Genomic DNA, 60,948 nt, shown 5'->3' with positions numbered 1-60,948 from the left:
TCTGTTCAATTTTTTATGTCATTTACTAAGTGCTGATCTTGCATTAAGATGTCACTGTCAAACTGGGCAGCATTAAAAAGGAAAAGAGTTGCTAAATTTTCAGGAGGTAGAAATATTCTTGATTCTCTCAGGACTGTCAGTGAAAATCTGTTGGAATAAAAGATGGCTAAAAAATGTTTTTAATCTAGGCTTTTTAAAATTTCTCTTTTGAGAGCTACTGTAATAAATCAAAAATATTGATTTAGCCTACAGCAGTCTTAAGATTCACTTATTTAAGAGTTGAAACTGCTCCATTACTCAGAGCAATAACCCAACTCTTTGAAATCTCTCATCAGAGACCCCTGGTCCACACATGTAGACAGGCATTCAACAAAGATTTCTGTTCGTGTATGGATCTAACATCAGCTGAGGACTCTACACTGCTTTTTTTAGCAGTTATCTGCCTTCCTTCTCCCGCTGCAGCCTGAAAGTCTTTGTAGCACTGGGCCTGTGGTTCTTACTTCTGGGCTGAGCTGAGCGCTGCCATGCGAGCCCAGTACAAGCCATTTCAGCACCCACATATTGCACATCATTCCACCTCATACCAGACCTCTGCAGGGAAACAAAACTTGTTTTTCATTCTAGCACTTGTAGTATTATCCACGTTCTATCTTATGTGTGGCTCATGTATCCCATGTTGGAGAGACTTAAATGTAGCTTTGGATATGGTTGGACTTGGGTTTCTGTGGGAGGAGAATGTCCTTCCAAAAGAAAATACACCTGAGGGCGCTGAAGGTTCAGGTGATTAATAGTTTCAAAGAAGTATTTACTGTTGTGCTCAAAAATATTTTAAAATCAAGATTAGGGTTACATTGGCACTAGCTGATGTCAAAAGGTTGTGTTCTGAACATATAGCTGGCAAGAGCTGATGAGTTCATGACAGTTTCTCCCGGTGTTTCTTATGTTTTGCTTTTAATCCTTTTTTTATTATTATCATTAACTTTCCACTAACAGAACGTTTCTGATGCCCTTCTTTTTCTAAAATTGACCTAACTCCTTAGAATTGTTCAAAATGCAAACAGTTCCCCCTCATCCTCCTGGGCTAACAATGTTAACGGGTTAACTGCTAGCCTATGCCAGTAGTAAATTACTAACCCCATCACTGACTTGCTGGCTCAGCTGCTGCAACCAGTAAGGAGCACATAATCATTGCCCATCTGCTCCTGCACGGGAGCAGCTATGGGGTCAGTGCTCTTCACTGATGCCTGTGTGCTGGAGTGGCTGCTTAGCAGATCAAAGGGAGTCCTTCCTCCCTTCTGCAATTGCTCAGTCCAATCTAGCCATGAATTATTAGCATATTTATAAATCAGAATAAATCCAAGGATTGAACTGGCCCAGGGGAACTCTCAATCCAATCAAATTAGTCTCATATATCCACCTCAGAGCAGTTTCTTAGAAGCCTTGCCTTCACAAAGCTTCATTTGTAATCACTACATGTTGTGTACTTCAGAAAAGTTTTATAATTGCTTGCTGTTTCAGCTGCTGAACAGTTCTAAATGTTAGATATTAAGGAATTGCTGTTTCAGTCAGTGAGCAAGCTCTGAACATTAAATGTGCTTCATGAGAAGTTTTTTCTCAGCCATTACACATCTCTGAAGGCATATTTTTTTCAAGTGGATGCTTTCCCAGCTGTTGATATCTCTCTGTTTCTTCTATATGAAGAGGGAAGGAGGAAACTGGTAACAGAGTGACACTGTATAAAGTTTTTATTGCTATGAGAGTGAGATGAGCGTGTTCTGAACAAATGCACGCATTGAAATCCATAATTGTTGGCCATTCTGAGAAAGTACCAATAAAACATCCCTCTTTTACTGTGTGTATTCTTGGCTTCTGGCATGTGTCTTAGAGAATAAACATTTTAGCAACATTTTAAAGACTTCTCAATCAGGGAAACTTTCCTGACATTTTCTCTCTTACGACAGCTCTGATGTGTGCACAAATTTATTCCCTATTTAACATAAGTGAAAGCACTGAGATAGTCAATCACATGTAAAAACTTTTGCTCTGTCAGTTACTAAGCATCAGATCTAGAAATGGAGGAAATAATGGCCTTTCAGGTATCATTAATCTCAGGCATAATGATGTCTTTTAGAGCTAAATGAACGCTGTAGCTCAGGCGATTCAGGTGTTTTTGCATACTACCATGCTTTCAAATAAATTACAAAGTTCAATCCAGTATGTGTTCATTTTGGGATGTCCCAGAAGTGTGCAAACTGCAGTTACCACAGCTGCCTTGTATTTACAAGATGTAAGATTTATTTAGTAGGATCTCTTCAAAAGGGAATAGGCTGCTCTTGCCTTATGAATTGCTAAACCCATCCATCTAACCCATTGCCACGTAAAATCACTCTTTAAATGCATGAAGGAAGTACACCGCTGTTGGAGAAGTCTTACGATGCAAGAAAACACCAAATAAATAAATTTAAAGCATTAGGCAGCATGAGGACTTTTCAGAGTAAGGCATCAAAATGAGAACTCATGATCAAAGTAGTAATTGTCAGGGGAACACATTTACTTTCAAAGTAATCATGCAAAGTAAAACACAAACTATGTCTTAAGTAATTAAAAAATGGTGATTTCTGTTCAAGACGTAAAAAGAAAGTCTAGCACTTGAAAATGTGAGTGCTTTGTACATGATCAGTTCTTGATGGATTTTCTCAGAAACAGACCTTTGTGTATTTTGATGGCATGGCAAAAAGAAATTTGAGGGAAAGAATTTCAGTCTTTTTCGCATTTGATATTCAAATTATCTTCTGTGTCCTGACTTTAAGGTATTCTCTACCACTCATAGCTTCGTTCTTTCTGTTTGGTTTTGGTTGTATGGGATTTTAATTTCCAGATCATACCCCTAATCTTAGAATAACTTTCTCATTTCACCATTTAACCATGTTAACTTTCTAATGGCTTCTATGCTGTATATATCAGCTTCAATTATGCTAAGTTTCCTTGAGGATTTATACTATTTTGATGTTAGCCATATAACAGTAAGCTTGTTTGTGTTTTTGGCTAGTCCAATCCCGGTCTCTTTTGTCGTCATATATTCTACTGGACTTAAATTTGGCTGATCAGGGTCAAATCTGTCTTGTAGTAGGGTTGAATTTTTCTTGCAAAAGTCATAAGAAGTGTATAATGGACTACATATATTTTGCTTTCTTCAGACAATGTCAGGAGTTTTATCCCTCTGCATAGTATTTACAGTAAGAGCACCTGAACCATTTTGAACGATTCGGGTTTGTATGCCTTGAAGAAGTTCTAGATTGGAAAAGGCCCTGTGTTATATCTGCATTTAAATAGCTGCATTCTCCAGTAGCTAATATGATTCACTTCATTTACCTTCTTCAGCAAATGTAATAGCTCTTTCCTTTCCCTGTTTTCCTCTTTCAGAAGTAACAGTCTATTCAATGAGGTTGTGCAGATGGACTTTGAAATAGCCAGTTTTAGCAGCCTGTCTGGAACGCAGCCCATCACCTGGCAGGTGGAATACCCTCGGAAGGGGACAACAGACATAACCTTGTCTGAAATCTTCATCTGCCAAAAGGATCTTGTTGGAATTGTTCCACTGGCGATGGTAAGAAACTGTTTCAGCATGTTGCTCCATCTGATCTCTCTGTAGTCTGAGAAAACACATATCAGGCCTCAGACAGATTTGCAAAGGAATCCTTTCTGCCCTGCCTCCTGTTACAGAACTTTATAGGAATACATGCTAAAATCTTGCTCACGTTTAATGGTGTGTATATGCCGCCCAATTTAAAAACAAAGAAGAAAGGAATGCTGCCATTTCAGAAATCTCTCAGCCTTTAAATCTTGAAGTTCTGTAATGATCATTTCCCTCCAAGCTAGTAGCTGGCAACGCAGCACTAGGTAAATTTATCTCCCCCCATTTCTTATTTTGCTGTTACAAGGTTTGAATTTGCAAGGTGCCTTGGACACCTTTTGTGGTAGAAAAACTTGCTCGGTCCTTAGTAGGCTGTGGCTGATAATAATCTTGCTGGCTGTTTCCCTGGTGGTTTAAGAGTCTGCAGTTTCAGAGAAGAAACAGAAAATAATAATAGCCTCAATAATGTATTTAAGGAAAATTCTATACTAGCGTAGTGTAGAATTACATGTGAAAAATTGCCTTGGGTTAAAATCTACTTGCCCTGCCCTGTATAACACACTTTTGTGGGCTATTTACCTCCCAGTGAAGTCATAACTGTTGCCAGTCTTTACAAGGCTCACAAATGTGATTTGTGGAAGCAGGTGTTTCCTTCCCTTCCTCTGGCTCAATGAAGATGCAATTACTTCTGCAAAATAAGGCTGAAACAGAGGAAGCACTGAGATCTAGCAGTTAGGAACAACTCCTTCATATGGACAACCTGGGACTACACTTCTGCTCCAAATCAAGCACCTCCATCTGAAGCACACTATTTTTGAGCAAGCACTCTGCCTTCAGTGGGGTTTAGGTACATGCAGAGGTAGGCTCTGAGCATCTATTTTAGAAGTCCCAGACCTCAGGATGCACAAAGCTGCCATATATCTAGTGCAGGATCAAGTGTCGGTTAAACAGAGGAACAATCAATGTCAGAGATCAGGCTTTAGAAGAAGAGTTAGACATATCCGTCCCGTTTGTGAATTTTGCCTCTCCTGCACATAATCATGCTGAAAATCTGGCAGTCTTTGAGTAATATTGTATGGTTTGCAGGAGATAATAAGATGAGTACTATTTCCTGGAAGTCCTAATCTTCAATATACGCCTCCCCTTTGAAGAGTGAAACTGCTGCTCATAACAAATGAGGTCATGCCCAGCAATTTCCTGATTCAAAGTATGTTAAGTCAGCAGAAAGCCTGTGCAGCATTCCAGGTCTGGGAGGGAAATAATTGTCCTCATTATCTGTGGAGCAAAGTGTATTTGAGTTTCTGTCTTCTAAATACTTAAGAATATATGTAAGGATGTTTATTCTGCTCAGGTTTTATTTTGTGATAGATGCCTTCTGTATCTTTCAGTGCCAAATGGTAAGCATCTGTCAACTGGCAGACTTAACATCTCCTTCTTGTTTGTTATTTTGGAAGAATTTACCAGCTACTTTTCTCATACCTGAGGAAGCAGGATTTTTTTTAGTATCACACGGCAGTGTCTAATGCCTTCACACTTGCATAGAAGATTCAAGCTTTATGCCCAGACTTGTGTCTATTCTAGATTAAAATAAATCCATTTACAAAGGTTCTTCAGAGAACGGAAGGTCTGAACTAATGAATTTAATGGAGTATAAATCATATAAGGTGAGATCCTTTATTCCCAGCAGATGTTCTGTGGGCTTTCCAAAGGGTTCAAGCAATGAAATCATTAAACCGTTCTCTTTGCAAAGCTTTCTTGTGTTTATTTATCTCATTTCTGTACCCTGTGATAACACTTGGATGGAGCCAAAATATACTGTGCTAATAGAACCCAGTTGGATGGGATAGCAATGCAAAATTGGCTTTGCTAGCAGGATATTAGTAGATAAAGGGAATTTTCACAGTTTTCTGTTAGCTAAGACTGCAGATCCAGCCAGAGTGCTTTCTTCATTTAGGCATTAATCGCTGGCTGAGCTGATTACCTGGCAATGCTCCTGTTCAGAAACAAGAGCCACACTGAAAAGGGAGAGGGGGATACTGTATCTACTGAGAAGTCAGACCCTGCTCTTTATCTCCAGTGCACACTATAAAGCCACAGCACGTTATTGTGTATAGAAATTAGATCTCAATGTTTATCAGCAAGTGTTTCATAAATCCTCTAGAGAGTAAAGGAGATTATATTGATTTAAGCATGCAGTGTTCCTACAGGAAAACTGCTGACATCAAAAATAAAATCTGTTGTTCAGAGTTTTAAAGTTGGCCAAAAAACAAAGCAAAACAAACAAACAAACAAAAAAAAACATACAGAGAGAAGGTGGTGATCAGAAAGGAAGGGGAAAGAAGGAGCTGCTTAATGGTATTGTACTGGATTAGGATGTGGGATTCCCACGCTGTAATTGGGTCCATACCACTGGTCTGATGGGTGTCCTTGTCAATGCTGTGGAGATAAAGGCAGCAAACCCTTGTGTGGTTTGTGAGCAACAGTAACGTTTGTCTTTGACTTAGGGCCATTTTGAATGCTAAAACTTATGAAGCATGAGAGGCCTTGTATCATTTATTAGCCAGTGCTTGATGAAGAAGTTGGCCTTCTGAAGATTAGCAGACTTGCTGCTACGGTATTTTGGATTGAAAGAGATTAAAGAAAAGACATTGTCCATAAGAACTGAATCTGAAATTTTAAAAGAGCTGTACAGAATGTGGATCAGTAGAGCAAGCTGTAGGACGCAGCTGCTGAAAACTCAGTGGAAATTCATCATACAGTCAAAAAGAGGGTTTTATGAGAATTCAGATTCTGTGTGCTTAAGTATGCGGCTAATGGGTGTGTACATGTAAGAAGCAGCAGCATGGTGATGCTATTACAGTGAAAAGAAAGTGAAAAAAAATGAGAAAGAGAAGTTGAGAATAAGTGTAGTAACTTTTATTCCCAGAAAAAAAAAAATGAGACGCAAATTGGAGGTAAGTATATTTTTTTCCTAAGCTCAGAAGTTAATCAATCTGAGTAATTTTGGAGGACGATTTACCCTTCAAGCTATTAGAGAGAAAAATGAGACAGAAAAGTTAGAAAAATGTAATTCTAACAGGTTCTGTTGCTTTCAAACTCTCATACAATGATTTCTGTAAGTATGTACCATGGGGAATTTCTCATCATACTCTACATATGCGGTTCGTTCACAAATCTTGAGTATGGCACTTTTAACTGTCCACTCCCTGTATCTTTCTTGCAAGCTGCTTGATGTGCTCATCAAAGGATGAGATTAAATTTATATGCAGTATTTCCATCATTGAGTAGCAGTGATTAACAGAGATTTATAAAGAGGTAATGTCATTTATTAGAACAACTGATACAGATGGAGAAAGATAGTTGCTATTTCAGGCACACAATCTCTCCTTCTGATCTCTTGCCTCACTTAAATCGCAGCAGATGCAAAATACTACAGCTACAGAAACTCAGGGATGTAAAATTCAACAATTAGGAGAGTTAAATAAGAAAATAAAAAGATTTCTTCAAGTAGAACTGAAGATACAACACACTGTTTCCTGACAGGAAAAATGTACCCCAAAGATTTAACCATCCATTAGAGAAAATCTACTGAGTTGTGTCTTATTCAGGCATTTCTGATTTTATGTTACGTGTAGCAAGATCAATTAGAAAAGTGCTTTCATAGGAGCTTAATTAATTATCTGCTAAGCTGATTTTGAAAACCTTTTCAATTAATCGCAAGTAACCTCAGAACTTACCATTAAATTATACAGGGTTGCTTAATGTACTTCCCCTGTTTTCCTCAGATTTCTATCCTCTCATGTGTAAATGCAGCCAACTACATTGATTTTGCCACTTGATTAAATTAAAAAACAAAACCAAACTTGTTCACATTTGTAGCATGCATGCACACATGAATCTCAGCTAAGTCTAAATATCTGTGCTCAACACAAATTGTGTTAGGAACTCTAGCAAAAGATTTCATGCTTTAAGTGGGTAATACATATTTTAATGCCCCTAAATTGTGCTTTGTGGTAGAACAGGTAGAAGATCATTGCACAAGTGTCCTCTGCTTATCACTAGGAAGCACTGTATCACACATACTTTTTGTTCTATAGTCAGTTGTTTCATTAGGAAGTGCATGGTTTTCAGATGCCTTTCTTTATATGTAGAAGTCATTGTGATGCTGATTCTGCTGCAGAAGTGAATGGACATTTAAGATGAAGAGCTGTGGCTCAGTTGAAAATGCTTTTTGACATTTCTTTTGCATGCCTGTTAGCTTGCTTTCCATTGCAACACAGATGATTGAAAATTTAGCTCACAAAACTTTGTTTTTTTATGTATGCCATTCTTTATGACAAAGATTTTTAAGGTATTTCATTGCAGTGAAGGGAAAGTTAAGTCCCTGTATGCCCTTTTAAAATATGGACCTAAATAAATAGAGTTCTCATCCCTGCATGGTCTGTGATTTCACACTGTAAAGCTGCATTGTTTCAAGGTCACAGAAGTGCAGAATTCTCACTCCCATTAGTCTTTGAGACTTGAGCGAAGCAGGAGGCAACAGGCACTGTGACGGCTCACTGTGAGGATGCTGTCCAAACACATCCATTTTCCAGTTAGCTTATCACAAACAAACTAACAGATAATCTGCATGCTAAACTTTCCAGCTGACAGGTATTGTCTCAGATAATGAAATCATGAATCACATCAAATACATAACGTAAGTTGAAACAAATGTATTGGATTTTAAAAAGCCTATCCTGTTACTATTTGTAATACTAACAACTTCAGAGAACTGTAAAGCCCTAATTAATATCATGAAGTAAATTTTTTTTACAGTTTAGTTACAGGAGTGTGCTCTGTGTGGGAGATTGGACTTAAAATCTTCTGATGCCAGGGCAGAAACAGCAGCCCAGATCACTTACATGACTGCAGTAGTCATCATGGTGGGTTAGTTGTTTCTTTTAGTGGTTAGATAATTTCAGCAAAGTTTGCCATTGTTCTGTATTTATACCAGACAACCTCAGGAGTCTGCATACCTGCTTATAAATTGGCCGTGTCATAGTGCATTGAGCTGTGACTAGCAATGCATATTGATTAATCTTATCTGTAAAAATGGGCTTTTTTTTGGCTACCCATCAGGAAACAAAAGTGAAAGAAGGGTGAACTGTTGTCTATTGATCCACACTTGATCAGAAGATGCAAACAAAGAACTCAGAATGGCTCAATTTAACAATCTCTTTTCAAGTCCCAGTCATCATTTCTATAACCACTGCACTTTTGATTCTAGCTTCTGTTTTGCTTTTGTTTCCTATGGTCACATTCAGTCCTGCCTTTGCAGGAAATGGTGATGGATCAATAAGGCTATCTCAGCTGGCTGGAATTAATTTTTTCACTGGATCGACTTGTAAGTCATTTTCTGTGCAGCACAACAGCATGTATAATTTCTTCCTTCAGCATCTCCCATATCTGAAAATGCTCTTGAATAGATTACTTTGGAATTTTTAAACAGCTGAGGAGAGCTGGGCCCTGATAACTACCAGATTTTAAAATTGTAGAGAACTTTTGGTTTTCTTTGCCAGTTTCCCTGCTTGTAGTAGAGAGATGTCAGTATGAGGCTTGATATATATTCTTCTCATATATATTCTCTTCCTTGACAAGGGGGAAATCCTGCAAACCAAGTAAATGTTTGCAGAACAGCCGGAATGTACAGTGGGCAGGGACAGGAGGCTGCTTTAAGATGCTGACATTCTGCCCAATTTTGCAGCTGAAACAACTGGAATTTAAAGGCAGAGAAATTACTGACCTGTAAGACTGAAATGGGAGTTAGGTAATTTGGCCAGAGTTCACCCATAACGAATGATGGAAGGTAAATGCTGGGCCCCATTCTGATTCTCCTGCACCGCTGCACTTCAGCTGTGAAGGATTTGAAAGAAATGGGAAGGGGGAAGGAAGAGCAGACAGTATTGCAGAGTTCCTACATGAGCTGCTGGAGGAGCTGGAAGGGGAGTCTTGATTGCTAGATAATGCTTTCTCCTGTGAAAGTTGATGTATTAGTTTTTGTCTAAACTAATGCTCTTTCATTAGCTTTAGCTATCAGTCAGTTGTCTTAACTGATAAATGCAGGTCCATAAACTGCCCACATTTATTCCAGGTGACAAATATTTCTGGGTTGCCCTAGAGAGTAAAACAGCCTCCACCTTCTCATGCTGTCACTTAAAAACAATGCTAGGTGGAATAGTGACAGTCAGAGCAGAACAGGTTTATTTGCAAACACAGCAGGTATTCAGCCAACACAACCATTAAGTAGGTTAGCTGTGACCCATGTGGAAAAATAAGAACAATTTATCTTAATTGGCAACTTCTTAATTTTGGTTTTGATCTGTAATGACAGTTTTAAAGTTCCTGGGGAATACTAAATTCTTTGCTGTAATACTCACGGAGGAGAATTATGAATTGTTTAGGCTAGACCCTAATTAATGAGGTCCTGAGGTGTTCTAGCTTGGACAGTGAGACTAACAAGGCAACAAGAAGACTTTACTATAATGTAAGGTAATGAGTGAGTGTAGGGAAAAAAAAAAACAAAAAAACCTACCAGGACTTTTATTAGCCTCAGTGCTATAATGAGCTACCCCAAGGATTAAAATACCCAACAACTTTTCACCTTCAGTTTGTTATTAGATGAACGTTTGCCTTACCCTGCTTTCAGTTTACACTTCATTATCTGGCCACACTCTCAGCACTGAAGTTTGTCATGGAAGTCATTAAGAGTCTGTACTTTGAACTATGTTGTTGTGCCTGAGGGGGATAAAAAAGTAAAACCTAGGACAGAGTTCAGTACTGTCCTGGTGAGAAGGCAGCCCTGTGCTTCTGGCTTTTCTCTTTGCTTTGTGCAGCAGCTGCTATGAGGACATGGGGAGCAGCAGTGGTGGTAGGATTTGATCTGTGTATAACCGCAGAATCAAAGGGGTACCAACTCAACACCAAAGTCTGGGTTGCTGATAGTACTTTGCTAAGCTTGAGGAGCAGCACACAAAGATCCTTCTTCAAAGCCAAAGCACTCCAGATTGATGCACATATGCCACATAACTATGAGTTAACAGACCAAAACTGCATACGCTTTAGGAGAGGCTCCATTGCTGTAAATCAGCACAGTGAGCCTATCAAGTCTTTTATTTTTTTTCCATCAGAAACAAGTTGTGCCTAATATTTGAAGCACCAGCATGGTAGTGTGAGTGTCAGCACATCAGCACAGTGGTGAGGGGGAATTGTAGGAAACAAATGGGAACACAAGTAACACCAGCATTAATTTTAATCAAGTCCTAGTCATCTGATCTGTCCTCTGTATTTTTTTCTTTATCAAAGCTGATTGTCTTTCCGCAAGATTTGTTACCTCACAGTACAATAATATGGCTGTAATGAAGTAATTTATTGCTGCAATTTAGTTTTGGAAATCCTCTATTGTTGAAAAATAGCAACTGTGCGGTTTTATTAATTACAGTAGTTGAGTATTGAATGCTGACTGTCACTATCAGGATTAGTGAATACATTGTAAATTGCTCTAAAAGGCCCAGTAGGACAAGATCTATACACGTTCTGGAGAATGTGAAATGAGTATTTTGATTAAGCTGAGTGAGTGTGAAAAAAGTTAGCTGGGGACTTAGAGAAAAAGGAGGAAGGGGAACAGTGACTTGTAAATTTGATGTTAAAAAAACACACCAGGATGTTCATCCACCACGTACATGTTTTGTTTACACTCAGTATGGTTCTGCAGCCCAGCCACTCCTGTCCTCAGCCACCATTTGCCCATTTGACTGTCTTCTTGTACGCCCTAGCTCCATCTGACAGTCTAAACCTTCACGTTCATTACAGAGTTTTCCTCTCAGGATGCCATTTCAGAGATAACTAGTTTATCTACTTTTCTTTTCATTTGCCTTTAATGTGGAAATATTATACCTAGGCATAACATTTCTGTTTTCATTTGCATAAACCAGATCTTACCAGGATGCAGGTAGGAAATGTGCGTGTGGACAGAATCACCTTGTCTGGTTTAAAGGTGAATTGTCTCCCTTTTTGTCTTCTGAAACATTGCACAATTGAACGAAATCCAAAAGGTCTGCTATAACCTCTTAGTGATCTTGAATTCTCATGCTGGAGAGATAACAGAAGGTAGAAGGCCTCCTGTGGCATGTATTATGTCATCAGCAGAAACCAAACCGATCAGTCTAAGACCTGGCTGTACTTTGGAATCATCTTGTATAGGGTCATACGTGCCCATGTGCCAATAGCAAGAAGTTTTCTAGGGCTGAAGCTTTGATTGAGCCTGCAGAAAACACTGTTTTAGATTCTGGATCTGGGACAAAATGTCAATTGCAAGCATTGAAAAGCAGTGACTAACAGAGGAGCTGCCAGCTGGCACCACGTGTCCCACGGCATATGTTTTAAGAATGCCTGGAAGCTTCAGGAGTGAGCTTGGTGTGGAAATAAATAAGTCATTTGAGACTCAGTAATTCCTCCTCACTGCTCTTACCTCATTCAAATTATGGGCTACTCATTAAGCACTGGGAGACTCTGATGTGCAAAAATAGGAATTGTCTGATGGAGCAGGAGCCACTCGTCAGGAGATCGTTTCTGTCTCTTTTGGATCTTGGCAAAACTCAGATACCAGACCACTCATCTTTAAAATGGAAGCAGTAATTAATATTTCCTATGTTATGATATAGGTATTTGGCTTTCAGAATCATTTCGTACTGTAAAATCTTTAAAAGTGAAAGCTTTCGGCTTGAACATGAATTCCAGTCTTCCCTACTCAGTACTGGCAATGTTGTTCTAGTCCTGAAGAGTAAAAATGGACGTAAAGCAAGAATTGTAGATAATGTCTTTTATTAGGCCACCCAATGAAGCTAGAAAAAACAGAAAAGCTTTCAAGCACAAACCTTTTTCCAAGCCTCTTTCGGTGTTGTAAGTTGCTGTGAGATGCTCAGATAAACATAATGGTCACTGTGGTTGCTTTAGGTTATTCTAACAAATGAAATACTGCTGTAAGCAAATGGATTTGATCCCTTTGTCCTTCGTATCACTGACACAAAATTGTCATAGCAGTGTCTTTCAAGGGTGCTTCTCCTGTCTTGAATCTCTAGCTAGCAGGAGGAAAGAATGGGATCTGTGAATTAGTCTCTAGTCCTTGCCCTGTATTCATATATACTATTTTTATTTCCTGTGTATGGTGAGAATGGTTAGACACATGTCTAGTCAATAATTTAATTTTCCTGTGTGTCACACTCTCATCTTAACTGCACTAAGTTTCTGGTGTCTGTACAGTACCATCTCTCAATAATGCAATAGTCCTTTTTCCTGCCCACTGTGTGCTTTGCTTATGTGGACCTGCTGTGAAGTCAGTGAAATCAATAAACTATTTGAAAAAGAAGAATAATCTATGGACGAGGATAGGGAATAATAATATTAAGAAAGATTATTTTCTGCATTTCTGTTACCGCTTTTTCATAGCAGTTCTATAAGCTCTACTGTGTGTGGGTTACAGATTGTGCTTATCAAATATTAAAGATGTACAGCCAAAATAGGGAAGAGCAAGTAGAAATTTTCTCTTGCTGATTTCAAAATAGACTCAATTAAAATGAAAGATTTTAGCAGATGCTGTCTGCTTCATTTCCACTGTGTTCTAAATAGAGTTCTGAAATCCAGAAACGTGAGCCAAGTGCCCTTGTACGCTCCATGGCCAAAGACTGAGGATTTTAGGAACTTGTAGAAGATGAATACTCCCTGTTGGAGGGGGAGAGTAAATCATGAATAATCAATAACATACCAATCTACACAAATAAAACAAGTTCACAACCCTCCACAGTGGTCATGAAAAAGGAAGGGCTGTAGGCTCCTGTAGCACGAAGGTCTCAGAATGGAAATTTAACTTGCATAAGTTGATTCAAGGAGAAGAAAGGAGGAAACAATCCAGGTGATTGCACATAGGTGTCTAATACCATTACAGATGCTGTAGAGTCTCAGCCATCCATCCAAGACTGCCAGGTATGACACAGGCCTACAGGACACCTGTGCCCTTCTGGAGGAACATCTGGAGGCCAGGCGTAATACCTGTGAGCATCTAAATGACACTCTATTTTTAGGCACTGCAATCTCTTCAGAGCTGCAAACTGTCAAGTGAAGCTGTTGTGAAGCAAATCTCCAAAAATCCAGTTGTTTTTTTTTGTTTGTTTTTGTAACTATGTGGATTTCTTCAGTGTTTAGTCTAATTGACAGAGTTTAGTTTTACACAGAATGTACTTTCTGCACCATTTTTTTCCTGCTACTGCTAAGCAATACAGCATTGTGAACTGAAGGGTACATAGGTATTTGTAAACATCAGGCCCTCACTGTGAGGCTTCTTGAATCCCAGCATTGAGAAATCACACTGAGATTTCCATCCTTATTGCCCAGCGTAACTTTAGAGTACTGCTCTGCTCCATGTCTTCACAGGCTTTGCTCATGCCAGTTTTGACCACAGTGAACATTTGTAAGGAATAAACTCACAACTGCAAATGTATCACTGTGATCCATATCATCGCTAAGTGGTAGAAGAGTACTTGTACATGTGATTATTATTAGTGCTATAGGCACTAATATAGGAAACAGAAGTACATTGTATATAAGATAGAAAGTATGTTAAATATAAAATGAAAAATAAGAATGTGGCTCTATTAACACAGAATGCCTCATATTTTTTCCCATTGTAGTTATATATGTTTATGTGGATCTGTGGATATGGATTACTCACATATATATGCACAGAGTGGAATTGTGTGCACCCATTCATGTGTCCTAATGAGCTTGTACATTTTCATTCTGCAACTATCTATCGATTACTGCAATTACAGCAATGTTATCACAGATATATTGCCAACTATATAGCAGTGCCGCAGGTTTATTTGAAATGAGCATGGGAAGAATTTCAAACTGTTAATGAAAATTTCCTTTTTACTACTAGCTGTATTCCCATGGTCATCACAAACTTTGGAGATATCGCCAGAGCTGTGTTGGTTCTGCTTAATGATGGAGCAAACCCAGTTTATCAGGGGTCCTTTTCCATTTAACTTGGGCTCACGAAAAAGAAAAGCAAATGCCTGACACATCTTGAGCCTGGAAAATACCTTACATTGACAATTTTCACATATTAGTCCTTTTGCAACGAAAGGGAGCTGTAAGCCATTAAATTATTTCAGCAAGAAGATATTATATTAGCTCCATCCATGGCTGCTTAAGCAACCATGAACCATTCCATTATAAGATCACCAGGTGGCTATTGCCTTTCTCTCCCATTCAGGCTTTACCAATATTCCCACTCCCATCTGTGATGAACTTAATAGGACCATTCGGCAACAGAGAAAAACATGAGAGGTGTTCATCATAGCTGAAGGCTTTCTCAAACAATTATTCCTTAGATGTTTGAGTAAATGAAAAACAAATGAGATTAAAAAGAACAGAACGTTGCAGGTTCTGAGGCCATTTATTGGTGTTGCTTTTGGGATCAGTAGTAAATATTTATCCTTCCCCAGGAATGCTGCAAGTAGATGGTCACTCAACTACTGCTTTTGTCATCACTCTTTTCCAAACATTTGCCTGCTCTGAGTGCACGTTAGAAGAAATTGTATGTATGGCTATGAACTGTAGTTGTTGCTACACGTCTATTATAGATGATATATATATACTTTTTTTTGCAGTATATAAATGTTAAAAAACATGAATTTTCAGGGGAATTTAGGACAGTTGATTGCTTAAATACATGAGGTTTACATGTATTCATAATTGTAAGCTTGCTTATATCTGTAAGTGGCAATGCTCTGAAACAAGAAGGGCAAAGGCTCTTGATTATATTGGTCTCCAAATAAGGGTCTTTAACTTCTCACTTCACATCTTCTCATCTGTTTGTATTCTTTATACTCAGAATGACCAGTAATGTTGCTAAAGTAGGAACATCTCAGGTAATCACACACATTTCAACCCTTTACTACAAGTTTTTCTCCCTACATTTTATGATTCTTATGTAAGTGCTTTCAGATTTAAGTCAATTTAACAAACTACTGCAGGTAAGGAATGAAAATACCCAAAGAGGATGAACAGGTTCTTTCCTGTATAATGCATATGCATCTTTTTAAAAATCAGGATCTTTTTGTTCATTTTTTGTCTAAATAGAGAGAAATGTAAAGAAGACTTCTGCTCCCATCTTTTTCAGTCACCTTTATGTCCTTATTCTACACTTTGGTTATAGAAGGATGAAATGTGTACTTCTGTTTCCTGTCCACCATAGTTCTCCTTATGTCCTTATTCTACATTTTAATTGGTTCCAGAACTGTTGCCTTTGAAGTCATTTTCACTTACAGACTCTTCCTCTGCACAGCAGGAAATACTATCTTTCTTTGAAAATATATACCAGGCACTGAATCCTAACACACTCATTCTAGACAACAGGAAATAGAGACAGCTTTAGCAAAATTCTTGTCTTTCTAGTGAGTTATACCTCATTGAATTCCATGTCACAGCTCCTACAAAGCAGAGTCCCCCCAGCCAGAGGCTCAGTCAGTGTTGATACACATTGATTATGATAGACACTTAGAAAAGACAAACTATGCACATTTTCAGCTTTTGAGACAGTGAAGGAAGACACAGTCAAGCATGAAAATGTTCTGTGGATTGAATTTCATGCCATTAATTTGCATTTCGCTTCACCTAGGGGGTCAGATTATCTAATGAGATCATCTTGTCAGAGTAATTTAGGATGGAAGGGAAGTTTTGAGGTTATTTCTTGTGGCCCTGATTCAATAAAAAAGTGTTGAATGCAGGTGCAGTGTATTGTCACATGAGCTGAGCATGTTACTCATGATTCAAGTAATGTAACTCCTCTGTGACAGGTGGAAGGAAGGAGTGTTGGAGGCAGTTAACTCACTTGTCTGCAGACTCTTCCCTTGCAGAAGGGACACAGGTTTACACAGGACCTTTAGAGTCATGATAACTTTCTGGACCTACCAACTAGTAAGGCTTATTTGGTTCCACCTCGTTTCAAACACATCTGAAATGAAAGAACTGTGACATCTTTAATGATCATGAAGTTCTTCCTTTTCTGGAGGTAAATTTGCTGTTTCCATAAGCTCTGAAGAAGGATCCAGCCTCCAGCTTGAAGCAAAATGCTTCTTACTGTCCTTTTTGGAGCATTTCTCCTTATGGCAGAACATTTTCTTACTGTATGCTTATCTGTTAGCCAGAATACCGCCTGTAGAGTTTGCAAGGGGCAATAGTTTATACTAATAAGATTTTACTTTTTTTATTCAAAATTATGAGGAACAGAAAATGAATTCTTGTTGTCATTATAAGCTTGACAGAGTGGGGCCTGACCAAGTCAGTGTGGCCCTCGTACAGATACAAAGCTCTGAGTACTGGCAATATAACTTCTGTCCATTTGTATAATTATGTAACTAACTGTACTGTGCATAAAGCAGTTCCAGACATACCTAATTTTATTCAGTTGCTCTGTTTTTTTCTTACTTTTTAAAGGAGATGCTCACTTTTGAGAGATGATAGAATTACATTTACCAATTGAGTCTTCATCTGCTGCATAAAGTAATTATTGAGCACGTTCCCTTTCACAGGTCTGAAAGTTAACAGGGTAGATTCACTGCAAAGTAAGTGTGGATTAGTCATCTAAGAACCTGAAGAAATTTTTCTGCATCCATATCTGTTAATATATTCTACATTCCCCTTTTCTGCCTGCAGAGTTTAATTTATGAGGTTTCAAAAGTCCCACTAGCAGTGTGTTTGAAAATCAGACAAGCAGGGAAGAAAATGGAACGATCTGTTGCTAATGTGGGTGGGGGACAGTAATTAAGATTTATCACAATATATAGACTGTAAACAGAGACAAGATCATTGATTAAAAAGGCATTGCATTTGCAGAACACTGAGTTCCCATTTTGAAAGGGCACTCAGATCTTTGTCATAAATCACATGGCTCACAAATCTACAGGGAAGATTGAGCCTTTCCCATCCCTGCTGAGTTTGCTTTCTCTCCTTCTGGCCCCAGGAATTTGCCATTGTTTTTGTAGCAGTGGGCCAGGCCCAAGAGGGAAGGGTGGACAAGCCCAGTCTGGTCTGATGGTCTCTACCTGTCAAAGCTACTCTTCTTGTGGGTGAAAAATGAGTCTGTTTCTTTACATTCCTGTTTCCAAACTTTCTCCATTTACCTTCTTTAAAATTCCTGGAGAACCCCAGACATCATGTTGATCAAACTCTTCAAACAAATACTGTGAATGCTGGGGACAGAACAGTGCCAACATCCACCTTCAGGTCTTTCCATGGTTGATGTTTTATCTGTGTTTGACTTCTGGATTGTTTGTTCTTTAGGGAAGGTATTGTCCTTAATTTTTTGTGCCATGTCCCTTGTTGGCTGTTTAACAAAGATTTAATAAAAAGAAGATATCTCATAGGGATGTCGTGTGTCGAAGAGAATTAGCTTCCAAAAGAAACAGGGATCTTTTGTTCTTTTATCCAGGTCATAAACAGGCTGCAGAATTGGACACCCACACTGAATGGATCTGTTTCTTATGGGGATTTTGTATGGTTTGATTTTTCATCACTATTAATCTCCTCATTTCTTTCAGTTTTCCATCACACTATGGATCTAAGGTCATAGAGTACCTTAGATTCCACATGGATCTGTGTTTGAATACTGATGGATGCTATTAAGTAAGAGAGTGGCTCTCTTGATTTTACTGCTTACTGGCTTTACCCCATTTCTTGTGCCCTGTGGCATTACTCACAAAATAGAAGTCCTCATGTTTATATGAAGATGAGCAAAGCAGAACAGGATTTACAAGTGGTGGGCTGATCGCATTGGAATCAAGTGAGGGAAAAGAACAAACCAAAATCCCACTAACAAAATTTGCCCTCCCCTACTGTCTGCCATGAGGTCAGTTTGCCTCGGGGAAATCCTCAGTTATGGTGTGAGCTTTCATCTGCCTGTTTTTCTGCAGCGTGTGCTAAGAATTTAGAAACAATGTCAACTTTTTTTCCTTTTTTGTATATACTGCCTGCGGAGTGTCAGAGGATCCATTTGGCAGAAAGCTCAATGTGTAATTTATTTTTAATCATGGAATTATGTAGATAAACAGAATCTGCTGCCTAACAATGTCAGTTTGTTAATCAGATGTAATCTTAGTAGTATTAATAACCCAAATCTTCAACCGTCGTGTCACCAGACTCACAAATCAGCACAACAATTGTCTGCAGTGCAGAACAATTCTGTGCATCTCTCTAACTAGGATGCTCTGGAAACTTGTAATGCATATCTTACTGCTCATCAGTAGAATATTTATACTGTTTGCAACTGTCATGTGTGGAATTTACTTTACATTTCCCACATCTCCATCTTTTTTTTGTGACTATGTTGCCAGAGTGTCACTGCTCATCAAGGGTGATGGGCTGAACAACAGCTGGAAGCACAGGACAGCTCCTGGAGCTCTCCTGTGAAGGCACTGTCTCCACTCATTGAAGTGCTGTCAACAACATGCAAGGCCTTGCTTCTTCTGTCCTTTTTCCATAAGGCAAATACTCTCTTGGTTTTAAGGTGGGCAGTGCCTTGACTGTCTCTTTTCTACAGAGTTTTTAAATGAACTTTAAATAATCTTTCCTTATAAATTAAAACATAATTGTCATTTCTGTGTCATTCCTTCAGGTCTGAGTGTAGGTTTGTTACTCACGAGGTACTGTGTTTGTGTGAAGGAGAAATCTTAATGCTATGATTAACATCATTCTATGAGATCCCACTTACAGAATTTTCTGCCTGCAAACAGGACCATTCTCATGACCTCGGGCTCCCATGGATTTCTCTTGATAACACCATCTAATCGGATTTAGAGTTTAATTAAACAGCTGTCACTTTGCTTCCACATTCTGCCGCAATTTAATGTTGAATTAGTTCCTAAATTAGTCATGGCTGAATGCTTGCCTTCTTACAATTGAGAGGTTGGATGAACACAAGGTTTACTTTTCAGCTAAATTCAAGCAACTAATGCTCAGATTCTGTGTTCTTGCTCACTCTGACATTGGTGGAAGTTCCGTGACTGCAGCGGTGGTGGGATAAGCAATCAGAGACAGCCATAGTTCTCCCTAATTTCAAATGGCCAAATGTGAGCACATGGTTCTTCTCAGCTCTGGCTGGAGCACATTTATTTTATGAATGTTATTTTCCCTTTCTAGAAAAGTACTGATTTTTTTTTATTTTTTTAGTACCAATTCAGCTGGATATTCTGTGAAGCAGCACAGTGAGTGCAGCTCTGGAAGTAGGTGTTTAGACTAATGTTACTGCTAGAGGACTTTAATCAAATTAACTATGATGTAACCAAAACCAGAGCACGAACAAAATTTATGGTACTTCGAGCTGTGACATCAGGGTTTACCAAAATTCCACCTGGCTCTAAGCAGGAAAGCGCTGGTTCTTCCTATAGCCTGGTGATGTTTACCTCAACTTCAGTGTACTGATCTCACTGAGCACAGGTTTTAGTGTCATGTAATGTAATGTAGAGTCTGACTCCTGCCTGCCTCCAATCTCACCATTTTTCTTTGAGGTGGACATTAATTCTTTTTCTGATTTACACAGATGTAAAATCAGGGTTTGTAACTGTGGTAGCTCGGTACAGTCATGCATGGAGGAGTTCCAAACAATTAGGCTGATGTAACCGACCAGTTTTAGCTTTTGGGCTTCTTGATTAAATCTTTTTTATTATCTCTCTTGTCTGTGCTACACATTCAGAGTGCTCAGTGTTACAGAGCAGACAGACAAACCGCTCTATTTAATCTCCTCTTATTTTTATGAGTTTCAGTTCAGTTTTTGGGGAATTTTGGACTATGGATCCTTCCTTACGTTGATAATTTTTTGCCTAACAGCTTTTGTGTGGGTGCAGATGTGGACATAGGGTCACTTCTGAGTTACATTAAAGCCTTAGGCTGTACTGGAGCAATACAAAGGAAACACAGACAAGGCACAAGTTGTGCCACAAGGTTCTTCCATATACAGGGATATAGGATACATGTTACTCTATTTTAGTTCTAAATGAAAGGACAAAATAAAGACTCAGTTCCTTGATCTTGCTTATGTGAAGGTCACAAATGAATAGCACAGGGCACTTACAGACCAAACAAGAGAAAGGACAGATTCGAAAATTGCAAATTGCTTTTACTGTACTATATAGTGCATTAATTGCTTATATTTCAGTACTTCCAAATCTGTATAATAATAATGAGTTGTGTCTGCTATCAGTGGAGATTCAATACAAAAAAGCTGTAGAGAGGTGGCTCCCAATTGCTTTGTAATGCTGACACTCTCTAATGATTGCAGTGGTACTATTTATGAAATTATTGGGTAGTATTTCCAATATATTTCCCTTCCTTTGTGCACATCATGCACCTGAAATTCCTGAATGGATTGGTCCGTAGAGAAGAGATGTAAAACTTTTACAGTAAACTTTACACGACAAACCACCTTTTACAGATTTTTGGTGCAGATGCAGCTCAGAAGTCATTAATCAAAATAAATTCATTCACATGTGCACAATTTCCTTTAATGAAACCATTAGCAAAGGGCAGAAGATTGAGGTTTCTAATTGCTGATAATGTGTTAGTAGTCAAATTTCCTGTCTTCTCTATAGAAAGGTCTCGGGAAATTTCAAAAAGGATTTTTAAATCTTTGTAGTAGTGGCTTTATATCAAACCCACTTAGAATTGAGATACACCAATAATGACTTATTGGAAAGAGAGAAACAGAAGTGACAGATTATCACTTGGCAATTGGTGCATAAGTTCTGCACTAAATAGTGCAGAAAGCAGAAAATCACTCACATTTGCCTATCAAGCTTTTTCATTTTAAAGGGATAGATCATTTTCTTTTGTCTGGTGAGACAGGATCGTATTATTTGGGATAGATGAAACAGAATAGACTTATTTAGGATATAAGATGTATGGGTTATTGTGTTACCACTCTGTTCTGGAAATTGGAGAATCATAACAAAGAGAGGTAGAGGAAACCTCAAGAGGTCACCTGCTCCCTTTCTTCTTCTACCTGACTCAAAGAACAAATGTTATTTCTGAAAGATACGTAGCATAAGCTTTCTTCTAAATTCTTCTATGATAGATGATGTCTTTTATTCTGTCTCAGACAATCTATTCCAAAAATTCTCTATCATTATTTGTATAATGAAGGCTGCCTTAATGTCAAACAAATCTTCCTTGTTGCAGTTTGAGCCCGTTACTTCAGGCTCTGTCCATGAACATAGAAAATAGTTTATTCTTTCTTGGTTTTGGAAGACTTTTGTGTATATGGATATAGGAATCTTTCTTCAGCTGAGAAAGTTGTTATTGAAGAATATTTCTGAAAACCAGACGCAGCCATTTAGTTCAGTCATTTAAACCTTGCTAGTATTTAGCTGAGAAGGAGTACTTCACATCTTACGGGTGATGTTCCTCTTCACAAAGTTTTTTGTGGGAGCGTTTTGATTTTTAACCTCAGCAGCATGCAGTCACCAACTTACATTCAGCTTGTGATCCACCACAGACCCCAAATACTTTTCTGAGAGCAACTTTTCCTGTTACACCTTCTCCATTTTGTGTTTGTAAAATCACTTGTTCCTACAGAAATGTTGTGATTTGGCCGTATTACATCGCAGTTTTTTAAGCTGCTGTGGTGCATGCTCAGATTTAGCACCAGCTGCGACTGGTGATGCAGCTGGTGTGATTTAGTGTGATGTTACAAATGGCCTCACCATCACCTAGGGTAACACTGGGGTAGAATGAGCAGCTGGTCTTGTCCTGGTGGTTTGCAGAGCTGGGGAATCAGAAGCACAGGATCCTCATGTAAATCAGAGTGCCCTGAGGCCTTGCCTACTTTCTATCCTATTTTTCATAATATCTAACTTTCCTCTGGAGCTGCTGATGACCCAACATTGCAGGCATGGGCAGAGCTAGTTGGAAGAAGTTCCAGTGACTCCGAGGCACTTAGTTGCAAGTCAAACCAGGATAATGAATTTACTCTACTGCTTGTAGCACAGAAGTTTCATCTCACTGCATAATCACGTTTTCTCATCTTCTTCGTAGCAGTGGTATGGCATTTGTTTTTGTTTGTTTTGTGTGCCTGATCTTCTTTCTTTTGTGAAAACTTCATGAATTACCATTAGATATAAACATAGATAAATCCTCAAGCCAAAGAGTATGTTTTATATCTGAAGTATTTCTATTTATGGCATTGCTCTTCTTCTGAAGCTGTCCCATTAGATTAGGGTTCTCCACTGGTAACTCGTATCAGTTGCTAAAGACAAAGTGGATCTGAGTAGAATCATTTCAAAGCAGAGCTGAGATAGCCTGAAAAGATGTCCTGTCACTTCCACAAACTCTCCTGCTCCTTTACCCTGCAGTCCTTAGTTCACACTGTTTAACACCCCGAGTCACAAAAAATAAGGCGCTGAAGGATTGAGGCAAAAGATTAATTTCTAAGGACATGCAGCACTTACAATAGCCAAATACACAGCAGAAAAAATTGCTGAGCCTGATTTTGGTGAAGCTATGCACGTTATTGCATGCTCGTTGCTCTAGAAGTCTGCTGACAGAAGAGCAGGCTGAGGGTTGTCTCCAGCTGTGAAAGTCAGGGGCTTCTATGAGTGGCCTTAGACTTTCCAACAACGACACTGGCAAGTCTGGCTCTAATTTATTGCATGGTGGGGTCTCTTATGAGAGTAGTAGGACAACGTGAGAAATAGCAAGTTGCAAGATGAAGAGAAAATCTGACCTAGACTTCAAGCTCATTATACCTGAATTAAAGCCAATGTCAATAGTAGCAATGCCCTGTTTTCCTGCTGTTGAGATCAACAGCTGCAGTGCTGTTGACTTCGGTGGTGAGAATTTTGCTGAATGTTTTATTCACTTTTTGGAGTTGGGATTTAAAAAAAATTGGGGAAAACTTTGAAGTTTTTCGTGCATGACAATCGTGGGGTTACAGTGATGCTGAAGCAGTTCAGCAGTTCGATGAGATAGCTTAGCTGATTTGATAGGACACGACCCAAGTGCAAACTTCAGATTTCTGTGTAAGTTTCCCTGCAGTTAATAGGATCAGTAACCCCTTCTAGATTCCTTTTTATTACTTCATTGGCCATATCAACGGAAATTAAATCACCTTGAAACAGTTCCAGATGCAGAGTTCACAGAAAGGCCCTGTCTTTGCAATGAGCTGCGATTCTGAGAGGAACATTTTTACTTTCAGTACTCTTGCAACCTGTCCCAAATATTGACAATCAAACCTAGTTTTATAATAATCCCAAACTAACATTATGGAAGATAAATACTGGGTAAAGCCCCACATTCTTAAATGTAGAAGCTATCTGTGAGGTGTGCCTGCTTGGACTGAACTGAGCTGCAATCATTCTGCTCGCTGTTTAACAGTGTACAACTCAGGTGACTGTGTTTATTGAGCAGGTAAAATATAAAAGGGCTTTTACTGCATATTACCAAGTAGTGCCTAATAAAAGATGCATTTAGCTCATTAGCTGCTGAGAACTAATGCATCCCTCTTGAGCACAAGTCCTGTTGAAGGGCTGATGCTTGCTCTCTGGAAATATTTTTAGCTGTCTCTTAACAGTGCCGTGCTTTGTTTTGTACACAGGATACAGAGATTGTGAACACTGCAATTCTCACAGGAAAAACCGTGGCAGTGCCCATCAAAGTGGTCTCCATTGAGGAGAACAGTGCTGTGACAGACATCTCTGAATCTGTTGAGTGCAAATCCTCTGATGAAGACGTCATCAAAGTAAGCTTATGCCCTTTGCTGGCTTCTAGAATTTCACAACTTTTTATATAATAACATCCTGGGAAAAACACTAAATCTGCTCCTGCAAATTAATTGTTCTTCCGTTTCAAAAGCACAGTGGGGTGGATTTTTGAGAAAAGAGAGATTTAGGTGCATCGGTACAGCCACCATACTGAGTGTCAGTAAAATTTCATTGTTTAATTTTTGTGTTCTTGTTTTAAAATATCTTTGTAATGTCACCTCAGATTCTCGGTGCACAGAGTTCATTCACTGCAAAAACAGCTCTGCTGTTAGTTCTGCCTCTCCAGATGTTTCTTATTACCTTACCAGCTGTGATTATCACCTCCACAGCTGCATCAGTGGAATGCATTGGACACACATTCCCCAGCAACTGCAATACAAAGTTATCCTGATGGGCTGCAAGTTCTTCTGAATTCTGTAATGAATTAAAAAGTTGATTCTGCACGGAAGTTGCTAGAGCACTTGCAGGACCCAATACATCAACTGAGCACTAGTAGTTTAATGTCACAAAGAAACAAACACCAGTGGAGCAGTACTATCTTATGGCAACACAGCTATCTCTACTGTAAGCCCTGAAGGAAATTTAAGGACGTGCAGAGTCAGCACAAAGACAATGCTGTACATGAATCCTGCTGCAGCTTTGCAAAATGAGGTTTTCATAATGCATGGTTCTTGAGCAAAGGTGATTTTTGCCTGTGTCCATAAGCATTTTAGATAAGGAATTTGTTGTTTATGGGACTTTAGATCAAGCAACACAATGGGCTTTGTGAAGGTAATCTTTAAGTGTCTTTATATACTAATCTTTAAGTGTCTATATAAATAGTACTGGCACATCATTATGCCTGAACTGAGGTTCAGGTTGGATATCAGGAAAAGGTTCCTCACCAGAGGGTGGTGGACATGAAACAGGCTCCCTGAGGCAGTGGTCACATCACAGAGCTGCTGGAGTTCAAGGAGTGTCTGGACAACATTCTCAGATATACAATCTGATTTTTGAGTAATTGTGTGTAGTGGCAGAAGTTGGACTCAATGATCCTCATGGGTCCCTTCCAACTTGGGATATTTTCTATGAATAAGAGTCATTCTTAGAATTAACGAAGGCATTATACTGAGAAGACTTTTACAGAGATAGCTTTCTTATTCCAGTGGGTATGTCACAGCCCAACAAATCTCTCCACTTTGCTCGAGCTTGAGGTATTCCCATATATCAAATGCTTAACAGAGCTTTTTCCTGAAAGAATTCCAATTAACTTTTTCCTAATTACACATGATTACCCATCTAATTACAAAATTGTAGTTGGAATTTAATTTAGGCATCATCCTGATTGTAAACTCTTCGAGAAGCACATGGGAAATATGAATGAGAAACATAAAATACAGGATAACATTCAAAAATTAAATAAACTAAATACAGAAAGATCATGCAGTGATCATCTAGATTAGCTCTCTTGCTTAAAGAGCTTACGGAATTTCACCAGGTAACTCCAGCCTCACAGGAATTTCTTCTTTCTAATCATGAAAATGACCACTGGTAGAATCTTCTTGGGGATTTGATATGGAGCATCAGACAATGCATAGAAAATGGCAGCACGATGATTTCCCAAATAAAAATGCATCTGCAAAAATATGTTATGAGTTTTATAGCTTTGAAGTACATTGATCAAGGAGAAATGGAATTCCCAAATCTTACAAAAAGAATGTTCTTCGTGCAGTAATTTCAGTACATCCTGGACTATTGAAGCTCTCCAACCATTTGCTTGGAAAGAATGTTTTTTTATAGCACTATATCCTCTGATTAGCACTTGGGATCCTGCTGTGCTCTTCTTTTCTGCAGAAATAATTTATCTCCACTAAAAGGATTTCTTAAAATGGAGTCTGTTTGCACTATTGGAACATTTCTAAGTGGCTTCTAGAAGCCTCCCTATCTAGCCACTCTGAAGTTAAAGTGAAACAAATAACTGCAGGGTAACACACAGTGATTATTGGAATTGACTAGAGAAATTTTCAGGTGTAATTTCCTCTTCAGAAATGTTCTGAAATTGCTCAGATGAATAGGGAAAATATCTTCTGTATATTTAGAAATATAAATGGAATCCCTGGAGGAATGCATATGTGAAATATGAATGCTAAATACTAAAGATCATACAGCAAGTTAAAAAGTAGAGTTCAATGACACAATTTAAGCAAAAAAATTTATCATCTCATCATAAAGGAATAGGTGTGTTGTTTTTTCTTTTTTTTGTTGCTGTTTGCTTTTTTTGTTTTTTAATCTGGAATGTTCTAGTTTCCAGGATATCTCTTTACACGGGGAAATGAAGTTTGGATTTTGAGTTAAACTAAAAAGTCCAGTCACAATAAATGATAATAAATGATAAATGGTTTGTAAAAGATACTGAAATCCTCAACAAAGGTGTGCATGTGTTTACAGTTCATATTCCCAAGCATCCTTGTCATAGCAAAATCATCTATCAAATAGATAAGTCTCCATTTGTATGGGTCATGCAAACAGCCTAGAGGTAATGTTTTTGCCCTGCAACTTGGCCATCAGATAAAAGCTTATTTGTATTAATTTTTACAGTGCCTTCAGTTTGGCTTCTGTTAACATTATTCCCAGTTAACAGAGACCAGTGGAGATTGAAAGATAAGATATATCTGTAAGTTATAGGTAATAGTTTCCCAAGTGATAAGCTTGGTCTCGAGGCAGCTCAGTGCAGTCTGCGTCCTGTCTTAATCTGCTATTACTCCTTCTATTTTTTTTTAATACCTCTTGCTCTCAGCTCAGTGCAGCACTCTTCTTTACTTCCAAATTTACTGTTGATTTCCTGACCTTTAAAAGTCTTTGAGTGCTCTAGACCTTCACACATGGGTCCAACCTTTTAAAACAGGACAAAAAAATTTATTATGCTACTAAAAATCAAGCAGCAGCTAAATTCTACTTTGCTAAGATGGAAATTACTGGTAGGATCCATGTATCTGGAACCATTAACAGTGATTGCTGTTGCATAGGTAGGCTCCTTTTCATCTCCTAGAAATTCAAGTGGAATGTGGCTGCTTTTGTGTGGTTTTCTCAAGGGCAAACACTGCTCCGGGTTCCCAGGTCACCTGACTGCTGGAACAGATGTGGTTTCATGCTATGAAGAAGAGCAGGATTTCAGGAGACTTGCATTACCTTGTGACATTTCCAGACTGAAAGTGCTTGGTGCTTACAAGCTTATGGATGTGGGTTTGTGTTTGTTTGTTTGTTTCCATGAAAATAATCTGAGTTCAAAATCTTTTGTGCTATGTGCATTTCAGGAGCTAGTGAAAACATTTTGGGTTTGTACTGAGTCATTCCTGGGCTAGCTTTTATCCCACTGATACCTGATGGGATGTTAGGCATGTGAAATTGTATTTTTATTATGTTGCTATTATTTATAAATGGTAAACTGAGTGCAGTAGACTAATACTCTAAATATCTTATTTCCTAGTTTCCTTTCATTCTTAAGTGACATTAATAGCTTTGATAATGTCTTAAGATCAAAACATAGATTCACATAACATTTACTCAAACATGCAACCGCTATGGCCATCAGTGAGAAGAGAAACAGATCTCACCTTTAAGACATCCCTTGGTAGCTGTTAATACACACTGGGCTCCTGTTTTTATTGGGACCGATGAGTGGAGGCAGACACTGACTGCAGGTAAAGGCCATTGGAGGAATGTTAGGAATTTGTGTTAGAAGCCCAAATCCAGGACACTGTGTCACAGCTGTCCCTCTTATCACAGTAAGTTGAAACAAAATCCCAGATCAAAGCAAAGCTGAACTGCTGGGGGCTGAAAATTTCACTGAGGGTTTTTGTGGCTGGACTCTAGCTTAGTATTTAAATGACTGGAAGCAATGCTGGTTGCAAAGCTTTCAAAGCAATAGTGATGGGACTCGCAGACAACTGCCCAGGTTGTGGATCTTGTTTAAAGGCTCAGTGCAGTATTCATTTACACACATGAGTAACTTTGCTGTGAATACTACTAACATCTGGGAACCTACTCATATGAAATTGTCATTTAAGGCTCATAAATGTTTCATAGACTTTGCCATTTGTGGTGGAAACAGTTTATATGATGGAATTAATTCTTACTAAAAAGACAGAGCTTATGTTCAAATGTCTGCTGTTCATTTGTGTTCTAGTCAGATTAAAGGCCTGTCTAGATGCTATATGATACCTGATGCAGGAAAGTCTCAGTTTTCCAACAGGGAAGCTGAAAGATGGACATGGATTCCTATTAGCTAAATAATAGATAATTAGTTGTGTACTAATTGTAGTAACTTAATTTTTAAATTTTATGTCTGGCACCATGTCCCACATGAAAACTGTTTCCTAGAGAAGTCATCAGCATCTTTTAAGAAGATATATATTTAGGAGACATTTTCTATTCTCTTAATATACTCAATCTTAAACAAATAGCTGTGCTTCGACTTTTCAGTATGTGGAATTGTAGGGTCATAGAATGATATGGGTTAGAGGGGCCCTTAAAGGTCATCTACTTCCAACCCCCTCTCCCTCCCCAGCCATGGACATGGGCTGCTGTTCAGACAACTGCAATGAAATATCACTGCTCTTCCTTGCTTTCCAGTATTTGCCAAATGTGCAGTGTATTTTACAAGTAGAAAAGGAAAACTGTTTTTACTTTGGTTTGCAGAGGAACCACTAGGAGTATCTTTAGATATTTTCATTCAAAGTTGCATTATGCATTTGTCTGTCAGTAGACTGAATGCAGCTCCAAGGTGAGCAGCTGAGCTGCAGGCAGCTATAAAGGATCCAACTCTTAAGGCTCTGTGCTGCACTCATTAAAGTGCTGCACTCATTAAACCCATCAGGAAAGCTCACCCTGAATTTTTAGTGGTATAGGGACAGTCCCTCAGGCTCCTTAGTGTTTCATCATAGTTCCACCATTCAAAAAACAAAACAAAACAAAAACCGTAACAAAAGTAAGAGCAATCTAAAGAAATATCTGTCTATAAATATCTATGGAAGGCTCTGGAAATGCTTGAGATTGTCGAGGAATGACCTAAATATCAGTGGTGTCACTTTCCACGGGACTAGAAATTCAAGATCTGATTCTTTTCCTATTGAAATTAAAAGGTTACGCTGTTAGCATTACAGAAGTGGTCTCGTAGAGAATCAGTGCTTCCTAGGTGTAGTTTTGAGATAATTGTTCTTAGTTCAATGAAAAGTTATGGATATTGCCAAAATACAAAAAATTCAGAAATCCTGTATCAGAGGCAAGCTGTGTCTGCTCAAAACAAAGCTTCCCCTGGCCTCTGATGTTTCTTCTCTCTGCTTTCTCTGCATCTGGAGGCAAGTAATGATGTGGTGATGGCTGTGATGAAGTGTGATGATGCAGATGGTGATTTCACGGGGAAGCAGAGTTTCAGAAGATATCAGCCCATTAGAAACCCTGGCACATTGTGGGCATGTTACATTTTTTCCCTTACCTTTCCATTCCTGCTGCACATAGCAGGGAAAGCATCCAAACATGCATTGCATTTCTGCACCTCAGCACATGCGTATTTTCTCTGTTTGAGGCTTTATTGCAAAGCCTTCAAGACTCAGAGGATTTAGGGTTTCACATTCTGCTTTTAGTGCAGGTTGTAGGAGAAAATAAGAATGAGGGTCTGGTGAGACTGAACCAGTTGTTCCTACCAGTTTTTTTTTTTTGATCAAGGAAAACTGCTAACTCCCAATTAAAAGCTGCTACAGTGAATATAATGCAATTGATTTATTGCTCAGTTTTTCTTAGGTCAAATAAACCTCTATTTAGAGTTTATTAAGTAGGTACAACTTTTCTACACACGAGTATGCTGAATAATGAGTGGGTGGATAGAGGAAAACAGAAAAGTTGCATTCTCCTTTGTGAGGAGCCCATGTTCATTCTTATGTACACATCTTCCCTTGGTTAGCTCCAGAAATGGGAGCAGGATGCTCAGTCCGTGTGACACTGCTCTGAGAACCAGCACAACCATGGTGCTTTTGGACTGTGAACCAGATAAGCTCCCTGCATGGGGTATGGGGATGCAGCAGCAGGCTCTGAGCAAGATTAGGATCTGTCAGATCTCTCCCTCCTCCCCCCCAAGTGGTGCAGAAACCCACACGGGCCAGCTCAAATTGCTCTCCTGAAATGATTGTGCAGAGGCTGATGAACTGCAAATAACAATTTCAACTCACCACATTCTGATACAGCCTTGAAAGCAGAAGCTGTATCTCTGTGGGTACGAAACTAGCAGGGTTTTTTTTTATTATTTTATTTTTATTTTTTTTGTCTGATGGTTCCTCTTTCTGCTTCTGATACTACGTTTTCACGTGATCTCTGTGAAAGCGAAAAGCTTTGAAAACACAAGGAAAGTCACAGCATGGACAGCCCATTGTTTTGCTGTTCTTTAAGCCCTGTTACTTTGTAGGCTTTTCTTCTAGTAAATCCAATATGATATATATTCTGAACAGAATTACAAAGAGAAAATCCACCTCCTTGCCCTCCTCCATACTTCTCATAGCCCTATGATTTGCAGGGATCAATACGTATCAGCAAAGTGAAAAAACTTCAGAGGAGTTCTAGAAAAATGAAACTTGATTGCACAGTATTGTCAGATGCAGATACAACATAGGAGCCAGCAGTACGTGGAGCTCTCATGGAAGATGTTCTGTCATTAATGTATAACACTGTTGCCCAAACTGTCGGCCTCCATTGAAATTGAAACCCAAAATAGATACAGTCTGGGGTACTTGAATTCAGCAATGGAAAGTGTAAATACCTTGCCGTCACATAATAGGCAAAAATTTCAAAGGTAACTAATGAAACACTTAAGCCATACCCTTGCAGGCTTGCTTCCCTGTCATCTCATGCCTTCACACAGTTCACTGCTGGTGTTAGTGATGCCAGAGTGGAAAACCTATACATCCCAAATGAAAAATCAAAGCAGTGGCAGTAACAATGCCTGAAAATCCACAGAAAATGCTTCAAACTCAACTTCAAAGCTGCAAGTTCAAGACGAGGGAAGAGAATGAGAGAAATAGAATGATTGTTGTGGCAGCTATAGATTTGATGGGAGGATTAGGTGGTGGTTTCTCCACATCTTTTTGAACAATAAAGTTAGAAAAAATGATGTTTTGTGTCTTCTTTTCTGCTTATAGCTGTAATAGACATGTTCTGAACTTGTATACTGTAGATACATATTAACCACAAGCAATGTGATGTTCTCAAATGTGCAACTCCTGTCCAAAGCATGTAGTTGGAAGAAATTAAAAGTCTCTGCCCTCACCCTGTGGTCCTGCTTTGACATGGAAGAAATTTGGGACCATGCTGTATATGCAGACTGGCACATCCCTAGTGAGCAGTAGCCAGACTCTCTATTCTGCCCCATTTTCAGAAATTACTTGACTTGAGAGTGCACAAAACAAGACAGATTTTGTTTTACGTGATAATGGTAGCTGCAGAGAGCTCCTGTGGCTCAGCACAACTACAGTTCAGCTTCAAAAGCTGGTCATTTGGGAGCAAATAGATGCCCTCCAGTCTCAGCTGGCATTTTTTGCCCCTTTTACTCTCTCAGTTCTGTCATAGTGAATGATATTCAGTTAGTTAAATGTACTGCTTCTGCTCTGCAAAGCTGCCAGCAAAATCTTTGTAATGAGATTAGATAATGTACAGCCTTTTCCCTAAGAAATGCTCTCTAGCTTTGGGGGTTTTCTAGTTAGTTTTGCTAATCTGGCTGCTGATACTGAAAATGCAGATGCTTCTCAGCGGAGAGAGTCCAAATTGCTTCTAAACTATGGCCCTGCCTTTACTGAGTTCTCTCCTTTTCTTCAGTGCTCAGGGCTCATTCCCTGCGTTATTAGTGCGGGTTGCTGGGAATTTTGCCTGAGGGCTGATTGCAGGGATTGAAACCACATTTGGAACATGGCAGCTATTCACAGCCACAATGCAATGTGAAAGCAGAAGCCATGCTATGCACTGAAAACAGTAGAGTTAACTCTAAGAGTGGCTTTGATCACTTATTAAATTGCAATAGCTGCTCTGCTCCCTCACCACTCCTTTCAGAGTAATTAGTCCTCGATATTTTCAAGAAACAAATTCATTTTCTTCTGCTGGGTCGTAAGTATAAAGCAACTCTCAATGTTATTCTTCCTTGCAAGAGGAAAAAAATCAAGCCTTTCATTTATTATGACAGCTTTATCAGAGTGAAGTCTTCATTACTGTATTTGTCTTTATGCTCTCCTGGTGAGAGGAGTTTTTGGCTTCACTTTCCAAGTCACTGAGCACAGCTCCAGTCAGTGGGAACAAGGGGTGGCTCTGGCAAGTCAAGGCACACTAGCAATTAGCAGCTCCTGTAATGGATACCTCCTTCATAAAGGCTGTTCTAAGTGTCACAGAGCTGTACATATCATGCCAGGGATTGTGGAAGAGCTCGTGTCTGAAGCTTTAACTCTTACCAGGTTTAAACAGTTTAGTGTGAGAAAATAAGTAGTGTGGACCTTGAGACAGCTTCCATTTTCCAGCAGCAGACTATTGATTATTCAAAATCATGCCATCAGGCACTGAAATCCTCTCCTGAAGCAGTTGCCATCATATAATGTTCATGTAACATAGACTTCCATAATCTATAAAACCATAGTCTCAAAACCTCAAGAATTTCTGCAGAAAATATTGTTATAAGAATAGTTTAGAATAAGCTCTACTGCAAGGAAACAAATATTAGAAAATCCTAAGGAAATGCACAAAATTCTAGTGGGATGGTGTATCACTGGATAGCATTTTCTGTCTGATGTTTAAGTATATTTAATGGATAAGTCGTTCTGCTGTTTGGTATTTATTAATGACTTTTTTCACAAAGCTTAACCTTCATGTTCTTCAATTGCCCTTCTGGTATGTAAGAGTGATGATGCTGGGCTGAAATTGTAAGAGAGTCATATCTTTGAAAAGTGCTGAGCATCACTTTTCTTTACTAATTATCCTGTAAGTTTTCTCATTGAAATTGAGATTCCTTTAAGAGGTACTGGAAAAAGCTTTTTGCTCATAAAAGTGCTTTCATAAATATTTAAGCATTTATGTAACCTTTGAATACTTAGCAACACTTACATTAGTATAACAGAAATGGGCAAATGGGTTTACAACAAAACAACAGATTCTGGACCTTTCCAGCCTGATAGGAATGTTCATCAGAGAAGCCACTGCTCAAGTACTGCGAAGTTTATTGTTTTAAATGAAGGATTAAATTGTTTAAAGACACACAGTGCTTCTTTGTCTTATCAATACTACAGAGGGAGAAGAATGTGAGCCTAAGTCATAGAGAACAGATTGGAAGCCATGTATCACAAAACTGGCCTGGCCAGGTCCCTGAGAATAGAGCTCAGTGAGGCTGGGTCTGTTCAGAAATAGGGTGTCCATGGTTGCTCTGTCTTGTTGAGAGACAATGTCCTTCAAGAAACCTGAGATGAGATTCTTCTAAATTGCAATATTGGTCTCATCATACAAAGTATGTTCTTCCATCAATAAAAGTGGATTGAGGTGAAAAAAGAGAGGAGAAACATCTCTGTGATTTATCGTCCCTTAACAGAAATGCAAGCTTCTTTTTGTCTATCATGTGAAAGCTGTGAGTGACAGAAGAGGATTCAGTGTCAGCTGTAGCAGGCATGAAGGACTGCAGGGGTGCTGGCACACAGATGTGCTGTGTGCCCATGTCCTGGCATGCAGTTTTTCTTTGTTATTGTCCAGACATTATTCTAAGGTTTTTTTCTGAAGAGAAGCAGATTTTATTTATTTATTTATTTATTTTGTCATCTTGATGTTATTTCCAAGAGAAGTTGGGAACATCAAAGAGTTCATCTCAGTGCTGAACCCAGAGTTACATTGGATTTATATGTTACTGTCTCAATGGAAACTTTTGAAGAGGGCTGAGCAGTCTCACTTTCCAAAGAACAATCTCAGAGGAGAGAACACAGCTCTTTGCATTTCTAACCCTGACCTGCAGAAGCCTTTGACTTGTCGTTTTGGCCTAAATTACTGAAAGTGACCTTCAGCTGGATATGCCTTTACTTTGTGTATGTATCTCAGCAAGGTTCTCATCACCCACAGTCTGCTCATGCCAGTCACACTTAAAGCTTCTCTTGAAGAATACAAGTTCATTTTAATCATTTTAGTCTTCTTCTGTATTTACAGAGCAGTAGCCAGCTAACATCCTATGAGTTACTTATCTTAGCTGCTTTTCTACCACACTGACTTTCGTTTGATTTCTCTGACACTTCTACTCTTTTTTCATACCATCAAGTGATGGAAGCCAGTCAGTTTGTGAAGCAGCTCTACAAGAAGTAGAGCTTAAAATATTTATCCCATGGATATTGAAATATTTATGCCTTTATTTGCAAGAAACCTTTCTATGTAAAAGGACTGCTACCATTATCATAATGCTAAATAACATGATTGCAGAATAGCTGAGGTTAAAAGGGACCTCTGAAGATCATCTTGTCCACCTCACCTACTCAAACAGGTCCAGCTAAAATTGCTTTCCCATTTCTCTTCCTTTCTGCTTTATTTTAGAGTTTTGAGAATTTTTAAACCTCGGAGTGTTTAGTTAAAGGTAAACCACAGTCTTGTTCCTAGAAAACAGATGGTTTCCTCACAAATTTGCAGTTTTCATAAACTTAACGGCATTGTCAAATTGAAAGCTTCTCTTTTTTGACCTTTGGGACTGTCCTTCATATACCTATTGCTGTGGGTTAATGTCTTCAAAGGTGAAAAATTGCCTGGACAATAAACAAGCTATATGCTATCCTCACGTCGTGGGTACCATTTATTTGTGGGTCTTATAGCTGTCATTCTTTCCAGTCTTGCGTATGACTGACACAAACCAGAGCAGACAGCATTTTGAGTTTGCCATCTTCTGAAAGACAGTCCCAGCTTATATTTGACATGATATTTGTCTTTTTTAAACTATCTGCCTCCAGCAGTAATTGGATAAAGGTTTCTCTGTAATCTGTAGCAGAATTTAGCCAACAAAGGAGAGAGACTCTTTCAGAAGTGTCAGCAGCCCCTTTATAGCTGCAGAGTCCAAGGCAGCACATTGTCACACCCTTTATGGTGTGACAGGCAGCTCATGTTGTGGTAGCCACATTCCATTCCTGTAATTCTGCTGTACAGAGCTCATTGTGGGTTCGAGACCTTAATCTGAAATAAGTAAGAGAAAAGAAGGTCCAGAGGTTCTGCCTATGACTGATACTGGGAACTTCAATATTCACTGCAGTTAATTTGTTCATTACTTGGTGGAAAGGTACATTTGCTGCCCAGATCACAAAGTCACAGAGTGGCATAGGTAGTGATTCAAGAATGACTGGGGTTTTTTTGTTTGTTTGTTTTCTGTTTTTTATTTCCAGGCAGTAGTTTGCTCTGTCAGCTCAATAAAATGTGATTTGTTTCAGAGTGAATCTGTCCAAGTTGTTTGGAAAGGCAATGGCCTTTGTAACAAAGGGACACAAAAATACAATGCCAGAAAAAAGAGAGACAAAGTAGAAATCTCCAGAGAACTGTGCTTAGCCCCATCTTTAGCCATCTAGCTTCTTTATTTTAGTTTTAATCTGGAGAAAGAAGTTAGAAAAATGGAGAAAAGGAGAGAAGCAGCTGAATGCAGCTTGATAATGAAAGAAACTGCTGAAGTAGCATCAGAAGTCGCTTTATAATGCAAAACTTCTTGCCGATCTGCTATGCAAAAGGAAAAAAATAATCACTTAAAGGTGGTGGCTAAGCAGCCTTTCTCTTCATCATCTCTCACTTCTTCTGAAGCTAAAGATAAAAAGCCATTTCAGACAGAAAATATTTTCACAGTCAAAGAATAAATACAACAAGAGATGAGACACAGATTACTGCTCAGTGTCCTGCCTGGCAGTCTCTGTCAGAGACTTCTTGAAGTACTGTGGGCAGATGAGTGCTGGTCACTGTGATGTTTGGTGACCTTCTCAGAAGCACTGCAAAACCCTGGAGGAAACGGAGGGAGACTTTCATCTGTCTATACAAAATACGTAAACAAAAATCCCTTTTAAATTAAAAATAATTTGATTTCTAACACGATCCTGTTTTATTTATTACTCTTTTTTAATCTCCCTTCCACTTTTCCTCTATGATTCCATGGGGCAGTGCTTTTTGTTGTCCCCATTGTTCTTGTTTTCATCTTTTTTAAACCCTATGTGCGAAAAGATCAAAATAGTCTCATACAGTCTGCTTTGTATTATTCTAACAAGTTGGCTGTGCTGTTACTTCCATCTGACTGAGTTAGTCTGAGTGAAGTGGGACTGATGCTGCACACATAGCTCCAACATTATTTTTGTGAGGGGCATCTACTTAGCAAGTTAGACCTTACATCATTGTTGCAAACTAGGTTTGCAGCAATTGTCCCAGGGTTAGCCCAGAGTGTCGTGGGGAAGCATACACAATTGTCCCAGGGTTAGCCCAGAGTGTCGTGGGGAAGCATACACATATTCAATGTGAATAAGCTTCCCCACGACACTCTGGGCTAACCCTGGGACAATTGCTGCAAACCTAGTTTGCAACACATCATGAATTAGATGCTGAGATAGTGTTCCCCTCTCTCTTTCATCCCTGTACAGCACGGGCTGGGTAGTCTGTTGCCTTTCTTTCTAAAGAGCAGTCAGTGTTACTTCAAGAACAATGGCTATGTGAAGGCACAAAGTTGAAATGCATGCAGTAATACCATATCAGCTTTGCTCCTCCTATACTCACTCTCTGTTATGTCTTTATCGGAAATAAAGGAACAGAAGAAGGAGCATGTGTAAGGACATTAGCACTGCTTGTACTCGGTGAAGAGAGTAATGTTCTTCTCAGTGCAAGTCATAAAGACCTGCCACTGTTGCTGATGCATGTCTAGTACTAAATATTAACCTGTAGCAATTTTAAGGGCTGCTTCATAGCTGCAGCAGCCACTTCTTTAGGATGCTATATGTATTTGTTTAGCCATTTGTTTGTAGCATACCTGTGAAGGCATAGAGCAGCTTTACAAATACAGATGGAGATTGGATCTCAGCCCAGGACCATTTAGGAATTGCAGTTTTGCTGCTATTGTTATTGTATTTTTTCCCTGATGGTCACATTTGTTCTGTTACTGACAATGTTGGGTTTTAGATAATATTAAATCATACACCTTGACTAAATCTGGTAGGACTGAAGCTGAATATGTTACCAGGAACCTTTTATCAGCATGTGTGTGTGGTTTACTGTGTGTATAAATAAGAAGCTTGTTCAACTAACTCTGAAGGCTCATGCATTTGCCTTTGGGATCAACTCCATAGGAATGAACAGGATGGAGCCAGTTTCAGAAGGGGAGTGGCTGCTGCTCCAAACATAATTCAATTAGATTTCATTGACCAGCCCCCCAAAGACTTTTGCTTAGAGGAAGGTAGAGCTAAGGAAAGAAGAGTCATATCTGAAGCTACTTTATCAACTAACCCAGAGACAGGGTCTTCTCCAGGAACACTATTTCTCATTTGGCTCTGGAAATTGGTGTGTGCTCCAGGTGCATTGAGTCTTACTCTTGCTAACCAAAGCTTTCTGGGCTGCATTGTTTGCACCAGTGGAGGAAAATGGACAGGAAGAGTCAAACTGACTTTCTGAAATCATAGAGGAATACAGAAATAAGGTTAGATGTCAGCCAGGACTTCCTTGTACTTTTACCAAGGGTGTTGTGCTGTGCATGACATTCATTTTTTGCTATTTTGTTTAGACATTAATTCCTTTTAATTTCATTTATCAGAGAATTAAAAATCTGGTTAAGATAATACCCAAATTTCTGTCAGAGATAGACAGACATTGTCAGCTGCTGAAAGGGGAGGACTGATGCTACCAAGCATTGAGAGTCAGCCACTGGCCACTCCTGTTTTCATGCAATGGAGACAACAGCTAGACAGCAGGGTTGTGCTAGACATGAGCAGCTCAAATATGGGAGCTGACTGACCCAGTGTGTCCTAGTCGTTGTGCTCTAGGCAGAGATGATGCTGTTGTCAAGGAGTCAAGGCTGGAACTCCTGACATGTAGCCCTTGCTTGCCTGTTCTGTAGTTGTTTTCATGAGAAATATTTTCCTGATTCTTCTTCTCCCAGGGTGAAGCTGATGCAAAGGCAACGTAGAAAGCAACAGCAGCGAATCTAGGACAGGGTTATGAATCACTCTATTGTAGTATATATTGCATTATACATCTCTGCTGCATAGTATCTGTGGATTAGATTGAGTAGTCATTCTGAAACAGCCTACTGTGAACAAAGCCCTTATCTGATTACCATTCAAGTTAATGTGTAAAAATAGGGCATACCATTTGTGTTGTTACCATCAGACTTTTAAACCTTGGTCTGAGGGAGAAGCCTAGACAAGCTGCTGGGCCTTCTACTGTAGCTTGTAATACTGTTTTCAATCAACAGAGCCCAGCTACAGCGTAACCTTCTTAGTGAATGAGTCATAGAAATGCTCGTGTTATATTCTCTGAAGTTTCCTTTTGCAACCAAATATTTTACCAGAATGTGGGCAGCACTTAAAACCTGACAAAGGGTGCAAAGTGGGATTTATATGTCAAACTGGGAAGGATTAGGCTCCTGTATCTGTGATCACAAAGGACACCCATCTATTTCATGAGTGTGAGGAGATGAATGTTTCCAGTTGGCAATCTTCATTGGAATAAAATGGTCTTGAGAAGCAGGAATAAAAGGGAGCAGATGATGGTATATGTCCAGGTGGAGAGACACATTACTACCACTGCTGATATTTGTTGTGTGATGAAATGCATCTGATGGGAGCAAGAACAGGAGTGGAAGAAATCTGTTGGGTTTACTGTTAATTTCTGCAGACATACCAGCTCATTTAGTAATATAACAGCTCCCATTGCTAGCCACTTAATATATGATTAATGTACCACAGGATTCCCCCCGACATTTATGACACCTTTAGGAATAGATACGACAATGACTTTATCACATGGAGTCACTTCATACTATTTGCATCCCTCTTAATGATTTATATATTTGGGAGTGATTTTATCACTGGTACTCAGTAAAGTAATAAATGAGAAAACTCAATGGTCTGTAAATTACAACATTGATTAAAGATGTGATTACTGATATAACTCTTACATGGCTATGATAATACTTGCTTATATTTCAAGACAGTATTTACATGTTAATGATAAATCTACTGCAGTGTTTAGAAATACTTTACAGCTTTAACCAAAATGTAAACATTTACAAACAGATAATGTTTATTGCAGAAGGAATTAGTAGACTTCTGTTATTCTGCAGTGGCTGAAATCCACTCCAAGGTCAGCTTTGTTTTGAGGACTGAAAGGAGTGTGGTCTCCTGCTGAAAGTCAAAACTCACTGGGGTAGCCATGCTCATTTCAAATTCCACAGCACTGCGATCAGTGCGCAGCAGTGAGAGAATCAGCCACTACTTTCATCACTGGTATCCAGTTTTCAGGCACCTCCAGAGCCAAAGATGCATTTCTGTGTTCATCTGATCCCATTCTAAGAGGTTGCCATTAACATGCACAGTCTTTTTTGGGTTGTCTTTTTGTTGTTGTTGGTGGTGGGGTTTTTTGTTGGTTTTTTTTTGTTTGTTTTTTGAGCTTCAATGGTTAACCTTAGAGCCTGTTGCATTTCAGCAATTTTCTTCTTTCTCTCCCTCTCACCTTAGGTTTCTGATAGATGTGACTATGTTTACGTCAACGGCAAAGAAATGAAAGGCAAAGTGAATGTGCTCGTAAACTTCACGTATCAGTATCTGAGTGCTCCTCTGCAAATCACGGTCTGGGTCCCACGCCTGCCTCTTCAGATAGACATTTCAGACACAGAACTGAGCCAAATAAAGGGCTGGCGTGTCCCTGTGGTTTCCAACAAAAGGTGTGTTTGAGATGCTCAATTTATTGTGTATTTTTGTGAAATAATAGTTGATTTTACTCTCAGCATCTTTCCTTGTGGAACAGCAGCACTGGAATCTTTAGTTTTGCACTGGACATTGGCAGGTCTAATAAAGGTTTTAATGCCTATGGAATTTTAGATGTGTGTCTATCGTGCAGCAGTGTGCAAAGCTTTGTAATAGTAACTGCTTTTTAGACATACCAACTTAGATGAAGAGGTGTTGTTGTCCATTTGTATTGTTTTTTATCATGCTAAATAGCCCTGAATTAGCAATGAACTTAACACAACAGAAGGGAGGGTTAAGGGAATCCTCTCCACTAGCATTCTGGTGTTAATTTTCACTAATTTTCCTGAAAATGTTTCTTTACTCTTCATTTTGTTTTTTAATCAAAAAGACCCACCAGAGACAGTGATGATGAAGATGAAGATGAACGGAAAGGAAGAGGGTGCACTCTCCAATACCAGCATGCCATGGTGCGAGTCCTGACACAGTTTGTGGCTGAGGATTCTGGCCCTTGGGGTCAGCTGAGCTACCTGCTGGGCTCAGATTGGCAGTTTGACATTACAGACCTTGTAATGGATTTTATGAAACTGGAAGAACCTCACATTGCCAAGCTGCAGGAAGGGAGGATTTTAATTGGACGGGAAGTAGGAATGACAACAATGCAGGTACTGTGCTCTGGACTGACACATTCTACCATTCACTTAGAGAATATACGCATAGGCACAAAATCCAGTACAGTTTTCCTCTATCTTGAAGTAGGATAATTTCCTATTAAATTCCTTTGACCTTCTAGAATGTCACACAGAGCATTCATGAGGGGACATTCAACCAACCCAGTGACAGTCCAAGACATGCAGTCTAGCCAGGAATGGGAAGGCAGGCAGCCTTCACAGGCATTCAGAAAAGGCAGCAATTACAGGTTGTGAGAAGTCAGAGTCCTTGTCCCACATACAGGATACCACCAGTCAGCTGAAGAGCGTCACTCTGACTTTATAACACAAAGATTTTTAGAAGATGCCTATTTTCTTTGTGTCTAACCTCCCTTTGAAATGATTGGGTGATAAATCTTATGAGCTTTCCCATATTGAGATCCAAATTAACAGAAGAAATTTTTTGTCCAGTTCTTGCAGTGAAGTGATACAAATAACACAGTGAAGACAGTATAGTTCTCTGTATCACATGCAAAGCTCTCTGCTATAACCTCGGTACTGAATGTTTTTTGTCCACCTGTCATTTGAAATCAGACTGCCTCCCACTAGGTTCTGTGTTTAAGGCTTTGGAGACAAGAAGAACAATGACTTTATGAAATATTATTTTTAATTATCAGCCTTTCTCTAAGTTTATTCTTTTGTGTTTTTCTAAAGGTTTTGTCTCCTCTGTCTGACTCCATCTTGGCAGAGAAGACAGTGACTGTTCTAGATGACAAAGTGACCATAACAGACCTTGGAGTCCAACTGGTGGCTGGACTTTCACTCTTTCTTCAGCCAAGTGCAGCAAGCAGTCGGGCTATTGTGGCTACAACTGTTGCTCAAGAGCTGCTTCATACTCCTAAGCAGGTAGCGTGCACTCCAGCTTTTAATGTCGTTGCCTTTTGGAATGGAAAAGTGTTTTATCAACACAAAATAGACGTGATATTTTGGTCTCAAGGGTACAAGTAATCATGCAAATGTCTACAGCAATTGCCTTCCTCTAGAGTTACTCTAGAATTGCCTTCTCATTTCTTCTCTTCCAATATGGACTTAATCCATGATAACATTTCTGGCTATATTAAAGTTTGCATTATTTACATTTTCAGTACCCTTTCTTTAAGTAATGCAACATCTGTTATTTTTGCAACACAGACAGTCTCTGGACAGTGATCTCTGTTTACTGTATGAGCGTGCCCTTGTTTTCCGTGCCAGAGAGCACAGAGCTCTGTGTATCACAACGATTTGATATTTTGAAGAGCTATAAAGTAGAGGCAGAAGAAAGCCAAATACATTTCTTTTCCCTCCTGGATTCACAGCAGATTACCAGTCTCCTCTGTCCTTTTATTTTTCAAATGGATTTTGGGGGTTTCATTATTAGGGTGTCGATATACTGATCCTCAATTTAAGCCAGCAAATTTCCATCTCTTTAAAAGGAGGCTTTCAAGCAGTCCTCAGTTCCCATGTAGAAAAGGGGACAGAGGATTAACACCAGACCAAGGCAAACAGTTGTATTGGAACAGATTAAGAACGAGGGCCAGCAGCAGCAAAACATATTGTATCTATGTTCATTGCTCTTTCAGTCAGTCAATTTGAAGAGTGAGGCTGGACACCATGCAATTAACTCTGCCTACATCTACTCCTCTCAGAGAAACTGTATTTCATCTCAAGTCAACTTTAATGGCCCATTTTTGTGATTATTGCTACCTAATTTTCTGTAACATGAAAATAATTTAGATTGTTTTATAACTTAGTGACAGCAAAATGTCCAAACTAGGAGGACACACTGCCCATCTGCTCAATTTACTGCATCCTGTAGACATAAGAATCTTACCTAATTAACCCATTTATGCCCTTTCTCCAGGGCTTAGAAACCACTTCTCAAATGGTGTCTTCAGACAAAGACCGTAAAAGTAAAAGCTAAAGCACGCCTAACCCAATTGCATTAAGTAGACAGAACACCATTTCTATGGCAGCATCATTGGAAGAATCATGGCTTTGATTGCAGATAAAAGAGCTTGTGAATCTGGAAAGTTTGACAGATATATCATCAATTACTCAGATTTGTAGGCCTGTGTATGCAGAGATACTTATCACAACATATTAAGATGTATTAAGAGATGACATCATGAATGTTCAATATGACATCTCATATTATGTCATGGTAGTATGATATGATATGACATTCTACATCACATCAATTGCCAAGTTATGAAATAACAGAAAAAATGCTAACATGCAAAGCTGTTTTGTTTTGAAATACTTCTTCTCACTATCTGTGTCATAGAACAAAATTTTAGTGAAATATTTTATCAAAGCTGAATTTTCTTGTGTGAAACAATTTCTGTTTCCTCAAAGTGGCACATTTCTGATACAGAAATGACTGGGCATATTCCATTCTGGACACTGTCTTCTGCTTTGAGTAGTGCTGAGCAGCATGAGGATGCTGCTGTCCCTACTGCCTAAGCCTACAAAAGGGACGTGTACTGATGCAGCTGAGAAACAAAATAGCAGTTGGGATAGCTGAAGGTCTTCTTTTTCCCAGGAATTACTGTATATATCTCAATACTGTTATATGTCAATGGGTTCTTAGTTAAATATTTTCCTTAGCTCCACTTTTGTATCTACAATGGCCAAGACTCTAAATATATTAACAGAAATGTTTGGGAATTTGGTACTCTGGCAGGCACAATATTGTTCCTACCAGATTAAGCAGTACATCTCCATTATGCAATAGAAGTCATAAAGCATTTTACTGTTGTGATATTACAGGTTCTTCAATAGCACGGGAACGAATTCAGTATTTTATCTGTAACTTTCAGTGAACATAATGACTTGATTATTTCCTTGGTCATAATGACCACATAATATCTGCACAAGTAACACAAAACAACCAAAGCACAAGTAGTCTTGAAAAAAGTTTGGTTTTCCCAAATATTTAGCAATTCAAAGAATATAAGCCATCTTTTTTCCCCTTCCTTTTAATCTCAGATGCCTGAAGTTATATATCTATATATATATATATCTCTATCTATCGTTGGGCAACTAATTACCTGAGGTCACCTTGTAGGCTGCTAAGCCCATGCCTCCTTTTCTTGAAATCAATGCTAGCTCTTTAATGCTGAAAGTGGATCTAAAAATAAGTGGAGATTACCCAAATTTTAAGTATTAGGTTGAAATATTTTCTGAAAATTTGGAAACTGTAGCTGTGCACAGACTATTTTTAGTGGCCGTCTGCTCAGGTAGGAAAGCTGTTCCATTTGGCTTACAGACTTGTTCAAATAAACACTGCTGCCTTAAAGCTTTCTTCAAAATGTAAATAAAAGAAAATCTTCAGTGTCTAAGTGTTTTCAGATCTGAATGAGTTTCAAGGACTCCTCCATTTCAGCTAGCTCTTCAGGGGAAACTCAGTCATATCACAGCTTTTTTGTCACTGTAGGGTATGGCATGTGATCTAATGACCTCAAATGGGAGTGGATAAAATGAAAGAAAGAAAAAAGAAAGCCCAAAATAAATAGCTGTTTGTATTAAAATGTCTCTCAGTGCTACTAGAAAACTGAAGACATTTTCTAAGAATAAAAAAGAGCAATGTTAGCACCTTCTAAAGGCCAAGCTCTTCTCCTTCACGTGTACGTCTCATGTTGACATCTGTGACAAGACCCAGCACTATGAGGTCATCTGTAACCCCAGGGAGTATCCTGCAAGATGTCAGCTTTCCTCCTGATAGGAGGTGAGGGTGTTCAGCACCACCTGAGCCAGGATGACAAGCTGGAGTTGCTTACACATCCCTGTCCTTTGGATTGACAAAATACTGTCTTTTTTTAGCTTACGTCCTTCATGAAAACTGGTTCTGGGAGTTCACTGACATCTCACAGTTAGGTAATGGATACGGAGGGTATTTTTGTGGTGTGGATTCATTACTTTGTTCTTGCAGTGTAAATTACTTTTAAATTGTGTTTCTATATTCTTTAAACTGACAGAGCAATGCATGCAATGGCACCTTGTATGATAAAGGGATTAAGCAGCATGGAAAAGAGTAATGATGTGTTGTTAGATAAGAATCTGAATTCTTCCCTTGCAAATACAAGCAAATTCCCACTGGAAAGGAATGTCACATTAGCAGATTGGACAAAAAGGAGAGAAAGAAATACAGAGAAGAGGAATGTGTGGTTTGAATTCAGATCTGAGTGTTGGCTGCTTTTCATTTCCACATCATTACGATCAAGCCCAATTTTTACTACATGAGCCACAGGCTTAAGAATAAATGCACATGTAATACTTTGATGTTCCTTCTGATAAGATTGCTTGGGAAACCCATTTCAGCATTCAAGTCCCAGATGAAACTATCAAAGATGAACTAATAGAGGCAGTTGAGACCAGTGTACCTTGTCCTTTATTTGAGGGGGGGCTATTTTCTGCAGAGCTATTCTTCTGTCCTTTTTTTTCTTTTGCTGTCCTGCCTAACTCCAAGACTATTGCAGCTGGCACCAGAAGTTCGGGACTTGTTCACAACTACTTGTGTTTTGGTGATTGAAGACCATTAAAAGAATTCTGATCATGGAATGAGCTAAAATATATTGATAAATCTTCTCATGCATGGTTCTAAGCATCATCATTCTCTAAAATGCAATTGGTCCTACATGTCTTATTTCCCTAATTTTTGCTTGAAGAGTACAATATATCATGTCCTGCTGTCAAGCTAACTCCAGCTTTTTTCAGCAAATACTGAAGGACACTTTGTAATCACAATCTTTCATGCTGAAAAGTTTCTGTGATAAGATAGCAGGCTTTCAAAGGATATTTGAGGCTTTAGATGGCAAAATATCATAAGTATGGATCCTAGATTTTCACAAAGAATTTGTACAGGACCCACAGCTCTCTGTCTTATGTGCTCTCTGCTGAGTTTCCCAGCCAGCTCTGCTTCCTGCATTCAGGTTGCCTTCTGGAGTGTGAACCTGGTTGTTTTTACTAGGTGGAACAGACACAGCCAGCAAACAGTGGTGTTTTGGGTTGACTCACACAGGGGGAGTTGAAGCATTCCATATCAGGCAATACATAGCACAGTTATCCAAGAAGATTTATCAAGTGGCATCTTTGGACTGGTAAACAGCAACATAATACAGGGCTAGAAAAGGTGGTGGAACTGCAGCAGATGAAGAAAAACTATCACACTTACTGATCTGCTGTGTAGTTATACCTGGAATGGAGGAGAATGGCAAAAGTACATGAGAAAATATAGATGAAATATATCCTGATTGATAAAAGATTTGTATGAGTTTAGGAAGATCATGGTATTTATAAGGGGGGATGTGAAAAGTAGTTTTTTCATCCCTTCTGGTTTGGATTGTGGTGTCATTAATGTGATCTAATATGCAGTATCTTGACTCACTTCACATCATCACAGCTACCATATAAATCATCCTGCTCTCTAAGAGGGACTGTCACTAATGTGTAGTTGTGGTTCATTTGTTCATAAAGCACAGCTGAGTGTGTGTGTGTGCATTAGTGAAAAGTGGAGGGAAGAAAGACTGGAGAGAGAATCCCTCAGACTATTTGTTTATGCTTAGTAATTAATGAATGCAAGTATTTGTCACTTCAGTCTTGAGGGCATCAGATGGAGGGCATTAGCTTTGCAGGTAAGAAGGCTCCGATCCATCTTCATCTGCTGATAGTAATTGGAGGACCCTGTCAGAGATTCGGAGGGGATTTATTGATGCAGTACATAGGATTTGCAGAAACAGCTCTTTGAAGGACATGGTACTAAATCATTTCTTTTTTCTTTTCCTTTTTTAGCTTTTCAGAATTTATAATCATTTGGGAAATTCACTTCCTTCCCTTGCCTTCAGCTTGCCTTTAACAACATCAATGAGAGGAAATGATCTTTTGCCAAATGGAATATTGGGGCTGATGCAATGTATTTTGGCAGGATTTGAGATTCTCTCTCTCTTTCTCTCTTCCCCCCCCCCCCCTTCCCTTTTAATTAACACCATCCATAGCATAAGCACAACAATTGTGCTGTGCCATGAAGAAATTCATTCTTCGTATGAAAAGAATGGTCCTTTGGAAACAAAAAATCTCAGTACTGGATAAAAATAACACCTAAGATATTGTATACTGCTGCTATCTGTAGTAAATCATGTATGTCTGGAAATCTCATCTCATCTTTTTCTTTCTCTACCTCTGCTTCATAAAATCGGGCATGAAGACTAATAAAGAACAAAATAGAAGTTTTAATTTTGATTGCAAATTTCTAGCCATTTGGACCAAAATTTTCCATGCTAGCTACCTCCTCCTTTTTGTGGGCAAAGGAAGGAAATAGCGGTGTTGAATTACTAGTGGAGATGCATCTTTTTCTCTCTGCACATACCCTTAGAAATTTTTATTATTATTATTTTCCCATGGCTGAATTTGTTCTGCTACAGATTTCTAAGATGTATGTTTAAGCTACGCCATCTAGCTCTATGCTTCAGCCTTTTCAGCCATTTTTGGTTTGTTTCTCTAATGAAAGATCAGCTGTTTAAATTTCCATATGCATTTTACCCTTTCCAGCTCCTGAGCTGCTCTGGCTCTGTTACAGCTGTTTGAAGCACATGTGAATCAACAAGAACTTTGCCTTCATTCTTGTTGTGCCACAACTTATTTTCCTTCTTTCAGTCCCTCAGGAACTTGCTGATAGCACTTTGGAAATCATATATTCACTATAGTCCAACCTTCTGAGTAGCTAAATTCCCCTTGCTGCTTTCACTGAAAAGCTTTAAATTTAACTAGAAGGGTAGCAATTCCCTTTGCTTATAACCATAGCATAACAAATTGTAACCAATTGGAAACCATATTGGGTTGTAAATTTGTATTATGCCTGGATGGTAACAGGGTGGCAATGCTTTTCCCCAGTGGTGATTTTCAGCCCAGTTGTTCTGATGTACCCAAGTGTAAAGTTATTAGGGCCATCTGCAGTTTGAGTCTGGTGAAGAAAAGAACTTGGTTTTTGTGTGAAGCTTGCACTCCAGCAATCTGTCTGCATGTCTGCTGGCTGAACAGGCAAGACATAGGGCAAATGAAAAAATAAAGAAATCTCCTGCAAAGAAAGCTACTGAGACATGGAGAACTAAATATCTATATCATCTGGATTGGATTCAAATGGCAAAGAGCTGACCTCTAGCTTTGTATTTTCTTCTAATGATGACTTCTAATGGTGCTGCCTGCAGAGAACAAAGATGGTCCAATTAAATCTGAGCCATTTCTGTTGATATCATAGAGATCATTCCAGAATCCTCATTCTCCTCTCCTTGACAAGGAAACACAGGACAGTTTTTCATTATCTCAAGGATAAAGTGTGTTTTGATAGAATACACCTTTCTCCTGAAAAATGGAATTGTTCCATGACTTTTTCTTTCAGGTGAATCTTCTGCTCGAACCATTGCCAAGATATCCTGGTAGTTCTTTATTCCTGCAAATATACTTATGCCTTGTTGAATATGACAGTTCCCTGTGGCACTTGTGTATGGGCAACACGAGGAAAAATTCTTATTTTCAAGTTCCTGTAGTAATTTTTCTGTTTTGTCTCTTCCAGGTTTTATATGACAGGAATGGCTTTCTTTGTAAATTGTAACTCGCTAATGGATACTTCGGTATTGTGGGCATCCCACATCCGGTATTTCTTACGTTCTTTTGCAAAATATTTGCAGGAATGGTAGTAGAACATCACTGAAAAATGCCACCAACCTTCTGCCCCATTGGCTGAAGCCTGGTTTGCTTTAAGTGCAGTGTCTTCCGTTTCCTTCAGCTGTCATTCAGAGCTGAGAGATCAATGAGCGGCCGTGGGTTTAGCTGTTCTATTTGAGAGCCTGTCTTTAACCATACCCCTCTCCTTTCAGGAAGCTGTGGTAAGCACCTGGATTCAGTTCAGTGACAGCTCTGTTACTCCGCTGGACATTTATGACTCTAAGGACTTCTCTCTTTCTGCTGTATCATTAGATGAAGCTGTTGTCTCAGTCCACCAGAATGCTGCCTTGAAATGGCCGGTTGTGGCAGCAGAAGGTGAAGGTCAGGGCACCTTAGTCAAGGTGGACATGATGATTTCTGAAGCCTGCCAGAAGTCTAAGCGGAAAAGTATCCTGGCTGTGGGGAATGGCAACATCAGGGTCAAGTTTGGCCAGAATGATGCAGACTCTGATACAGGTGGAGATTATGATGGTGAGCAGATTGAAAACCACGCCAGCGACCGCCGGCACAAAGGGTCCGACCAGGAGCGCTATGGCCAGGAGGGCCGGTATTACGTTGGCTCATCAGCAGAGCGAGAGGAAAGCACCGTCAGGAAAGTCGGCACCACGGCAAAGTCTGTAATAAAAAATAAAGTGATTAAAAACAACAAGCTGGATGGTGGCAAACTGTCGGACGACAGCCAGCTGCAGAACATTCCTATAGACTTCACCAACTTCCCTGCCCAAGTAGATCTCCCAAAAGGCAACACAGGCATGGAGGAAAACGATCTGGTGCAGACACCTCGGGGCCTTAGCGATTTGGAGATTGGGATGTATGCTCTGCTAGGGGTCTTCTGCTTGGCAATTCTGGTCTTCCTAATAAACTGTGCAACATTTGCACTTAAGTACCGTCACAAGCAGGTTCTGGTGGAAGGACAGACCACTATGACCCATTCTCATGACTGGGTCTGGCTGGGAAATGAAGCAGAACTGCTGGAGAACACAGCAGATGCATTGCCTCAGCAGGATGAACACACAACTATCATTGACCGAGGGACGGGTTGTGAGGAGAGCAACCAGCTCCTCAATGGCAGTGCTCAGAAGAACATTCAGAGCCAGATTCACAGGAGCGCTGACTCAGGGGGCAAGCTCATAAAGGAACAGAAATCCGAACCTTTACATTCGCCGACTTCTAAAAGGAAGCGGGTAAAATTCACAACATTCACCACCATCCCACCTGACGATGGTTGTCCGACTGTCAATTCAATCATAAGTAGCAATGACGATGACATTAAGTGGGTGTGCCAGGATATGGACCTGGGGGACTCCAAAGAGATAAGAAACTACATGGAGAAGCTCAAAGACAAAGCGTAGCTCCTTGCTGGGTTGTTTGTTTTTGGGGGGTTTAACCACACCTTGATGCCTTCAGTTCTACAGTATATATTGGGACAGAAGAGGGGGAGGGAAAAGGACCAACAGAAGAAATTATGAGGCGGTTTTTTTATAATCAGGGAAAGAAAGTTGCCAAAATGTCCACGGCTAAGTGTATTTTTCTTCAGGTTTTTCACTTTGCTTTGCATTCCCAACGGTAATTCTGCTGTTCATGGATTTAAGAATTGGGATATAAATAGCAGCAAGGAACATGGAGATGGCCAGAATACTGAACTGGGCAAGGTGAGGTTGTAAAAATATATATTATGGGTCACAGAAATAATAATTATACTAATGTTTCAAATACCAAAAATATTCAGGAAAAAAAAAAAGAATAAAAGATAAAGAGAATATAAGACCTTAAAAAATAAGCAAGAAGCAAAGAATGACTTGTTTATATTTCCAATAGGACATCCCAGTTATGGACGTATGACCCATAAGAAGACTTTATACTGTAAGTCAGTCTGGTTCTTTCTCTTCCTTCATTTGAAGTGAAGATAAGACTTTGGCATTAAATATGAAAGAGAAAGGAATTGCTTGGTATTCTTTTATTTTTAATTTTCTGTTTGTCTTCTAGTTTGAAACAGAATCATTTTCCCTTTTGTATTTTTCTTCTAATTATCTTAAAACCAGGAAATTTTTCAATACAGGAGGTGTGCAGTGGACCAAGAAAATTTTATTTCTAAGCTGGCTCTAAAAGTCTCCTGTCATTTAAAGAATTCAGAGGACAAATATTGAACAGTTTTCATCTGGTGTCTCTTCTGAAAGCAAAAGCCTCAATTGTTGAATTCTAGCTATAAATATATTCCGTTTGGAAGAAGTGTTCACTTTAATTTCAGGCTTGGATTGTTTGTTTCATTATTTGTTCTGCATTTCCACAACCAAAGTTCCCTCGTTTTACCAATGGAAGAAGGCAGTGTTTTGCATTAGCATGTTGAAGTTACAACCAGCAGAAGTATCCACTGGTTTACTTTAAGTGCACCTGGAACAGGGACCATTGCAGGACAAATACCTGGATTCTGTTGTTTGTTTTTCAAGTTCATGAGTTTGTGATTTCATTCTGTAAGTTTCTGTTCCTTCTGTTGTCACCAGTTCTCAAAGAGCTTTGAAAGTTGGAAGAATTAACACTAATTGTCCCCAGACTTGTATGTCCTTGTTCTGGGAGAGCTGTTCAGAGGGGTAGCAATGTTACTGAAGCAAGATCGAGGAATACCTAGAGCACTGTGTTGATCTAAGAAAAACATTTTTTTTTCTTTTTTGCCATTAGATCAGCTAAGATTGAAAATTCTTGACTAGATAGTACATCTGTTATTTTGTCCTAATACCAAACCAGTAATGAATCTGAAGGAAATACAAAATAATTGATTTGTTGTATAAAATGGGAGAACTGCATTGACTCAGTGCCAGTTTAGGCCAATGGAGACGCAGATCAAAATCTATACAATGAGGAAACCTCTGACATCCCAAACCTTTTGTAACTCCAAGGAAGATGGTACATCCAGCCTTCTGGAAAGCAGTATTATGTCTTGACTGTGGCTGGAAGCACTTGCATTGTCCTGTTTTACTCACGTATTTCTTTCTTTTGTTTTTCTTTTAATTATTAACTCAATGGTTTGCTGTTTTGGGAGGTTTCTTTTGTTGTTGTTTCTTTGGTTGTTTTTCTTTGTTTTTTGTTTTTTGTTTTGTTTTGTTTTTTGTTTGTTTTTTTACTCATTCAGAATCAATCCTGCCACCCAGTAACATAGACGGATGTTTTAACACAATAAGCCTAGTATGCATTGTAGACTGAAAGAATGTAATATTTATTTATACATGTTATACAAATTGTAATTAAAATGCTTTACTTGGCTTGACAAATTAACCTCTCTTTTTTGAGGGGAGGGGGCTGTTTCTGTCATTTCTGTGTTGAAGTACTGCATCCACCGCCTAACAGCTGAAACAGAATTTGAGCTGCCTTCTGAGGAGAGAATAGAGTTGTATGAATTTTTTTTCACTGTTCTGATCCTTCTTTTGTGAACTGCTTCCCTTTCCCACCCAACGTGTGGTGATGATGATGGATGGCAGGAGAAGACAGCAGTCAGGCACAGTTCATGGCAGTGTCACTATTAATCTTGCTCATCTCCATGCCCACCATCAGCACCAACAACTCCAGGACTCTTGCTTCTGCTGTGTGGAACTTTCGTGCAACCCAGTCATGATTAATTATGTTGCTTCTCTGATTGATACAGTAGGTTCAGATGGAAGCAAGTTTCGCTGAATCACAAGTGACAAATACAAAGCACCCTGTGTCCCAAAGGACCCTAGGCTACTTCACAAGCTAAGTGAAGTGATGCATCAGCCACACCTCAGGGATCAGTATATCTTCCTGGGAAAACGCAAGTGGCTCTGAGGTGAAATAGACATATACAGTGCCGAGCTGCAAAATACAACAGGAGAGGAACAAGAAAGATGAATGGAACAAAAATAGTTCACCATGGTAGCACAGATATACGCAATGCAATCGTTCAAAATGCATTTGAAAGAAGGCTGTTCATGTGCTGAGCAGCTCCTGTTACAGCATGAAAGATGGCATCTCCAATAAGCCAGTGCTCCTGAGCGCTCTCTGGGATACTGGGACAGCGCTGGTGGAGAGGAAAGAAGTGATGGTACCTCTGTTTCTAGTCCATGCACCCTATCTTTGCTTTTGGCAGCTGAGGCTATGTAAGATCAGAAGAGAAAAGGGTATCCCTATCCAACACAGCAAACAGATGGCTACTGAGAGAAAACCTGCTGAGGTGAATTCATCTTACTCTGCACGTTCATAGTGAAATGCATATGGTTTTTTATTTATTTAACTATTTATTTTTGATCTTGCTATCTCACTGTATTGTCTAGGAAATGTATCCCACAGTGAACAAAAACATTCCTCCTAATTCATCTCTTCCTCTCCAAAACCTCAAAAAAAAAAAATGTCAAGAAAGAAACTTATCGTCATTGTAATTAAAAAGGAGGAAAAAATCAGTTTCCCATGAGAAACTGTTTTGCAATTCCTTTTCAAAAACAGTGATGTAAATTTTTGTTGAAAGTCTCATTCTTGTATGAATGCAACTCAGATTGAATTGAACATTCCCAAAGAGGAACAGAGCTCTTCTGTTTAGAATAGGAAAATTATAGCTTATTCATCATTTCAGTACTTGTAAAGATAATCATCGTTTCCTTTCCATTTATTGACTGCATCTATAGCTCTCTGCTTGCTGTTCAGATTTAGACTATTTGTTTGAAATAACTCCCCTTTGGAAAGAACTTCTATTTAATGTATAGTCATGGCCATTATGTTATTGACCAACACAAACGATGCCCCCTTGGAAGCTAAATTTCACCAGTGATTAGCCCTTGTCAATTCTTGACAGCAGTATAACGTTAGGATATTTGCATTAGAAGATGTAGTCTTGTAGTGTCTCTCTGAAGCAGGTGGTTTCAGAGTCTTTGCACACATACAGACCATGGTCTGCAGCCTGTAGCACTGGGCTGGATGTCGGCCATTCACAAACACATACAGCATTTTGCACACGTTGAAAATTACCATGGATATTCATTACAGTTCTGACTTACTCTTTATCTTGTCTGTGCCATAATAATCACTTTGCAAACTGTGACAGCCATTCACATACAACTGCCCACATGAGCACATGCTTGGCCAATTTCAGAGGCTTTGTAAGCACTGCTGAGGCAGTCAGTGCACCACCTTCCCAAAGCAGGCTGAGATGCAAACAGAACACCCCTGAAGCACTTGAAAAGCTTTTTCTTTGGTGTTTCTTTTCACTAACACATGCCTGTTAATGGTGTCTTTAGTCCTTGAGTTATCAGCTAATGGATTTATCCTAACCTCCCCACTGGCAACAAGTTGGAGGTGAAAGATACAAAGGGGAAGACACATGACATAATGGCTATCATAATATGACATTGTACTATTATGGAAAAGAAGAACCACTGCTCCAGGTTCGTTATGTGTGATAAAAATTGCAACGTGGGAAGTTTGTTCAGATGGGGACAAGAGGTGTTCAGCAACCAGCCCGCACAATGGGAGGCCTGTGCTGGTGGGGGTTGGTAGCACTCAGGGAGCATCTCCAGTCCAGAAATACTGCTTCACATCCTTTTGTAGGTTTGATGTGTTAAGTATTCCCAGCATATCATGGAATGAAAATTAAGAACAGCCCTCACTTATCCCTATAGATTTACTAAATAAGAGGAAACAGTCTGCAGGGTGTAGAGGGTGTAGAGTAAATGGCTATTAAACTTTTCTCAAATAATATTTTCTTTTTTCCAAAGGGCATAAAAAGAGGCAGAAGGGCAGTATTTCTTTCATGGGAAAGGTGGTACTGTGGTTCTCTGTGTTCTTTGTAGGTCTCGAGCCCAGAAGGAGCCTAGAAGAGGACACTGGTTTTGACTCCGGTAACTTCTGGCTGAACAGGAGTGTATCTTCAAAATATCTAGCTCTTGACAAGGTAGAAAGGCTATATTTCAAGAGACAAGTGAAAGAATTGAAAAAAAGAAAGTAAGAAAAAACTTAGCTCTGCCTTCGGATTTAATTTTTGGAAGCTACAGAACACAGTTTCAGAGGCAGATGCTGAAATTTTTCAATTTATCTTCCACTACCAAATATACTGTCAAAGTCCAATTCTTACTGACACTCTGGAAATGATAATCTCAGCTGTGAAGAAACCAGGCTGTGAAATATTTATCTGAGAAATTCACATTAGGTCAAATGCCAGGATTTACATTTCTTAAGCCTTGCTATGCTGCAGTTACAAAGGCACTGGGATCAGGCACAGGAAGCCCCTCTGAGCATCACTCTTGGCAGCATGCCTCTCTTTGCCAGATGAGGGAATCTGTAAGCATGAGGGGTGCATGGTTGCAAAGATAACACACTGCAAGGTACAATTTTCTGTCAAGGAGCCAAGATGGAAATTCATTAATAATAATTTGCAATTAGAAAAGAGTCCTTCATCTGAGAGAATCAATAACTTCCAATTGTTGGTAAAGGGTAAAGCTGCAAGCAGGATGAAGGGGGCCTGGCTTTTCAAATCACACCAAAAGAACACATTACTCCCTTTTTGAGGTCCAGAAGCTCAGCTGCACCTGTGCAAGGCCAAGACTTGTCTGCCCCAGAGAAGCAACTAATGAAATCACCTGGTGCAGCCAGTAACAAGGAGTCCAGCCTGCTCAGGGAGAGAAGGTTGGATTGTTGCAGCTAAAGGGTGAGCACTACTTGAAAGCTTCTGTAGACGGGACTGGAAAGCTGTGCTGTTGGTGGGATGGTGTTAATGTTGTGAGAGGTGACCATGGGACAGGAGAATGGTGGTTGTGGGTTGGTGAAATGGGTGTGGGTGAGAGGAGTTCTTGGTTACTGGGAGGTCAGTTGCTGGCACAAAGTGAACCTTGGTTAAAAGGTCCTTCTTTCTTTGTGATTTTCGGATCTCTAGGCTGTTTAGAGGGAAGGAGAAATCTTCCTGCTTGATTAGGTGTCCAAAATCGGGGAAAAGTGAGAAATTATGTTGCTTCTGCCTTGCCCTTGGCAAGTCTTGTCTCTGCTAGCTACTAAAGGGGGTCTTGTGAGTGACCTATCTCAGTCGTGCATGTGTCTTTGTTTTACAAAGGATTTTTCAGAAGAGCGCCCAGGTGATAGGTGATTGCATAGCACATGAGAGCTCAGGGGACTGGGACTTGGGGATGGGCTGAGCACCAATTCGTTTGGCTGTAAGCATGCAGCAGGTAATGCATCTTCAATGGAAATCTTGAATTGTTTCTGTGGAGTGTTTTGATTGACATTTTTCTGAAACATGCACACAGAAACTCCTGAGAACTCAAAGTCAATGTGGATCTTCTTAAATCAGATGCTGGATCCTGAACTGCTCTGTTATAGCTTCCCTGCAGTGCAAAAGATTCTGCAGGGAAGTGCATGTTCCTTCAATCAGTGAGCGTGCTGACTTGCCCCCAGTTTCTGGAAATACTTTGATGTTGGTTTAACCTGGAAAAGGTTCTCACAGTTAGTTCACAGTGCTGCACCCTGCTTGCTGAATGGCAGTAGGACAGTGACACTCAACACTTGTAAATATCAATTTTCCTTCCTTCTTGGCAAGGAAGAAAAGTAGCCATAGCAGCCAGAGGACTGCTCTGTTTTGAAATGCTCCTAAATTGGATTTCAGTCTTTAAAAATAAGCTGTCAGCAAAGATGCTACAGCAGACACAGATTATGATGCAAATTAGCAAACAACTCTCCCTCCTGATTACTTATTAGTCATTGTTATGTGGGGTGGGAGCAGGGCAGCAGGTACTGGAGCATCCAGTCTGACAGTTGATGCTAACACGTGAGGAACTGCACAGTGAGCAGCACTGCTGGTAAGGGCTGATTCTGTGATGGCTCATTATTCTGGGGGCAGTTCATGGCTAAATGTTTTCTTAGGGGAGATTTTGTTTCCCAGACAGAATTGTACAATGTATGAGGCTCCAGCTTAGCTGCACTGCGGGCAGAAAGCCCCAGTCTGGACACACGTTGCCCAAAATGCTGTGTAGCTAGTAACTATCACTTCAGTGCCATTTAGCAGCAATTGCTATAGGAGCAGAGTTATTCAGGGACTCCTCTTTGGTTCTGATGACACTGTAGATCTTATAAAATTGAGTTGAGGTTACTGTAATGATGAGGCTCTATTAATTTAATATGATATTGCTACAGGGTTTTTCGTGGATTGTCTGAAAAGATTAATATTTTTTAACAGAAACAATTTGGCAAATCAAGTCACCAGTTCCCATTCTTTCACTCCACCCCTGCATTTTGGGATCTGCCATTTACTTTTTCCATCATGCCCCTAGGTTCATCATACCACATCCATCAGTGTGGCATGAGCTTTACACACACGTTCTTGGAGCACTTCAGAGAAATCTTCTCTGCTTTGCAGGGCGTTGTGTCTTATTCTTTTTAAAGCCTGCTATTACAAACACAAAATGCAAGATGATATCGAAAGAAGAGAGGAGTGTGTTGGGTAACTGACAGCTCTGGGGCTTTTTGGATACCCACCATGTAGACAAAAATGGAAGTTTCCCCCAGACATGGAGCAGGAGGGGTTTATTCTCCACTGGAGAATAGCAACTGTAATAAATCCAGGCATATCTCTCATACAGGAGTGCTGTTTCCCATGACCTGTGACAACCAAACCTCTGCAGTGTGATTTGTAGACTTCTACTTTCCATCAGGTAGTACTGGTGGGAGCCAGGTAGCTGCAGTCAGTCTATGTGAGTGAGGATTTCATTGCAAGTGGCTCTGAGGAAACCTGAATATCTGCTGTCTTACTTTGGCCCCCATGAGGCTCTCCTGGTCCTTGCCCCATGACAAAAGCTGAGGGACATGGGTGGTACAGCCTGGTGGGGGCCTGACACCTGTAGAAAAGATTTCTAGAATGTGCTAATGAGTTATGCAGCTCAGCTCAGGTAGGAAGAAAATGTTTCTATAAGAATCAAGAGTATGGCACTCTGTGGAAGCGGACAGAGTGAATTATCAGCTGTGTTTAAGTGAGATTGTGAGTGATTGCTATGGTTCTCAGCAATGAATGGTTATGAAGTGTAGCATTTCCCAATGTGTTTTGCAGAGCTTTGTGTCTGTGTGAGTCTCTAAGTACAGACCTCTTGTAATACAGGCTTTCAGAAAGCCTTCTGTGTTTCAGATTCCTTCCTGGCAGTCCTTAGTGTAGCGTAATCTGGCTGTGAACTAATTGCTGGAGGAGAGGGTACAGCTTTTACCTATAAAGATCAAAATGCATCTGTTTTGTTTAGAAAATGCTTAAGACAGTGCCTTTAGGCTATTTTTCCCCTCCCATTCAAATCTTTTCCCCACTCCCTCCTGCAGGAACCATTTGGACTGAGGAGCTCAGTCCAGTTAAACTGGGGTGGCTTCAGGATTAACGCTGAAGATGTCACATGCCCCTTCTCAGTGTTATTCTGTTCACCTGTGCAGGTGACATATGTTGCACTGATGCCCATAGCAGGCTATGTCCCCACTGCACAGGTGAGGAAGGGAATATGAAAGGACAGAAGGAGGGGAAAAGGGCTGTACGTGTTCCCAGCTTTTGTTGTGTCTTATTTCAGTTCAATATTTTTAATACCCAAGTTTAAATTGCCCTTAGCTCTGGATTTGTGCACCAGGTTACGCTTTGATAACATAACCAGTCCTACGTTCTTACAGATCTCATTAAAAAGACAAGCAAATAAATATAAAATGAAACAGGCACGTTGCTAATCTGGTACAGTTTCACTAAACTACCAGAATGGAATAATGCGGCAATCAAACAAAGCCTGTGATTAAACCTGAATCTATAAATCAGTGGATTCATATTAACAATTCACCAGATTAAACCAGCAGGTAATCAAATTCAATGATAGGGTTGATGCTAAGAGGAATTGCTCTGTGATGGTCTCATTGGAAAAACATATGGAAGAGCCAAGTCCTTTCAGCTGATGATATAAAGCAGTGCTTCAGCCAACGGAGCCCTTCAGCTGTGGAAGGGCAATAAGCACATGGGCTGTAGGTGCAGATGGGACATTAAATTAAACCCTTCCCAGGGACATACCTCAGTGTAGACAAATGCAGAGCACTGATTTGCATGTACATCTTGTATAAAAATGCCAGCAATTAGCAGCAAATGCATGGCTTAGTCATGTCCTGTTCCCCTTTCCCAGTCCTTCTCTTTTCTTTCAATAACACTGAGTATTCCGGCCAGATCTGGAGGCAGGGATTGAGCTGCACACAGCTCTGTTTCTCTTTAGACCTCCTTGTTTTTTAGAAAGGGGAAATACTTGCAGCCCAGTGTTTGCTTTAGGGATGTTACTGCTGAACATATGAATGTCTACCTCTGTTACAGGCAGAAAGGAAGTATATGGGGGAGGGAGGAGAACTGATCATCATTTTGTTGTAGTGTCTCTGTCTCTTGAAGTTATCACAACAATGCTTGGAGAAATTTGGGCAGGGTCAGGCTGGCTATTTCTCAGTTCTCTTTGTCAGCACCAGCATCCCCATGAAGCAGTGTCCTGTGCTGCTGGTGTGATCCTTTGTGACATTGTGAAGGTGATATAGCAAAGGACCTTTATATTTTGCAAAACCTGCTCAGTCAGCAGTAAACTCGTGCTCTTTCAGAAATGCGCTGGTACCAGCATGAGGGCAGGGAGGGAGAGGCCAGCGAGGAAGCTTGATGTCAGCCTCTGAGCTGAGGTAATGGACATAAAAATCTCCATATGCTGAGAAATCATTTTAAGAAAAAGTATTAACCTAATTAGCCCATTTGTCTCCTCTCATCAAGCATCGTTCTAGCAACAGTTATTTCCTGTCTTAGATTAAAAAAAAACCAATGCAGGTAATGCTGTAGCTTGGGTTTTGGAGTTGTTAGTGGTGTCACTCTTTAGAATAACATCTCTTCAAATGCTGTCTGCAAACATGTGTGCTATGCGTGGACCAGGGAATCCCGCTGAGCTAAGGTGGCAGAGTGAACACCAGACTCAGGAGATCTACAGCCCTTTGGTAGGAAGGGCAAAGTAAGGCAACCAAAAATTATCATGAATTTCAGCACAGAGCCTTTATTGGAAAGCTGGAATTCACTTACAAGTAACGCAGGACTTGATCCTGGGAGCAAATTGTGTGACCTCACAAAAAGGTCACACAAAAAAACACAACTGTGTGTTTAAACAATGATGGGTGGCTGAGTGAGGCTCATCCAAGTTCTGTAAGGCCTGTAAATATGCCTGCCTGCAATTTCCCATCAGAGCCTCATCACCTAATTAGACAAGTTTAATCAGTTCAGACCCATGCAGTCCTGCTGGTCTGCTGTGAACTCCTAAATCTCCCTCCACTATTGGTGACTTTGGTTAAAAATGCAATATGAAAGCTCCTGCAGAACCTTAGTGCAGGGCTGTAGGAACTGACTCCCTTCTGCCTTGGGCAGTTGGTCAAAATTTGGGTGTTAAGACTGCTGCTGAGCTCTGAAGAGTGCTGGTAAGTGCCTAGATGCTTCGTTTTAAATGAGAACTTGATGTTCTTGGATTCAAGGATGTGATCTAGTGGAAAACAGTTAAAATCCTGCCAAGTACTCAGTTCTGACTCAGTAAAATCCAGCTCCAGAAAATCCTGATCACAAAACTCTTCATCTAGGAGAAATATTAGCAATTACCTGGCAGAAAATCTTCATGCAGAAAGAGCAGGGCTCATCTGGTATTTCAGAGTGCCCCTCAGGACCGGGCACTGCCTGTCCTGGGCTTCCATCCAGAGCTTTCATCTTTATAATGTTTATGAAGAAAAAACTCTAATGCATCTATCATGAGAAAAAGATAGCTCTAAGATTTCAAGGTTAATTAAAACTGTGATGGCAGTGGGGGGCTGGTGTAACCCTGAATAGTCCAAAGATACTTCTCAGGAATGTGGGTGCTAACCGTGCATAGTGAAAATAGCAAGTGCTCACCTAGGCAGAAATTTTGGCTGAGGTTGTGAGATGCGATTAGCTGCTTAAGTGTGGTTGTCGTTGGTGAAGTAAAGACTGCTCTACGTGCCGTTGCAGGCATGCAGTGCTGTTCGCCAGAAGATGGCACTCGTATCTCAGAGTCTCCTCTGCATGCTCCACATCTACTGGGTAACGATTAATGCACATGCAGAACCAGAGCTCTGAAGGTATGGAGTTCTGTATAGCCAGTGCA

The 60,948-nt window shown here is 39.6% G+C and overlaps 1 protein-coding gene across 1 annotated transcript; it reads left to right on the top strand.

Moving 5' to 3' along the window:
• Nucleotides 1-3,543: 3,543 nt before the first annotated feature.
• LOC136050294 (transmembrane protein 132C-like) lies at nt 3,544-52,020 on the top strand. The gene is made up of 6 exons (XM_065739103.1): nt 3,544-3,607; nt 24,318-24,461; nt 40,194-40,399; nt 40,813-41,086; nt 41,786-41,977; nt 48,982-52,020. The coding sequence occupies exons 1-6, from the start codon at nt 3,605-3,607 to the stop codon at nt 50,179-50,181; spliced, it is 2,019 nt and encodes a 672-aa protein (XP_065595175.1). The 5' UTR covers nt 3,544-3,604; the 3' UTR covers nt 50,182-52,020.
• The last annotated feature ends 8,928 nt before the right edge of the window (nt 52,021-60,948 follow it).

This window comes from Cyrtonyx montezumae, unplaced genomic scaffold, assembly GCF_038088225.1.
Source record: "Cyrtonyx montezumae isolate F1298 unplaced genomic scaffold, pur_monq_1.0 scaffold_23, whole genome shotgun sequence".
In the NCBI taxonomy this organism is placed as follows: Eukaryota; Metazoa; Chordata; class Aves; order Galliformes; family Odontophoridae; genus Cyrtonyx; species Cyrtonyx montezumae.
The sequence above is the reverse complement of the archived record's forward strand: the minus strand, read 5'-3'. Positions and strand labels throughout refer to the sequence as shown.

Excerpts from the sequence above, each read along its gene's own strand:
- LOC136050294 (XM_065739103.1), top strand. Across the intron at positions 24,462-40,193 it reads CTGATGAAGACGTCATCAAA|GTTTCTGATAGATGTGACTA; the intron begins GTAAGCTTATGC and ends CTCTCACCTTAG. Across the intron at positions 41,978-48,981 it reads TGCTTCATACTCCTAAGCAG|GAAGCTGTGGTAAGCACCTG; the intron begins GTAGCGTGCACT and ends CTCTCCTTTCAG.